This window comes from Pongo pygmaeus, chromosome 5 (assembly GCF_028885625.2).
Source record: "Pongo pygmaeus isolate AG05252 chromosome 5, NHGRI_mPonPyg2-v2.0_pri, whole genome shotgun sequence".
NCBI lineage: Eukaryota > Metazoa > Chordata > Mammalia > Primates > Hominidae > Pongo > Pongo pygmaeus.
The window spans coordinates 61,852,026-61,924,114 of record NC_072378.2 but is presented as its reverse complement, the minus strand read 5'-3'; positions in this window follow the sequence as shown (position 1 = coordinate 61,924,114).

Below are 72,089 nucleotides of genomic sequence, written 5' to 3'. Positions count from 1 at the left end.
TAAAATTAGTCAGATTTTCCATTATCTAACTAAGTTAGGAACTTAAAAATATGATACTTAACAATCTACAAATATCATTTTAGGTAATATCAACATGGCAGTTATGGGACAGGAATATTAATGAGGGTGGGGACTTATAGGTATTTGCCCTGAGTGCAGATGGAGGTAGAGAAGATGGAGTGGAATACACAGTTAAATTTAAAACATTTTAAAGTAAGAAACAGAAATAATTGTGGCTTATGATAATTTAACTATAATGTGGCTAAAATATAATATATAGCTCTTAAAGGAGAAGAATATTTGATTGATCTAATGAAAGGCAAGCATGCAAATGGTGAGCTACTGCTTCTGGAGAAAGCCCCAAAACATTCCTTCTGTATAAAAGCAAAAAGGGGAAAAACCTATTTGACACTGCAGAAAAGTGGGAAACCTTTTCATGTTCAACATTTTGCACTGATGCAAAGAAGTTTGCTATTTCTGAAAGAGGGACAAAAAAATACCCTAATGCACAAAAGCCATCCCAGCTTCCATTCACCAAAATAGAGGGGAATGTTTGGCTACCAAGTCTGGGAGGAACAGTCATTCTGAGAAAACCTTGCCCTTGATGCTCAAGTGCACAAGTTTTTCATGTGACTCAACCTTAGGAGAAATTAAAAACAATTTTTAACTTCACTGGGAGATAAGTGTGGAGAGAGAACGCCATCTACGGCACAGTCAGAGAGAGCAATTGGAAGCCTTTTGGTGGCAGAGTAAAACCACTTAGAAAAACTCTCCAATATCCAAGGCCTCAAGCCTTACATCAGCACCTGTGCTCCATCTGTGGAGAAATTTGAAGTCTATTGTTCACTGTAGGAAACTATAACAACAATAAAACTATCCCTAATTCAAGTACTGCCAAAGTTGACTCAACCATCCACACTAATGGTCTAACAGAAAAAGTGCCATTTCTATTTATGAGGAAAAATACTATTCACTTGTTTCCACTGTTTTTTTACACAAAATATCCAAAAGTCAAGAAAGATCTATGAGATGAACAGAGGAGCAAGAAAAAAGATATCAGAACAGACACAGAGACTGTCCAGATATCAGCATCTAAATAACTATGATTAATATATTAATACATTTAGAGTGAAATGTGGGCAAAATAAATGAATCAACAGGTAATTTAGAGAAAAGGAAACACACACACACACACAAAGAAACCATTTTAACTGATGCTCAAAAAATATAATATCAGAAATGAAGAAATTCTTCCCGTGGGATTTTTCAGTAGATTTGGCCTAGCAGAAGAAAAAACCAAAGAACTTGAAGTTAGGGCAATGAAAGTCATCCACATCAAAGCACAAAGTAGAAGGAAAAAAAGAAAAGAGAGTAGCAGAAACAACATAGAGCATCCAAGACCTGTGGGACACAGGCAAGTGAGCTAACATGTGTAATTGGAATTTCAAAAGTAGAAAACAATGAGAACAATGAAGCAGTACTTGACTATATAACAGTCACACTTTTTCAAAAATTAACAGAAGACAACAAAAACTACAAATTCAAAGTGCTCAGAGATCACCCAAGTAAAAGTACACAGAAAAACACACATACATTATCATCAAACTTCTGAAAGCCAGAGACAAGTTTGAAGGTGGCCAGAGGAAAAATGTAATATTGTTTACAGAAGCAAAAAGATAAGAACAATGAGAGGTTTGTGCTCAGAATTATTCAAGTCAGAGACAACAGACAGTTAATTTTAAAGCACGAAGAAAATAAAAATAAAACATAGCCTGCAAATGTCTATATCCATTGAAAATGTCCTCCAAAGTGACTGTGAAATAAAAATATTTCTAGATTTAAAAGCAGAATATTTGATGGCTAGAAAGCCTGCCCTAAAAGAATGTTAAATTTTTATAGGAAGAATGAAAATGATATCAAATGAAAATTTGAATATACACAAAAAATTGGAAAGTTCCGGAAATGATAAAAATATTGATAAAAATAAAAGGCAATTTTTACATTTTTAATTTCTTTATAGCAAATGAGTATAAATGTTTTGTGCAGCTTCTAATAACTGTAGAAATACAATAATACAAAGGCTAGAGGGAACATAGAGAACACTTTTGTAAGATTATTATTCTACACATGAAGTATATGTATATGAAGGGACAAAACTCAACCAAGTAACAAACTGGTCATTTAACATTACCTAACGATGAAAGGGCTAATTTCTCAAGAAGAAACAGTAGCCTTAAGTGTGTATGCACCTAAGAATAGAAGTTCCAAAACATAAAGCAAAACAAATAGAAATAAAAGGAGAAATAGATGAATCTACAGTAACTGACAGAAAATAGACAAAAAGCTCATTAAAGATATAGAAACACTATAAAATCAACTTGCTCTTCTATAGACAACTCTGCCCCAAACAGTAGAATTATGTGCTTTTCAATAGCTTTAAAATTATCGAAATAAAGCAGAGTATGTTATTTTACCAGAAAAGGTAAAACTAGCAATTGATAATATTTCAATCAGGCCAATTTTGTTAATCATGTTTCTAAAATTTTCCACATTAGAACAGATTGCTTCTTCTATTGGTTACTAAAATGTGTCATAAACATTTCACAATATGCGAGTGATTTTGTCTATTTTTCTTTTTGTGTCTGTTATATCCTGCTTTATGTATTTCAATATCACATTAGTAGATGAAAACAAATTTAGGACTGTAATATTTCCTGATGGATTGATCTTTCATTTTGAGGAAATATTCCTGTTTATCTTCAATAATGCTTTCTTATCTTAAGGACTTTGAATAGTAACTATACAAGTAAAAAACTAATTAGTTTTTGCATAGCATAACCTGTTCTGTTCTTTCACTTTCAATATTCTTGTGTCTTTATGTGTAAGGTCTACCTTTTGTAAACAGCAATCTTGTTTCTCTTTAATTTCATAATGTTGGTCTTTTAATTTAATAACTATTAGATTTTTAAATCTACTGTCTTACTATCTTTTTCATCACATTGTTTTATGCTCTTTTTTCTCTTAGTCTTGCTTTCATTTAGCAAAAATATTTATAAGCTTCTCTCTTTTTTTTTCCTGTCTTAGTTTATCAGTATTACATGCTTTTATTATTCTTTTGGTCATTAGCCTAATGGCTAAAATGTGCATTCATGATTTACTAAAGGATAAGACTTTTTCCACTTCTTAGACATTGCAAGATGATAAAACACTTTGTTTACATGCTATAACTTTTACTACTATTTATGTGGATTTTATTCCTTTATGTATTTTAAAGCCTAAAGACATTATTATTATTATTTTTCTAGACAATATTCATTTAGAATTATCCACATATTTACACTAAACAGTATATTCCTCTTTACTCCTTCCTGCTTTTTTTTTCCATATCTGGATTTTTTTTTATTGAATTCTGACAATTGTTTACAAATATTGAGCTATCTCAGGCTCTGGATATTGTTATCTTCCTTCAGTAAGGATTTACTTTGATTATGAGAGGAGATTAAACTAAGAGAGAATCATGTTAATCCAGCTAGTGGTTTAGTTGATTTGAAATGGAGTATAAGCGTTTGTGAGCATTATTCTATTTCTCATTCATCAGAATAGGCTTATAGTCTGTCATTTTCAGTATCAAAACCTTCTATGCAGACATTGAATTCTGTATTTCACCAAGAAAACCTGTAACAGATTGTTGTTATCAAACAGTATTAGCAATTTCAATGCAAAATAACAATTAATGGTTATGATTAAGTTTTTCCTCTGTGTACGAGACAGGTTAATATGACCTGACTTCCTAAATATTGTATTGGGAGGAACTGGAACCAGTATCAGAATTGTAAACTCTTATGATGTAGAAATATTGACAAGTTTGTGCCTTAGGGCAATTGCAGAAACATGTAATTCAGATGCAAACAGAATAAAATCATAATGTAATGCAAGATTTACTGGAAATTGCAAAATTGGAATGGAATTAGTGAAGCATTTGGAATTGGGTAGCTTGGAATTGAATTCTGTTGCAGCAAAATAAAGAGTTGTCACAGTCTCTCACCTGTATAATAATGCTACTTGTCACAGTCTCTCACCTGTATAATAATGCTACAACTAGCTATTAAAAAGCAATAAATATATTTATTTTTACCTACTTATACAAGTAGTTAGATATTTTGCATGGTGCTATTTATGGAGAGAATAAGGGATGGTGTAAAAAGTTTGTTTCTATTAGAAATAGAAAGCCTGAAATTTTACATTTGCATGTTGAAACTACTAAAATCTAAACCAACAATGATTAAAGGATGTATATTTTACTCCATACTGATATAAAACAAATATGTTATATGAATGCCTGAATTCTAGAAGATTTAATTATTTTTTATTCAAATGTAGCTATTGCAGTAAAAAACATGAGAAATGGCCCTTTGAATGGGTTTGTCTCAAGATTCGGGATAAACTGAATCCTGTTTCTTACAATTTAATGGCTTTAACTTCCAATGAATATCTCATAATAAAACTTTACTAATGTATAATGGGCTTGGTGGAATAAGTGTGTCTCTTATTAAAAATATGAATTGGAAAAATAGAACTACTTCTATTGGCCGTAAGTTTAACCTATAAGTATAAAATAACATATAATAATGGACATTCATTCACAAGGGTTATATTCAGCTATGAAGAAAAAGTTCAAATCAAAGGTTTAGACTACCAAGCACTTAATGTTGATTATGCATTAGGTAACAATTGGGAAAAACTAAAAGACCTGAAAGAAAAAATATCAAATTGTAAAGAACTTAGAAAAACAAGCTATTAAAATTAACCAATAATTTATAACACTTTTATATGATGAGAGAGAATTCCTACATATAGCTAATGAAGAATCTGCTTTAACTATATATCACTGGTATATTATTTTCAAAAACTATTCATCTAAAGCTAATATCTCTCTTAATTTTATAATTCATCCTATTATAACATTAATTTTGCTTTCTTATGTGTTCTACTGTGGGCTTTCTTGATATACAGACAGTTAGGAATAGTTTAAAAAGATATCAGCACTGTAATGCAAGTTGTACAGAAAATCTGATACTATGAAATAATTTCAAAAGTTGGAATGATTGTGGGAAATTGAATTGAATATAATCTTACTGAGGAATGTTGAAGACTCTGAGTAACCACAGGTATATCCAAGCAAATCCACTGTCAGAAGTAACTGCAGGAGATACCGACAAAGAATTATAAAAATCAGATGTCAGAATATACTTACTGTAATTATTGATGTAAATGGGATAGCTATTGACTTTATTAATAGTGCAATGATATATGACAACGTAGTTTTAATTTCATTGAAGAGTTGAAAATTCACTGTAGCTTTATAGCTACTTGTGAGCTATCTACCTGTATTCTTTTCTTTTTTTTTTCCTTCAAGTATAAATTTAGCTAAACCATATTTCTGAATTGGCATGCTCTTTGGGTCATGATTTTTTATTTACCCCATATTTCTTAATTTCAAAAAAATGTTAAACCCCCCCCCCCCTTCAACAGCAAAAATCTAAAAGACATTGTAATCCAAAAGCATAGGAATGGGTCACTGGAATGTTTAAAATGAAAAAAGGAAATGAGTTTGTTATTAAGCTGGTCCAACCCCTTGAGCAGCTGAATCTCAATCCTTCTGGGGACTATCTGAAAAAAGTTTCATAAACTTTCCATTAAAATTGTCTTCCTGAGAGACAGAAGAGTAAAGTATTTATCAATAGGTTCCTGTGAATTCCCAGTTTTTCAAGGTTTGACCTATGGGCAGCTAACTCCATTACACTTCTGTTTTCATGCATATGTCAGAACAGGCTTCCCATTCAGTGGCAGAAGAGAAACCCTAAGTAGAAAGTCGGAAGTAGACAACTCATCCGAGGTAGAATCTGCCAAATGTTTTCTACACGTAGCTAGTTGCTAAAGCTGGAGTGAAAAGGTGGGTTGAGAGAATATGAGAAAGGTCACAATAAGTCTGTGAGCCTTTTCTACTTCCATAAAATTATAATGTACATTTCTACCTTTATTGTATTAATATGAAAGGCACATTAATAATTTCATGTGAAATCATAACTACATTTCTCTCAAATAAACTTTACTTGAGCATGATGGTAATATAGAGCAAGGTACAACTTGCTGAGAATTTATTTAAAATATTCATACCGATGACTAACAAGACATTTGTATCTAAATTCTTTTTATGTTTTAAGATTTTTATTGGTGTCAATTTCTTCACAAATGAGAAAGAATCATTATTTATACTCTAGAACAAATTAGATAACATAGACTTTACTTTTAAAGCATGTGTTTTATACTTAATGGGATTTAGATCTATAGAAAACAATTTTGATCCATAATTGTTGGTTCACTGACACCTGTTACCACTTCATAAGTAAACCTTCATGATTTGATTATTTTTTGAATATATCATTTCTATTGAAATATTATAATTTAAAACAGGTTATATAGAGCATTTTAATTAAACTTTTTTATTATTTACTTTTTCTATTCACTAAAAATCAGACTTTAAGATTTATTACCTTACATTTCTAAATTCAAAATTATTGCCTTTATTTCCACTTGTTGAAACTACTTTATCTTAATTTTTATTTACTTACTTGATTTTTAAAATAGTTCCTTTTTTTTACTTTTATTTTAAATACAGGGGTACCTGTGCAGGTTTGTTATATAGGCAAATTATGTGTTAAGGGGGTTTGGTGTACAGGTTATTTTATCACCTAGGAAATAGGCATAGCTTTATTTAATTGGTTGAAAAAAGGCATTACAGATTCTGGATATTAGACTCTTGACATATGCATAGTTTACAAATATTTTCTCACATTCTGTAGGTTGTCTGTTACTGTGTTGGTAGTTTCTTTAGTAGAGCAGAAGCACTTCAATTTAATTAGTTCACATTTGTCAATTTTTGTTTTGTTGCAATTGCTTTTGACAACTTTATTATGAAATCTTTACCAAGGTCTATGTCCATAATGACATTTCCTATATTTCCTTCAAGAGTTCTCATAGCTTTCAGCTTTACATTTAAGTCTTTAATCCATCTTGAGTTTACTTTTGTCTACGGTGCAATGTAGTAGTCCAGTTTCAATCTTCTGCAGATGGCTAGCCAGTTATCCCAGCACCACTTATTGAATATGGAGTCCTTTCCCCATTACTTGTTTTTATCAACTTCGTCAAAGATCAGATGGTTTTGTCAGTGTGCAACTTTATTTCTGGGTCCTCTATTCTGTTCCATTGGTCTATATATCTGTTTTTGTATCAGAATCATGCTGTTTTGGTTACTATAGGCTTATAGTATAGTTTCAAGTTAGGTAACATGATGCCTCCAGCTTTTTTGTTTGTTTGTTTGTTTTTTCTTAGGATTGCCTTGGCTATTCAGGCTCCTTTTTGATTCTATATGAATTTTAGGACAGTTTTCTTTAATTCTTTGAAAAATGACATTTGTAGTTTGATAGGAATAGCATTGAGTCTGCAAAATGCTTTGAGCAGTATGATCCTTTTAACAATATTGATTCTTCCTATTCATGAGCATGGAATATTTTTCCATTTGTTTGTGTCATCTCTGATTCTTTGAGCAGTGTTTTGTAATTGTCATTGCGGAGACCTTGCAGCTCTCTGATAAGCTATATTCCTAGTAATTTTTTGATGGCTATTATGAATGAAATAATCTTCTTAATTTGGTACTCAGCATGGACATTGTTGGTGTATAGAAATGCTACTAACATTAATACTGTGATTTTACATCCTTAAACTTTGCTGAAGTTATCAGATCTAAGAGCTTTTAAACAGAGACTGTGGGGTTTTCCAGGTATAAAATCATATTGTCTGTAATCAGAGACTGTTTGATTTCCTCTCTTCTAACTTGGATGTGTTCTATTTTTTTCTCTTGCCTGATTTCTCTGCACAGGGCTTCCGGTACTATGTTGAATAGGAGTGGTGAGAGTGGGCATCCATATCTTGTTTCATTTCTTAAGGAGAGTGTTGCCAGCTTTTGTCCATTCTGTATGATGTTGGCCGTGGGTTTGTCATAGTTGGCTCTTATTATTTTTCAATTATATTCCTTCAATGCCTAGCTTACTGAAGGTTTTTAATGAAAGTACTTTGTATTTTATCAAAGGCCTTTTCTACATCTATTGAGATTAACATGTTTTTTTTTTTTTGCTTTTAATTTTGTTTATGTGATGAATCACTTTTATTGATTTACGTATGTTGAACCGAATTTGTATCCCAGGGATAAAGCCTACTTGATCATGATGGATTACCTTTTAGATGTGCTTCTGGATTCAATTTGCTAGTATTTTATTGAAGATTTTTGCATCTATGGTCATCAAGGATATTGGTCTGAAGTTTTCTTTTTTTGCTGTGTCTGTGCCAGGATTATTCCAGTTTCATAGAATGAGTTAGGGAGGATTCCCTCCTCCTCAAATTTTGAAATAGCTTCAGAAGGAACAGTACCACCTCTTCTTTATACGTCTGGTAGAATTTGGCTATGAATCCATCTGTTCTGAGCTTTTTTGGGTTGGTAGCCTTTTTATTACTAATTCAATTTTGGAACTCGTTATTGGTCTGTTCAGGAATTCAATTCATCGTGGTTCAGTCTTGAGAGTTTGTATGTCTCCAGGAGTTTATCCATTTCTTCTAGATTTTCTAGTTTGTGTGCATGCAGGTGTTATAATAGTCTCTGAGTGTTTTTTGTATTTCTGTGAACAGCAGTGGTAATGTCCCATGTGTCATTTCTGATTGTGTGTGTTTGGATTTTATTTTTTTTATTATCATTCTAGCTGGTAGTCTACAAATTTTATTTACCTTTTGTATGGTTTTTAACATCTCAGTTTTATACAATTCAGCTCTGATTTTGTTTTTTTTTTCCTGTCTTCTGCTACTTTTGTGGTTAGTTTGCTCTTGTTTTACTAATTCCTCTAGGTATGATATTAGGTTGTTAATTTGAGATCTTTTTAGCTTTTTTGATGTAGGTGCTTAGTGCTATAAACTTTCCTCTTAACATTGCTTTATCTGTATTTCACAGATTCTACAAGAATTGGGGCATCATTCCCATTTAAATTCATGGTTACTATTGATAGGTGTGGATTTGATCCTGTCGTCATGTTTTCAGTTGGTTATTATGCTGACATGATTGTGTAGTTGCTTTGTAGTGTCAATTGTGTACGTCCTTAAGTGTGTTTTTGTGGTGATCAGTAATAGTGATGGTAATGAATTTCCTTAGCATTTGCTTGTCTGAAAAGAATCTTATTTCTCTTTTGCATATGAAGCTTAGTTTGTCTGGATACGAAATTCTTGGCTGGAATTTCTTTGCTTTAAGAATGCTAAATATAGTCTCCCAATCTCTTCTGGCTTGTAAGCTTTCTGCTGAAAGGTCCACCGTGGGCCTTATGGGGTTTCCTTTGTAGGTGACCTGCCCCTTCTCTCTAGGTACCTTTAATATTTTTTCTTTCATCTCAACCTTGGAGAATCTGATATCTATGTATCTTAGGAATGGTCATCTAGTATACTATTTTGCAGGGGTTCTCTGTCATTTCCTGAATTTGAACGCTGGCCTCTCTTAGCAAGGTTGGGGAAATTTTCATGGACAATCTCCTGAAATATGTTTTCAAAGTTCCTTGCTTTCTCTCTCTCTCTCTCTTTTTCAGGGGTTCCAATGAGTCATAGATTTGGTCTCTTTACACAATCCTGTTTCTCTCAGAGGTTTTGTTCATTCTTTTTAATTCTTGTTGTTTTTCTTTTTGTCTGACTGAGTTAATTTGGAGAAATAGTTTGAGCTCTGAGAGTCATTCCTCAGTTTGGTCCATTTTACTGTTAATACTTGCAATTGTATTATAAAATTCTTGTAGTGAGTACTGCAGCTGTATCAGTTCAGTTTGAATTTTTCTTAAAATGACTATTTCCTGCTTTAGCTCCTGTATATTTTGTTGTATTCTTTAGATTCCTTTGATTGGGTTTCAACTCTCTCTTGAATCTCAATGATGTCATTCTTATGCATATTCTGAGTTCTATTTCTGTAATTTCAACCATTTCAGGCTAGTTAAGACCATTGCTGGGAAGTTACTGTGGTCATTTGGAGATAGGAGGACACTCTGGCTTTTTGAGTTGCCAGAGTTCTTATGCTGGTTCATTCTTATCTGTGCGGGTGGATGTTCCTTTAATCATTGAAGTTGCTATCCTTTGGATGCTTTTTATTTTTCTCTCATCTTCTGATGCCATCGAGAGTTTGATTGTGTTATATGGTGAATTCAGTCAGCTAGTTTCCTTTCTGGAAGATTTCATGGGGTCAAGATTCAGCTTCACAATCCTAGCCTGCATGCTTTAATTTTGGGGTGCTGGTTCCAGTTTTCTAACTTTGTTCTTTGAGCTCTCGAGGTTAGCAACCTCCTGTGCTAGAGGGGCAAATGTGTTCCTGGCCTGCTGTCCATAACACTCTGAAGGGGAGTTCTGGCCAAAGTGCTTCCTTGGGGGCTATGGCAGCAGGATCTGTACTTGCTCATGCATGCCAGCATTAATGGTGGCATGGTGTGGTGCCTGTATGTCATCTAGGGTGGGAGCTGGTAGAAGTAGGATGGTGGAGTCCATATGCATGTTGGCACTTCTGATGGCAACTGCAGAGGCTCAGTGGAGGTAGGGTGCTAGTAGGGGCAAGGTGCAGGCATCTGTGCACACACTCTCTCAGATAGAGGCAGTGGCACAGCAGGGGCGGGGTGACCGTGGGAGCAGGGTGCCAGCATCTGTGCACATATTTGTACTAGCAGTGGCAGTGCAGTGCTGCCCCAGCATAAGCGGGGGGTGGAGGAGCGATGCTGGCAAGGGACAGGGCAGCAGGGTGCACTCACCCCAGCAATAATGGGACAATGGGCTGTGTGTGCACACAAGCATCAGCAGGGCAGTGGAGACAAGGTCCTCTCATGCTCAAAGCATTTGGAGGAGGTTATGGGCAAATGCATGTTGGCAAAGCGGCAGGGGGGAGGATGCACGTGGGTGGGTCCACGTTGGCAGGGGTCAATCTGTTGGTGCTCTCCCATGATATTATGTATGGTCTTCTGGCAAAGGAGGTATGATTATAGCTCCCAGGAAGCTCCCTAGTTGGGCATCTGAGGCTGTGCTGAAAGCAGGCATGGCCAGGCTGGGGCCCCAGACAGGGGAGCACTCAGATTAGACTGGCCCCATCCACTGGGCCAGACCACCATTCTCTGCTCAGGTCTGACATTCACCTGAAGGCTAAAGCCACCTAGAGGGGTACAGTGAGCCTTGGGGAGTAGGCATCCCTGTCTGTGCTCCACTGCAGCCATACCCACTTCAAACACTCTGGTTTCTGCAGAAGCTGGAGTTCTGCCCTTGCCACCTCTTGAAGCAGCTCTCCCTACCAGCTCAAGTACCCATGAGGATCTAGGAGTCTCCTGCAGCTAGGATTCTGGAAGTCCATGGCAAGAATGGGCTACTCCTCACCTGTTCACCTCACCCCTTTCCCAGGAGCCACTGGGCACCAGGAATGAGTTGCAGTGCTCAGCAGCCCAGTGCAGGGTTCCCAGCTTTCTCCCACTTCAGCCCAGTGTCTGTGTCCTCCGTCCATCCACTTTCAATGCCTTCCCTCTGAAGGTCTGCTCAGAGTGCGCCAGGCTCCGCAGTGTCCACGGCTCTCAGTGAGACACGTTCCTTCCAGCTGCATCTATTCAGCCACCTTGGCTCCCTCACAAAAAAATCTTCTTGAATAAGTAGTTAAAATTTCTTAATTATATCTTATGTTATGCATATGTTTTTCCTATTGCCCATTATTCCCCCTCATTTAGAATTGTCACAGATTTGTTTATTAGAATTTTTTTAAAAAATTCATGTTTCTGCATGTTACTGGTACCAAAACAGATATATAGGCCAATGGAACAGAATGGAGGCCTTAGAAATAACACCACACATCTACAACCATCTGATCTTTGACAAACCTGACAAAAACAAGCAATGGGGAAAGGATTCCCTATTTAATAAATGGTGTTGGGTTTCTGCCATATGCAGAAAGCTGAAACTGGATCCTTTCTTTACATCTTATACAAAAATTAACTCAAGATGGATTAAAGACTTAAACATAAGACCTAAAACCATAAAAACCCTGGAAGAAAACCTGGGCAATACCATTCAGGACATAAACATGGCCAAAGACTTCATGACTAAAACACCAAAAGCAATGGCAACAAAAGCCAAAATTGACAAATGGGATCTAATTAAACTAAAGAGCTTCTGTACAGCAAAAGAAACTACCATCAGAGTGAACAGCCAACCCACAGAATGGGAGAAAATTTTTGCCATCTATTCATCTAACAAAGGGCTAATATCCAGAATCTACAAAGAACTTAAACAAATTTACAAGAAAAAAGCAAACAACCCCATCCAAGAGTGAGCAAAGGATGTGAACAGACACATCTCAAAAAAAAGACATTTATGCAGACAACAAACATATGAAAAAATGCTCATCATCACTGGTCATTAGAGAAATGCAAATCAAAACCACAATGAGATACCATCTCATGCCAGGTAGAATGGTGATCATTAAAAAGTCAGGAAATAACCGATGCTGGAAAGGATGTGGAGAAATAGGAACACTTTTACACTGGGAGTGTAAATTAGTGTAATTAGTGTAAATTAGTGTAAATTAGTTCAACCATTGTGGAAGACACTGTGGTGATTCCTCAAGGATCTGGAACTAGAAATACCATTTGACTCAGCAATCCCATTACTGGGTATATACCCAAAGGATTATAAATCATTCTACTATAAAGACACATATGCACACGTATGTTTATTGTGGCACTCTTCACAATAGCAGACTTGCAACCAACCCAAATGCCCATCAATGATAGACTGGATAAAGAAAATGTGGCACATATACACCATGAAAAGCTATGCAGCCATGAAAAAGGATGAGTTGATGTCCTTTGCAGGGACATGGATGAAGCTGGAAACCACCGTTCTCAGCAAACTAACACAAGAACAGAAAACCGAACACCGCATGTTCTCACTCATAAGTGGGAGTTGAACAATGAGAACACATGGACACAGGGAGGGGATCATCACACACTGGGGCCTGTCGGGAGGTGGAGGGGTGGGGTTAGCGATAGCATTAAGAGGAATAGCTAATGTAGATGACAGGTTGATGGGTGCAGCAAACCACCATGGTACATGTATACCTATGTAACAAACCTACACATTCTGTACATGTACCCCAGAACTTAAAGTATAATTAAAAAATTCATGTTTTTATTGGTTAATTTTGCTGATTTTTTGTATCTGATTTAGTAAATAGCTGCTATTATTAGCAACTTATAACAACTCTGCCTACTTTTTTTTGAAAATCAACATACTTTGCCACCAACTCACAAAAATATATTCAATTGATCTTTTGATTTCATAAATATAAACATTTATTACTGTAAATTATCAGGAATATAGCTTTGATCACATTTTATAAGTTCTGGTATGTAAGCTTTTTGTTAATTTTAAAATAGTTTATGTAAGCAATTTATTATTGGCAACTTTTAACAACTTCTGCCTATTTTTCTTTGAAAATCAACATATTCTGCCACCAACTCACATAGATATATAAAACTGATTTTTTGATTTCATAAATATAAACATTTATTGCTGTAAATTACCAGATATATAGCTTTGGCCACATTTTATAAGTTCTGATATGTAAGTCTTTGTTAATTTTAAAATAGTTTATGTAAACAATTTTATTCTCCTTTTTGAAATAACAGTTATTTAAAGGAGGAAAACTTTTATATATATAGAAATCATTGTCACTAAACTTGTGAAAGCAACTGACACTCTTCAAAGTAAACACACAATCACTTCATACTTTATGGGTAATATCAGAATACCCATCAATCACTGGAAATCACCAATTAGGATCTTCCAATTTCAATGGCTTTTAAAATTTCCACATAATTGTAATTTATTTGGCTGTTTTTTATTATTCACATTTATTTGATTTTTGTTAAAGGGCTTGATTTTTAAATTTCTCTTTGAGGGATTATATTAGAGGGTTTATTTGAAAGTGGATCTAAAATTTTCAATATATTTAAATATATATCAAGTATGTAATACACAGGCTTATATTTTTAAGAAGAGTTACTCATTGAATCTTCATGAATTATATTATTTAGATAATTTTTATGTTTTCATCTCTATTATACTTGAAACTATTTTCAAAAGTCCATGTTAAAATCAACTCCAGTAATTATATATGAATTTTTTTAGTTTCTAAGATTTTCTATTCTGCATATTTTGCAATGAAATATTTCTGATTTCATGTTTTCATTTTTACCTGTCATCAATTTAAAATTATTGGTTTTGTTTCTTGTAAATTTTTTTATTTCTGTTCTTCTGATATTATCACTATCCTGCCTTCTTTTAGATTGAATTTTAGTATTTATTTTTGGATTTTTATAGGTCATTTTGTTTAAAGTGTCCCTAATATAAATAATTTATGACTGGCAGTTAGGGCAATTTAATCTATTATTATCTATTAAAATAACCAAAAGTTTTGGTTTATTTATTCTAGCTATAAGGTTTTATAATTTCTGTATGTTTACTTCTATACCTATCTTATGTTTTATAATTTTTTGAAACATTAATCAGGTTGCTTCTGGTCTCATTTTGCTATTCTTTTGGAATTGATTTATATTTTTGTTTTAATAGTTGTTGCTTCAAATATAAAGGAAACTGGAGTAAATTGAATCTTTATACCGTTAAGATTAAAAGTGAAATAATGTATAGATATTGAAATAATGTCTTGATAACATAATTTTCTAGTTATCTTGCTTTTTCCTCCTCTACTTCCCACACTTTGCTGAAATAATATAATATTTTAAATCCAGAGTGATACTATTTTCAATATGATCAATTTTTAATCCTATTTATTTTACATTTATATTAATTCTCATATCCACATTAATAATTACTTAATTTTAACTTTGAAGTTGTGCTATGCACTGAATATGTCTCCCCTGAATTCTTATGTTGAAATTCTAACTCAAATGTGATTGTTTTAAGATGTGGGTCCTTTGGATGTATTTGGGTCATGAGGTTGGAGTTTTCATGAATGGGATTAGTGCCGTTATGGAAGAGACACAGAGTTTGCTTTCCCTCTTTTTTTTTCTCTGCTCTCTGCCATGTGAGGATACAGCAAGAAGAGAGCAATCTGGGAAGATAGCCCTCAGCAGCCCCCAGATCTGCTGATATATCTTTATCTTGAACTTCTATGTCTTCAAAACTGTGAGAAATAAATGCTTGTCGTGTAAGCCTCCTAGTCTATGGTATTTCTTGTAATAGTTGCACAAACTAACTAATATAATAAGGGTTTCATTGATCATGTTTTTCAGAAAAGTTATGTTGTTGATATTTTTTGTAAATCTTTAAGTATAGAAAAATGTCATTCTTCAGATTTTACATTTAAAAAATAATTTGGCTCTATATAGGAAATTTGCTTTTTGATATTGTTTCTTCAAATTGTGCTATCATGATTAATTAGATTTTATCATTTTATATTATGGAAGAGAAGCTTGAAGCAAGAATTACCTTTTTTTTCCTTTTTCTTGAATGTTTAGATTTCTGTTTCTTACTAGATACTCATCTCTTTATCTTTCAAATTCAGATTTGTTTTTAGAATACATTTAATTTTGCTGTGAAAAAATGAAAGTTTCTATGATAAGATAGGTACATAATATTTGGTATTCTTTCCATTAAGAACTGTCTAATTATCTTTCAGTCTATTCTGGCCTATAACTTCTTTGAAAAATAGAATATGCAGAAGTGATGTGTAAAACTTCTGAGGCTAGGTCTTAAGAAGCTTTGTTGCTTCCATCCAGGCCTCTTATAAAATTCATTTTGGGTAAGGCCAAGCTGCAAGTAAAAGTCCAACTACTCTCAGACAACCATGCTGTGAGGAAGCCGAGTTAGTCACAAGGGAATGTGAAGTGGAAAGAGACAGATGCTGGAACAATCCACCCACCTATTCCAAACACCCAGCCCAACACCTAACATGTGAAGAAGAAGTTACCTTGTACATGCCAGCCCCAAGAGATGCAATGTGAAGAAGAGAGGAACCCTTACAACATCGAGATTTAAGACCTCAGCCATATGGCCCCAGTCAAGCCTCTAAAACCACCTTTAATTATATAAATTGCCATAGCTGAGAACCCCATCATCATGGGCAAAAATGAACTGACTCTGCCTGAATTATAAACACACAAAATTTTGAGCCTAACAAAATGATTTCTGTTCTATACAATTAAGTTTTAAGGTGATTTGTTAGTAACAACAAAATACCAGAACAATTTCCAGTATGAAAACTAAAGGTGTTTTCTTTTATTCCCACATTCAAATCTATATCACTATTTTTTTGAAGACCACTTTCTCTTGACAGGTATTTTTTTTCTTTTGGTAATGCTCTTCTTTACAGATTAGATGGCTTATATTTGCTCTCTGTATGTATTTCTGTGTCTATTTCATGTATCTTTTCAGTGTATCATTTAATATTTTTTTTTGCCTGGGAAAATTACTCTTTTTGACTTTTAATTTAGAATCTGGCTCTTTGCCATGTTCAGTTGGGTGCTTACTGCCTGCATTGAAGTAATTAGTTTAATAATTACGTTTTACATCCCCAGTAACTCTTTTTTTCCCCTAAGTTATTTTTGTGAAAACCTAATCATCATATATTAATACAGTGTACTCATAAGTTTCATAGAAAGTGCTATTTGGATTGTTTTATAATGCATTCTCCTTCTTTTAGGAACTTTGTTTTTGTCAATTGTCTGAATATTTATATTGGTTCTTATGAAAGAAAATTGCCAAAGGCTCTTTATTAAGTGAACTCATAAAATGCTTAAACTCCTATTCAGTCTTTTCTCCATTGCCCCAATAAAACTGAGCTCTAAAAGACCTTCTTTCTTAATGTGCTAAATAATGAAATTCCAGATTCTTCCCTTAAAAGTTCAGGTTTGCATAACTAATAAAAGAAGCCTAGGAAATAAATGAAAGAGATGTATTTTTTCCCTGCAGGTTTGGGTGAGAGATACCATTTTGCGTCATAAAACTTATTTAAATAATCTCACATGGTAGGGAGTTAAAATGAGAGCTTTCTCAAGAATATCCATTTTATTCTGTGTAAAATTGATATGTATGTGAATATTCATAACTATTGTTAACTTGTTCTGTTCTCTGTTAAATATATTTGCCTATGATAATACACTTTAAACAAAAGGGTACTGTGATTTATAAGTTTCCAGAGGCTTTAGAAATTCTTGCAAAGACCTGTGAAAAAATGTTAGTTTTTTGATGAGTTGCTACTAATCTTAAGTTCAAATATTGAAGGATAGAAATACATAGTCATGTTGTGTTTTCTTAATTTTATTTAGCAATAGATTTTTCAATGCCAAGTGGGCGATGCTATGATTTCCCTCATCTTTTCTTTCAAAGTAAACACACAATCACTTCATGCTTTACAGGTAATGTCAGAATACCCATCAATCACTGGAAATCACTAATTAGGATCTTCCAATTTCAATGGCTTTTAAAATTTCCACATAATCGTAATTTATTTGGCATTTTTATTACTCATATTTATTTGATTTTTGTTAAAGGGCTTGATTTTCACTGACAGTAGAAACATAAATTGTTGAAACTATAAAAATGATAACTTAAACTATAACTCTAAGATGTTTTAAATTCTTCACTTATAATAATAACAGACAACTAAGCTCTGTGATTTTCTTGGCAGTTGACCTGTCTACTCGGATCCTAGAAGCAAATGAGAGAATGTAAATTTCCATAGTACCCAGAAAAGCATAGAAGGTTGATATTTGATAAGGACAACAAAAAAGAACTAAAATCAGGACTGAGAAATTTCTATTTGAGGTTGCTAAACTAAAAAGACCTCCTATCAATAGGGACTGATATTTTACAACAGAAACATATGGAAATTGGTGTGTATATTAATAGCATTTGTAGCTTATGTATGTTCAACAGACTTTTTGGAAAACTACATAGCTTATTTTCCTTCCTTGTATTTAAGAGATTCTTTAATTTTATTCATTTCTTTTTTTATTGTTATTATACTTTAAGTTTTAGGGTACATGTGCACAATGTGCAGGTTAGTTACATATGTACACATGTGCCATGCTGGTGTGCTGCACCCATTAACTCACCATTTAGCATGAGGTATATCTCCTAATGCTATCCCTCACCCCTCTCCCCACCCTACAACAGTCCCCAGAGAGTGATGTTCCCCTTCCTGTGTCCATGTGTTCTCATTGTTCAATTCCCACCTATGAGTGAGAACATGCAGTTTGGTTTTTTGTCCTTGCGATAGTTTACTGAGAATGATGATTTCCAATTTCATCCATCTCCCTACAAAGAACATGAACTCATCATTTTTTATGGCTGCATAGAATTCCATGGTGTATATATGCCACATTTTCTTAATCCACTCTATCATTGTTGGACATTTGGGTTGGTTCCGAGTCTTTGCTATTGTGAATAGTGCCGCAATAAACATACGTGTGCATGTGTCTTTATAGCAGCATGATTTATAGTCCTTTGGGTATATACCCAGTAATGGGATGGCTGGGTCAAATGGTATTTCTAGTTCTAAATCCCTGAGGAATCACCACACTGACTTCCACAAGGGTTGAACTAGTTTATAATCCCACCAACAGTGTAAAAGTGTTCCTATTTCTCCACATCCTCTCCAGCACCTGTTGTTTCCTGACTTTTTAATGATTGCCATTCTAACTGGTGTGAGATGGTATCTCATTGTGGTTTTGATTTTCATTTCTCTGATGGCCAGTGATGGTGAGCATTTTTTCATGTGTTTTTTGGCTGCATAAATATCTTCTTTTGAGAAGTGTCTGATCATATCCTTCACCCACTTTTTGATAGGGTTGTTTGTTTTTTTCTTGTAAATTTGTTTGAGTTCATTGTAGATTCTGGATATTAGCCCTTTGTCAGATGAGTAGGTTGCAAAAATTTTCTCCCATTTTGTAGTTTGCCTGTTCACTCTGATGGTAGTTTCTTTTGCTGTGCAGAAGCTCTTTAGTTTAATTAGATCAAATTTGTCAATTTTGGCTTTTGTTGCTTTTGGTGTTTTAGTCATGAAGTCCTTGCCCGTGCCTATGTCCTGAATGGTAATGCCTAGGTTTTCTTCTAGGGTTTTTATGATTTTAGTTCTAACATTTAAGTCTTTAATCCATCTTGAATTAATTTTTGTATAAGGTGTAAGGAAGGAATCCAGTTTCAGCTTTCTACATATGGCTAGCCAGTTTTCCCAGCACCATTTATTAAATAGGAAATCCTTTCCCCATTGCTTGTTTTTCTCGGGTTTGTCAAAGATCAGATAGTTGTAGATACGCAGCATTATTTCTGAGGGCTCTGTTCTGTTCCATTGATCTATATCTCTGTTTTGGTACCAGTACCATGCTGTTTTGGTTACTGTAGCCTTGTAGTATAGTTTGAAGTCGGGTAGCATGATGTCTCCAGCTTTGTTCTTTTGGCTTAGGATGGACCTGACGATGTGGGCTCTTTTTTGGTTCCATGTGAACTTTAAAGTAGTTTTTTCCAATTCTGTGAAGAAAGTCATTGGTAGCTTGATGGGGATGGCATTGAATCTATAAATTACCTTGGGCAGTATGGCCATTTTCACAATATTGATTTTTCCTACCCATGAGCATGGAATGTTCTTCCATTTGTTTGTATCCTCTTTTATGTCATTGAGCAGTGGTTTGTCGTTCTCCTTGAAGAGGTCCTTCACGTCCCTTCTAAGATGGATTCCTAGGTATTTTATTCTCTTTGAAGCAATTGTGAATGGGAGCTCACTCATGATTTGGCTCTCTGTTTGTCTGTTATTGGTGTATAAGAATGCTTGTGATTTTTGTACATTGATTTTGTATTCTGAGACTTTGCTGAAGTTGCTTATCAGCTTAAGGAGATTTTGGGCTGAGTAGATGGGGTTTTCTAGATATACAATCATGTCATCTGCAAACAGGGACAATTTGACTTCCTCTTTTCCTAATTGAGTGCCCTTTATTTCCTTCTCCTGCCTAATTGCCCTGGCCAGAACTTCCAACACTATGTTGAATAGGAGTGGTGAGAGAGGGCATCCCTGTCTTGTGCCAGTTTTTAAAGGGAATGCTTCCAGTTTTTGCCCATTCAGTATGATATTGGCTGTGGGTTTGTCACAGATAGCTCTTATTATTTTGAGATATGTCCCATCAATACCTAATTTATTGAGAGTTTTTAGCATGAAGGGTTGTTGAATTTTGTCAAAGGCCTTTTCTGCATCTATTGAGATAATCATGTGGTTTTTGTCTTTGGTTCTGTTTACATGCTGGATTACATTTATTGATTTGTGTATATTGAACGAGCCTTGCATCCCAGGGATGAAGCCCACTTGATCATGGTGGATAAGCTTTTTGATGTGCTGCTGGATTCAGTGTGCCAGTATTTTATTGAGGGTTTTTGCATCAATGTTCATCAAGGATATTGGTCTAAAATTCTCTTTTTTAGTTGTGTCTCTGCCTGGCTTTGGTATCAGCATTTTATGCTGGCCTCATAAAATGAGTTAGGGAGGATTCCCTCTTTTTCTATTGATTGGAATAGTTTCAGAAGGAATGGTACCAGTTCCTCCTTGTACCTCTGGTAGAATTTGCCCGTGAATCCATCTGGTCCTGGACTCTTTCTGGTTGGTAAGCTATTGATTATTGCCACAATTTCAGAGCCTGTTATTGGTCTATTCAGAGATTCAACTTCTTCCTGGTTTAGTCTTGGGAGGTTGTATGTGTCGAGGAATTTATCCATTTCTTCTAGATTTTCTAGTTTATTTGTGTAGAGGTGTTTGTAGTATTCTCTAATAGTAGTTTGTATTTCTGTGGGATCGGTGGTAATGTTCCCTTTATCATTATTTATTGTGTCCATTTGAGTCTTCTCTCTTTTCTTCTTTATTAGTCTTGCTAGTGGTATATTAATTTTGTTGATCCTTTTGAAAAACCAGCTCCTGGATTCATTAATTTTTTGAAGGGATTTGTGTCTCTATTTCCTTCAGTTCTGCTCTGATTTTAGTTATTTCTTGCTTTCTGCTAGCTTTTGAATGTGTTTGCTCTTGCTTTTCTAGTTCTTTTAATTGTGATGCTATCCTGCTTTCTCTTGTGGGCATTTAGTGCTATAAATTTACCTCTCTACATTGCTTTGAATGTGTTCCAGAGATTCTGGTATGTTGTGTCTTTGTTCTCATTGGTTTCAAAGAACATCTTTATTTCTGCCTTCATTTCATTATGTACCCAGTAGTTATTCAGGAGCAGGTTGTTCAGTTTCCATGTAGTTGAGCAGTTTTGAGTGAGTTTCTTAATCCTGAGTTCTAGTTTGATTGCACTGTGGTCTGAGAGACAGTTTGTTATAATTTCTTTTCTTTTCCATTTGCTGAGGAGAGCTTTACTTCCAACTATTTGGACAATTTTGGAATAGGTGTGGTGTGGTGCTGAAAAAAATGTATATTGTGTTGATTTGGGGTGGAGAGTTCTGTAGATGTCTATTAGGTCCACTTGGTGCAGAGCTGAGTTAAATTCCTGGGTATTCTTGTTAACTTTCTGTCTCGTTGTGCTGTCTAATGTTGACAGTGGGGTGTTAATATAATATAATATAATAGTTGGGGACTTCAGCACTCTACTCTCAACATTAGACAGATCATCTAGACAGAAATAACAAAGAAACATTAAATTTAAATGGTATGTCACACTAAAGAATCCTATTTAAAACAGATATTTATATAAAACAGATATTTATAGACCACTTCATGCAACAGGTACAGAGTATACATTTTTCTCATCAGCATATGGAGCATTCTCCAGGACAGATCCTATGTAATGACACAAAACAAGTCTTAACAAATTTTAAAAAATCCAAATCATATCAAGTATCTTCTCAAATCACCATGGAATAAAACTAGAAATCAACAAGAAGAGAAACCTGGGAAACTGTATAAATACATGAAAATTAAACAACGTGCCTCTGAATGATTACTGGGTCAATGAAAAAATTAAAAAGAAAATTAAAAAACAATTATTGGAACAAAAATCAAAAGACAACATAAAAAACCTATGGGATACAGCAAAAGTAGTTCTAACAGAGAAGTTTATCACATAAATGCTTGCATCAAAAAAGTTGAAAGATTTCAACAATCTAATAACGTACCTCAAGGAACTTGAAAAGCAAGCTCAATCCAAACAGAAAATTAGTAGAAGTAAAGAAAAAAATAAATAAAAATTAAAGCAGAACAAAACAGAGACTGAAAAATCAGTGCAAAAGATTAAAAAAATGAAAAATTTTCTCTTTAATTAAACAAAATTGATAAACTGCTAGCTAGAATAACCAAGAAAAAAGAAAGAACACCAAAATAAACAAAATTAATAATGAAATGAAAAAGAAGACAGTACAACTAATACCACAGGAATACAAAATATCATCAGAAACTATAAACAACATATAGTGAAAAACTTGAAAACAAAGGAAATAGATAAACTCTTGGACACATACAACCTCCCAAAATTGATTCAGGAAGAAATAGAAAACCTGAACAGACCAATACTGAGTAATATATTTGAATAAAGAATAAAATATTTTCTCCCACTGAAAAAATCCAGGACCAGACCAGATAGCTTCACTGCCAATTCAACCAAGCTTTTACGTAAAAACTAAACTAGTTCTCTCCAAACTGTTCTGAAAAATTGAAGAGGAGAGAATTCTCTCTAACCATTCCACAAGGCCAGCATTACTCTGATACCCAATCTATACAAGGATGCACTCAAAAAAGAAAACTACAGATCAATATCCCTGATAAATATGTCAGAAATAATAAAACAGCCATGTTAGAAAACAGTAGATTGATTTCTCAAAATACTAAAAATAGAACTGCTATATGATCTAGTAATCCCACTACTGGGTATTTATCCCATGCAAAATAAATTAGTAGATCAAAGGGATGCCTGCACTCACATGTTTATTGCAGCACTATTCACAATAGCAGAGATTTGTAATCAACCTAAGTGGCCATCAGTGGATGAATAAAGTGGATGAATAAAGAAAATGTGGTGTGTGTGTGTGTGTGTGTGTATATATATATATATATATATATATATATATATATATACATGGAATACTACATTGGGCTATGAAAAAGAATGAAATAATGTCATTTGCAGCAACATGAATAGAACTGGAGGTCTTTATGTTAAGTGAAATAAGTCAGGCACAAAAAGAAAAAAAAATAATCTGTTATATGAGGGAGCTAAAAAATTGATCTTGTAGTGGTTGAGACAGGAATGATATATATCAGAGGCTGGCAAGGGTAATCGTGTGGAGTAGTGATCAAGAGAGGCTGGTTAATGGGTACAAACATGCAGTTAGGTAGAAGCAATAAGTTTTAGTGTTTGTGACCATAGTTAACAACAGCGCATATTTCAAAGTAGCTGGAAGAGAAGATTTGAACTGTTTCCAACACAAAGAAATAATAAATACTCAAGATGATGGACACCCCTGACTTGGTCATTATACATTCTATTCGTGTAACAAAATAACACGTGCACTCAATAAATATGTACAAATGTTATGTATCAATAAATTTCCTTAAATGCTTTAAGCAATGGTATTCAGATACATGTTTAGTTAAGTGGAGCAAGAGTCAAGATGTCAATCTTTTGTTTATACTTCAGATTAGGCATTTTTTTAAAATATAGTCTAAACAATTGCTGCATGGTTTTAGAGATTTAAAAAACAGCATAATTTGTATATTTATTATGACAAAAATCTATAGAGATACAAGAATGTGAAAATATTTAGGGGCTGTTTAGAAGCAGTTCAGCACGTTATATGTGCTGATTCCTCCATGAGTCCCCCATTCATATAGAAAAGTAAGGCGTTATTAGTGTTTGTGCCATGAATTTTATGCACCAGGGGCAATGTAGTATGTGGCTGATGGCCCAGTGGATAATGCTACAACAAAGAGTGACAGTGAAGAAATACTCACTCTTACCCTTCCATGGCAACATATCCAACCTCCAATCACATCCACCATAACACTTTGTTGAACTTCTGGAGCATGAGTTTTCATATCTATTCTTTTATTTCTTTGTGGGCAGAAACCTTGTCTTATTCATCTTTACAGGCCTTGTACATAGCATGATGCCTAGCCCATAGTATAAATTCAATACATAATTTTTGAAGGAATAAAAACTGACTAAAATTTTGCAATGCCATTTTTAGGTAGTTAATAGGGCAGTATCTAGGACTGAGATCAAGCAGTAACTGTACAGAGCCCCCTGGATTTTTAGTTACGCATGCAGGAGTGGTTCTTGGCAATAATCACACTAACAACTGCTAGAATGCTATTGCTACCTTTCAACTATAAGAAATATTGTCTACCTGCTCAACAGCTTCTGCTTGGCTAGTTGTTTAGGATTTGAATTTCTTTTGATGGCCTGTGGTCAGATTCTCTCAACAGAAGTTGATAGAGTCACCTTCCATGTCAGAGGCACCTTTTCCAGATAAAGGTTAGAACCTGAAGAGGAATTAAAGAAAATCCCATTGGGGATTCAGGAATGATTTTTTTCTCCTGAATATTTTGTAAGGCAGAATCATAGAGACCATAGAGTGGTTAAGGGTATAACATCAAACAAATCTGAGTTGAATACCAACTCTGCCAAATCCTAAATGAGCCCTAATTGAGTTCTGGCAACCCCATTGCCTTAAGACAATTTATTTAATTTTGTTGTGTCAGTCAAGGTCCAACAGTCAACAACTGTCATACATTAAAGGACTGATTGAAGAGAACTCAAGGTTGTGCAGAGTTCAGGAAATAACAAGGGGTAATAAAGAGTCCGAACTAGCAACAGCAGGAAGCCATCTTCACCTTAGGCCTGAAAGAAAAGAAGAAGGAAAGGTGTTACCACATCACAGAGACAGCTGGAGACATAGAAGTGAGACCACTGATTTGAACTATGGTCACAATGGAAGGCAGTCCCTAGCAGAACCATAGCAGAGTGAATAAATATCCCTATCTCTTCTCTCACACTCCATCATCATTCAGTTCTTACAACCATCTGAATCCAACCATAAGACAGAGAGCCATTAGCCCAGGAAAAAAGTCCCTAGAGGTTAGCCTCTCAATGTGAGCAACAAGGCAGAAAAGTGCAGAGGATAGATCTGGAGGGAAATAGAGAATAAAAATATTCCCTAATCTTCAGTTTTCCGTTCTATAAATTGGGGATTATAATCATATCTTTCTTGTACAGTTGCTGTGAAAGTTGAATGAAATAATGGATTCAAAGCATTGAGCATGCAGTTTAGCACATTGTTACTACTTGTTAAGTTGTATTTTATCCTCTGAAAGTTTCCTAAAGCTCTGAACAGAGGGATCCTAACTTGTGAAAACAATTCTTTTTTTTTTTTTTTTTTTTTTTTTAAGAGACGGAGTCTCGCTCTGTCGCCCAGGCTGGATTGCAGTGGCGTGATCTCGGCTCACACAATTCTTTTCTAATTAATCTTCTATTTCAAAACAGATAGATTAGAATTTAAGAATGTCTCTTCTATTTTCAGGATATTCCTACACACACAGTTTGTACAGTTGCAATCCTTACTGGCTTGAGATTTGTATTCAGAATGATCCAGGCTCCAATCTGGTCTCCAGTTTCTTTATTATTTCATGTGGCTGGACAATTGTGTATTTTATATAAGCTACAGTTTTCTCAACTAGAACAAAATAAGGCAATAATAACCCTGCCTCAAATATGTGTGTCAAAAACAAAACAAGGTCTACCTAACATGATAAGCATTCAAAAGTTAGCAATGTTATGCTTTAATATTACTATACAATACATTAATATTTCAGTGTATATTGGAAGCTATAAGGCCAATATCCTAATAACAGAGAATGAGACTATTATTAATATACAATCTACCAAAAGAATCTAAGAAATGCAGTGGATCCCAAGAATCTTCAAATATATTTTTGTATTCTGCATTACCAAGTGGTAAAGATGATAACAGGTTGAATCCGAATGTTCTCAATAACATGTCTTCTTGTTCAACCTGACTTTATTTTCCTCTGACCACTGAGCTATATGGAGTCATTTAGGCAATTACACAATTTTCCTTGCTCTGCTTGGTCAAGAGTCACTTCAGGGAAAATATTTGGGAGAAAATAGAATCATTCTATCTTTTCTTGGAACCAGCAAATGTCACTGAATGAGAAATGTTCTTGACGCAGAAGAATGCACCAGTGATGAGCATGTTTACCATTCTTGATGACTACATCAAGTCCACACCACCATCAGCATTCAGTGGAAACCAAGACCTGCAGGAAACCATTCCATTTGTAAAAGGTCAAACATTGGTAGCCCCAAGCTTTTGAAATGAAGCAGAGAAAACAATTTTAAAGCTATTTACTACCCTGTTCTCTGACAGCTTTTGTCCCGACTTCCAGTAAGAGAGATTTGCTTTCATAGTCACAATCCTTTAAGTAAATACGATGCTTGTGGCTACAAAATGCATTTGATTGCTTTCTTTGAGTCATAAGGCTTTTATCTTGTTTCTAAAATCATAAAGCTTACTAGACATTGCATTTTTCCAGGATTATTGACTGATGTCCATCCTATACATTTAGGTAATCAGATAAAGGTATAGATGATGATAGAGTAAGTTTGGTAATGAAGGAAGAAATTCATAATACATTAAGACATTTTTACAATGGAAGTAATGTGCCTTTTGTAGGGTAGAAAAATTGTTGTTATTGTTTGATTATAACAAGTTGCATTTCTAATACACTTCCCAGACTTATTGTGTATTAACAGGAATATATTTGGAAGTCCTTCAGCATTTTAACAGTAAAAAACCCACATATATAAATCATTAAACTTGCTGGCATACTTCTAGAACACTGTGGCAAAATAAGAAGAAGAGTAATAATTATAAAGCAGACAGAAGCTTGTACAAAAGCTGGTGTAGTTTTTGTTATAAATTGATGGCTGAAATGCGTTCTATGTGTACTTTTATTTAAAAAGTCACAGAGAAAATAAATATTTTAGAAAAATGTCAACGTTCAACTTTAAAATTAGTTCTATTTAAATGAATTTTATAACATTTATTTAATGATCTTTAGAAAGGTAAACAATTCATAGAGCCACTATTTTTAAAAAAGTATAATCCCTACTCTCATTTTACAGTGAGAAATTTAAATGAGTATGTGATTATGTGACTTTCCTGAGGTTACACACTGGGTAGAAAAAAACACTTGCTCTCAAATAATGTGAAACAATAAAAGAAAAGGAAAGAGAATGATGCGCTCTAAAACTTTTTCTCTAGGCCTGTTTATGTTTTTATACTACTGTAAATACAATGTAGGGCTTTCTGGAATCCATTCAGCTACTATGAGCCATTTTAGGTCAACAATTATGTATGTTTCAAAATAGCCACCTTTTTTTCAACATTTATTTTTATACCTATTAGGTAATAAGCTGTGGTAAGCTATGGGATAGAATTCTCTCTATGGAATTTAAAGTCTTACAAGTAATTACAAATGTGGTCAATGCTACTGAAAGAGTAGTAAAGGATGTTCTTACAGCATGTAGACATAGGTCAGAAAGTCCTTTCTAAATAAATTATATTAAACTAGAAATTAAAGGATAAATAGGGATTAACAGAAAAAGTGAGTAACTTGTTGCTTATGAGAATAGAGGCAGGAGCGAATAAGGAGAAAAGTATTTCAGGTAATGGAACAGCTTATTCAAGGCTCTGAAAGAGAAAGATACAAGCTGGAGTGCACTCAAGGAATCAAAGTAAGTCCAAGAAGTTCAGTTGAGGTGGAGGTATAGAATTTATGATAGAGAAAAGAGGCTCAATAATTTAAAATGGACCAATTTACGTTAAGATTTACTGAGTTAACACAAAGGGTCTTATTGTCAAATCAGCTCATAGAAATAAGCAATCTTACCCAGTACCAAGCTTTACTCATAACATTAGGGATATAAATATTCTTAAGTCTTAGGCAAAACAGACAGAAGTTTAGGACTATCAATACAACTCCACAGGTCCTTCTTGCCACATTAAAAAGGTTTTCTTTGGTCTATAATTAAAAGTGAACTATCTAAGTAATGCATTTGGTCATCATTTACACAAAAATAAGTTACTTTGGTCATAACATTTTTCCATTATATATTCCAATTACTACATAATTAATTAAACATAGGTAAGAAAAAGAAAGGAATTAACAGTCACATGTATTTGAGCAACAAGGTAGAAGGAACATCAGCTGAGATAAGGAAACACAAAAAGGAGTAGACCTGGCATTGAAAAATCAGTTCAATTTTGGGAAACATGAAAAGGAAGGATGCCTGTGGGCAGTGGGACAAATGGGTTAGCAATGCAGGAGAAGACCCTGGGCTGGAGAGTTGAATGTCACTGGCATAAAAATGTTCATTAAAGCCATGAGAATGAATGAGTTTGTCTAAGGAGAACAATTAGGAAGTGGACCAGAAGAAAACTTAGCCAAAATTTAGAGTACAAAATGAATAAACCAAAAAAAAAAAAAAAAAAAAAAAAAGCAAGCAAGCAAGCATAGTGTGGAATCTGGGAAGCCAAGGGCTGATTTTTAGATAAATAAAGAGAATGTTTGTGTCAAAATCTTCTGAGTTTCCAAGCAAGTGAAAACTCTTCATTGGATTTAATCATGCGATGGGACATGGAATAAAGCCCAAATACCAAGAAGAGACAGATGGATAAATGACACGCAAAAAGTCTAGTTATCAAGTGAAAAGCAAGATACAGCTATAGACAGAAGGAAATATAGGTTCATGGAAAATTTTTAATAGTATGAGAGAGTGAATATCTTTGAATACTGGTAGAAGAGATATAGCAGAGAGAAATTTAAGATGGAAAGCTTAGGTCCTTCTCTAGGCTGTGTTGATTTTGAGACTTGTATCTCTGTATTCCCCAGAACCAATAGAGAGCAGTTAATAATTATTTTATTAACTCAAGGAAAAAATAACTTATTTTTTGAAAAGAAATAATTTTTTAAAATTATTAACAGAAGATAGACTGGGTCCAGAATAATTATATCTAAGGTACAAATTTCACACAGAACTTGAGTATCACTGTACAGTATACCCTTACAGTACTTTTTCCTTTTTTAAAAAATCTGCTGAATCTAGTGAACGTGTATGTACTTCAGGCATAAAATGATCCATTCATTTTAGCTTAATCAAAAGAGTTAGAAAAGAATATTTGCTGCACAAGTTATTATATAATACAATCCCGGTACAAACAGAAATTTTATTGACTTGCTATTGAATTATCCATACAACTCTCTTGTTCCATGCTCATAAATAATGGAAAGCTGACTATATTTCAAGTGAAAAAAGATTGATGTGCATTGACACATTGATATACTCATATATCTCCTTAGTATTTAAATACGAAAATGTTGGTAGGATTGAAAAATCTTTTTTAGCTTGAAGTAATAATAATAATAGCAACAATACAAATATCTTGTTGTTCAGAGATTATATTACTGATTCATCATTGTTAGGATTCTTTTTTGGTTAGAAGTGTATGCATTTATACTAAGGTACCTCTTTGTAAACAATGGCACTCTGTTTAGAGATTGCTTATGGAAATTAGGGACCAATATTTTAGCAGGGAAAAGAGGAAAAACATTTGAGTGTAAAGAGGATCACCACTTATCTTTCTCTTTTTTTTTTTTTGAAACAGAATCTCACTCTGTCCCCGAGGCTAGAATGCAATGGTGCGGTCTTGGCTCACTGCAACCAGGTTCAAGCCATTCTCCTGCCTCAGCCTCCTGAGTAGCTGGGACTACAGGCATGGGCCACCACACCTGGCTAATTTTTGTAATTTTAGTAGGGACAGGGTTTCACTGTGTTGACCACACTGGTCTCGAGCTCCTGACTTCGTGATCCATCCGCCTCGGCCTCCCAAAGTGCTGGGATTACAGTTATGAGCCATCATGCCCGGCCCACCACTTATCTGTTATACTATTACATTTAATCAGTTGAACTCACTAACTCAGTATAGGACTTTTAAGGATCACTCCTAAGTTTAAAAAAATGCTATTTTACCATTTGATTGAGAGTTGAGTAGTATAAGATTTTTAAGCTCATCTAATCATCATGGGCTATGTAGTATTTAAATGCAGGATATCCATAATAACCCTGACTTTCCATGAACTCAGTAAGATATTAAAGAGAAAAACCCTTCAAGCTTCTACAATATAAAACAATTGCTAAGCAAGATAATATTTCTATTTGTTAAATTATACTGATGGTCTTCATTGCCCTCCATTGTTAACATCCCTAAAATGTCATCAGGTTTATGACTCCATAAATCTGGAAAATGCCTTACAGTATAATAATGATCATCTATTTTTAAATTAAAATTGTGTCACAATACTGGGGGCTGATATCCACAAAGTTGTTCACTCTTACAAGTAAAGCATTAAACAAAAGGAAAATTCTTCTTAGACTGGATATTTCTAATACGTGTAGGCACTTGAAGCATGACATTGAGAATGTTTTTTCTTTTCACATTAAAAAAGTAAATTAAGATGTTGAAGACTTCTTGATCCAGTCAAGACTGCAAATATGGCTAGAGATTCAGTTAACACAGGAGGAACGTATAAAGAATTCAGATATTATTTTTAATTAATATCTGAATATTTTGGAGTAGGCATTCCTGAACAGGGTATACATAAAATAAATAGATGTGAAACAAGTAGATTCTCTGACCAAGACCATATTAGAAGAGAATTATATTATACCAACTGGACTAGAGAGTCTTGCCACTGGTCCTTGTTCACTAAAGGAAAGAATATGAACCAGCAGAAAGATATCCATACACATTCTTTGCTCCAGGCAAATGCGATATAAATTTAGCTTCTGAAGATGTGTTTCTAAAGTATAATCTGAGCCAATATAATAGCTTCTCCGCAGGGAAATAGCTTAATTACCCACTTATCCCTTGCCTCCAATAAACCTGGTGTGATAGCTGGAAGTACCACCATCATTATCACTCTAGAGGTTAGGTATAGTACACTGCCTCTGAGAAGAAATACATTAATGGGGGATAGTTTATTTGATTAACTCTTTCCTAGACAAAATGGAACAGATACCATAGAACCTGGAACATTTGAATGTGCTCAAGGAATTCAGTACATAGTCCTACGTTTTCAAGCAATGAGTTGCCAATGCATAACAGAAAAAGAGAAAAAAATGCATATTGTATGCAATTTAATCTTACTATGTCTAAGATTAAGTTTTAGCTATACATTCTGCCTCTATTAATTCTTTTCTTGCTTATGGTTTCCTTGGCATGGTTTTTAAGTCCTGCAATTCAGCTTTTTATGAAACTATATATTATTAAAATTAACTTCTCTGGTATACTATAAGGGGTTCAATGCCATCCAATTAAGGTTCAATTCTTGGACCCCTTAATAATTAGGTGAATCTGGGCAGAACACTTCACTCAGGACAGGACACATCTATTTCCCTGTCATGCCTTTGGTGTTTTATTTTTTTTTCTTTCTTTTTCTCTTCATCATTGTACTTTATGTTACAATAAACTGTCTTATAGATACCTTTTTAAGGCATTGTGTGAGAGTTCCTCCAGTAGGTAAGTATTCCTCTACCTTTTCAGGATACAAATGCTGGATAATGGACTATTTGCAGCTTCAACTTTACTAAGCATTGCTGAATGTTTTCTAAAATGTACTTACTATTAACACTCAATAAGAAGTGTATAAAAGTTTTTATTTTCTAATACTAATATATGATATTATGTTACCATTTAATGTTTTTCAATATTAAGCAAAGGAATGATTTTAATGTTGTTTCATTTTTTATTTTTTTAAATTACAAATTAGATTGAGCAAATTTTCTTTATTTTTGTCATCACACCTCCAGAAACTGCCTGTATTTATCCCATGCCATTTTATGCAGTTATTCATTTCTTGAAATATTAATGTGTAAGATATATTTATAACTTTCAGATATTATTTTCTATTGCTTAAATACTTGCAAATGCATCATGCAAACCAGAAGTTGGACTTTTAATTTTTGTTATATCGCCACTTGAAATGATTTCGAATGTACTTACATTTATTTTCTTTCTCTTACATATTTGCTTGTGGGGCCTGATTTAGAAAATAAATGCCTGCTTTGATATTGTATTTTCTTCTAAAGTACTTTAATGTTTGCTTTTCACATTTTTTAATCAATGAGGAACTTCTTGATTGATTGTTTTAACCTGCAAACATAATTTAGCAAATTCAGAAAGGGAAGGAAAATCTATTGTATTTACTCATGTTTTTGCTTTTTCTGTTGTTCTTCCTTCATGATGTTTCAAAGCTTATTTATTTATTATTTCTATCTTGCTTAAATCATTTACTTTAACCATTATTTTAGGGTGGTTTTGTCAGTGACAAATGCTTAGTTTTTATTCATTTGAAAATGTATTTCCCCTTCATTCCAGAAAGGCACTAATGCTAGACATAAAATTCTGAGTTGATAGTTTTTTTTTTTTTTTTTTTTTTTTTTCCTTTCAGGACTTGATAAATGTTTCATTTCTCTCTGGCTCTCCATGATTTTTGATGAGAAATTCACTATCTTTTAAACATTTTTCCCCTATAGGTGTTTCTCTCTGCTGCTTCTAAGATATTTCTTCTCTGTCTTTAGCTCACAGTAGTTTGACTATAATGTGGTTTGGCTCAGATTTCTTTGGGTGTATCTTGGTTAAGCCTTGCTCAGCTTTAACAGTCTATAGGTTTATGCCTTTTAGCAATTTAGGATAATTTCAGTTATTATTTATTGAAGCGCATTGTTGGCCTCACCCTCCTTCTTCTTTCTTTTTATTTTTTCCTGGACTCTGATGACATTAATGCTAGATTTTTGGTATAGTCCCAAGGGTCCCTAATGTTTTTCCAATTTTGTTTTTAATTCTTTTTTTTCTATGTTGCTTAGATTGGTCAATTTCTATTGTTTTATCATCAAGTTCCCTCATTTATACTTCTAAGGTCTCCCCTATGTTGTTGAGCCCATCGATTTAGGGGTTTTTTTCCCCACTTTCATTATTGTATTTTTCTGTTTCAATTTTCTTTTTTAAAAATATCTTCTACTTTTTCCTAAATTTTCTATTACTTTGCTGAGAATTTTTTTTCCATTTGCTTCAAGCATGTTCATTATTGCTTCATAATTGTATTTTTATCATAGCTATTTTTAAAGTTTTGACAGATAATCCTAACATTTATGTCATCTTGCTTTTGGTGTTGGTTGTTCATTTTTTCTCATTCAGGCAAAATTTTCTGAGTTCTTGGCATAATGATGGATTTTACTGAAAGCTAGACATTTTGAGTATTACTTGTAAGAATGCAAATATTCTTTAAACATTTCATTTTAGCTGCTTTCCTCTGACACTATTCCAGTGGGGGAATGGGAAAGAATGCCACCTTCTACTGTCATGTAGATGTAGAATACAGATTCCCACCTAAGCTCCATTGATATGAGGAAAAGTGAAGGTTTTTTGTTATTGCCCATTGGGTTGGGAGTCCTGACTCCCCTTAGGCCTCTACTTAAAACCCCACCCTATAAGGAGCAGGAGTGCCTTGTTTTTACTACTCTTGTGGCCTCCATGACCTCATGTGGGGATGGCTTGTTAACAGGTTTGTGATGAGGTTTTTTACTCCAACCTCTCCTTCAGCTGCATCTCACTGACTGCAACTGGAGAAAATACTCGGCTTTTAATAGCTTATATGATTAGACATGGCCTACTTGCATAATCTAGGATAAACTCCCAGGTCATGGTTTGTACCCTTAATAACAACAGCAAAATCCATTTTGTCATGTGACATGACAAATTCTCAGGTTTCAGCGATTAGGATATGGATATTTAGGGTCATTCTGCTTACCACACTGCAAAATAACCTAGAACAACCCTGTTCAATAGAAATAAAATCTGAGTCACTAATGTGAGCATCCATTATAATTAAAAATTTAATATAGTAAAATAAGTTTTAAAATTGGTGAAATTTACTTTTACTAGTGTATTTTATTTAATCCAATATATCCAAATTATCATTTTAATATAATAGTTAATATAAAATTCTTATTCAGATATTTTACATTCATTTTCTCATACTAAGTATTTTGTACATACATCTTTATTTTGTCTAGCCACATTCCACCTGCTCCAAAGCTAAAAGTGGGTTGTGGCTACCATCTTGAACACCTTTGGTTCAGCCTATATTGGTTAATACAATTTAAGATTTTATTTTCTTTATTGGCTTGGTTAATTGTAGTGTCAAATTTTTATTGGCCTGATAAGCTACATTTTAATGCTTTGTTCTACTCTGCATGTTTGCATGAATAAAAATAATATGCTTCTTTAAGGATTGTTATAACTAATTGGGAGTAGTGTTTTGGGTTGGGAAGGAGAAAAGTTTTTATTATTAATTCAATTACATTATAGGGTTCTATTTTCTTTATATTTTATCCTTATTCAGTCAATTTTGATAATTCATAATTTTCTGGAGTGTACCAATTTGACTTTTATTTTCAATTATTAAGAATGTCTTATAAATGTATTATTTTATGTAGTCTGATTTTGTTGATCACATTTTTATCTCTATAGCCTTTTGAATCAACTTTTTGTGAAGCTAAAAATTATGTAAAATAAAATATACCATTTTTAGTATATAGTTGTAAATTTTGACAAACAGATTTGACTTTCTGTTTCTGAGTTTACAGACACACGTATATATACGTACATATGAATACACACACACAAACACACACACACATATATTCATTGATCATTCGTTGATACATACTTAAGTTGATTCCATGGCTTTGCTGTGCTGAATAGCACTGTGACAAACACATAAGTGTAGGTGTCTTTCTTATAAAACAAGTTTTATCATTGTTTTGGGCAAATACCCAGTAGTGGGATTGCTAGATTGAATGGTAGTCCTATTTTTAGTTTCTTGAGAAATTTCTATACTGTTTCCCATACAGGTTGTACCAATCTACATTGCCGCCAACAGTGTATAAGCATTCCCTTTCCTCCACATCCTAGCCAAAATCTGTTGTTTTTGACTTTTTAGTCATAGCCATTCTGATTGGTGTAAGATGGTATCTTGTTGTGGTTTTAATTTGCATTTCTGATGATTAGTGATGTTGAATATTTTTTCATATGTTTTTTGGTTTCTTGTATGTCTTCTTTTGAAAAGTGTCTATTTGTGTCCTTTTGCCAACTTTATAATGGTGGTGTTTTTTCCTTGTTGCATTATTTGAATACCTTATATACTTTGGATATTAGTCTTTTCTTGGAAGCATAGTTTGAAAATGTTTTCTCTCATTCTGTAGGTTGTTTTAATAAATGTATCAGAAATTCAGTCTTTCTGTTGTTGAGTTGTATTTCATTATGTAGGTGTGCCACAATTTGCTTACCTATTCACTTTTTGAGTTGCAAAGATTTTTACCTATATCTTTTTTAGGAAAGTGTAAAATTTTACATTTTCTGTTTAGTCTATGGTTTATTTTGAAATTTTTTTATGCTCTAAGGGTCAAGGTTAACTTTTCAAAACAAATATACACTTATTTCATAATTTGTGGAAAAGATCAGCCTATTTTCTCCATTTTGAATGATGTGCAAATCTAGTTCTAGACTTCCTTGGCCTTTAATAATAAGCTATTATAAATCCAATAACTTTGTTTCACTCTTTTAGTACTATCTATTATAGCACCATTGGATTTTCCTATAATTCTCAGTATTAGCTTGTCAATTACACATGTTATTGGCATTGCACAGAATCCATACATTTTTGTTAACACCTTAATAATATTGTGTGTTTCAGTGTATAAATCTGCATATATTTTTACTAATTTAGGTCATCTTTATTTTCTCTCAGCAATGCTCTACAATTTTTAATATCTTCTGCATATTTTGTTAAATTTATCTCTAAGTATTTTGTGTTTCCAGATTCTATTGTAAATGTTTTTCTTTTAATTTTAGTTTTCATTTTGTCATTTCTAGGATATAAAAATAAAATTAATTTTGACGTAATATCCCTGATTAACTCATTTGTCAGTTCTGAGTTTTTTCTTTCTTTCTTTTTTTTTGGTAGATATTAGAGTTTTATACAATGGTTCAAGTGGGTTGATAGTGTTTTTAGTCTTTTTACTTTTAAACATTTCTGTCTAATTGTTCTATCATTTAGTGACAGAAAAGTGGCACTTGTTTATTTCTCCTTTAAGTTCAATCAACTTTTTGTTCATGTATTTGAAGCTTAGTTGCAGAGTGTATATACACTTAGGATTACTATGTTTCAAGGTTGATTGACTGATGTTCTCCTTTACACCTAATAATATTCCTTGCTTGAAACTTATGTTGTGTGATATTAATAATGCCACTTAATCTTTATTATGATTAGTTTTAAAATGACATGTGATTTATTTTTCACAAATATTTCACTATTAATCTAGCTTTTTTTTTTACTTTTTTTTTTTTTTTTGACAGAGTCTTTCTCTGTCACCCAGGCTGAAGAGTGCAGTGGCGTGATCTCGGCTCACTGCAACCTCCGCCTCCTGGGTTCAAGTGATTCTCTGCCTCAGTCTCCCAAATAGCTGGGACTACAGGCACCTGCCACCACACCCAGCTAATTTTTGTATTTTTAGTAGAGACAGAGTTTCACCACGTTGGCCAGGCTGGTCTCAAATGCCCCACCTCATGACCTGCCTGCCTCGGCCTCTTACAGTGCTGGGATTACAGGCATGAGCCACCGTGCCTGGGCTCTTTTTCTTTATGTTACAGACATTTAGAAAAAAGCAGAGTAAGATGCAGAGTAGAAGGCTCCACTAAACATTTCCCCCTGCGGGGACACTAAATTCAACAACTATCTATCTGTCTATCTATCTATCTATCTAAAAAGCATCATTGTAAGAATGAAAAATCAGTGAGCACTCATGGTACCAGGTTTTAACGTCATATCACTGAGAGAGGTACTGAAGAGAGTGCAAAAGACAGTCTTGAATTGCTGCTGCCACCCTTCCCTCATCTCCCTCCCACCACTCTTGCCCACATTGGCCATGTGGCATGGAGAAATCTGTACTTAGAAGAGGGAAAGCACAGCAATTTTAAGACTTCGCATTAAATTCACTGCTGCCCTGTCACAGTGGAAAGAAAAACCAGGCTAAACTCAGCTGACACTTGCCCATGGAGGAAACATTCAGACCAATCCTACATAGAGAGGAATCGCCCATCCCAGTGGTCAGAACTTGAGTTCCAGCAAGCCTCACCACCATATGATAAAATGCTCTGGGACCCTAAATAAACTTGAAAGACAGCTGAGGCCACAAGGACTATCAGTCCTAGTACTAAGCTGGGCTCAGAGCCAGTGGACTTGGAGGGTCACATGACTTACTAAGACACCTTAATAATAGGTGCCACTATTGTGCTTGTGTCACTTCCTCCCCATATCCCAAGGCAACACAGCTTGTGGCTCCAAAAGAGACCACCTCCATTCCCTTGAGGACAGAAGAGGGAAGAGTAAAGAGGACTTTTCTTTTGCATCTTGGATACCAGCTCAGCCACAGCAGGATAGGGCACCAGTTAGAATCAAGAGACCCCCATTCCATGCCCTACCTCCCAGATGACATTTCTAAAAATGCCTGGGGACAGAAAGGAATCGACTGTCTTGAAGGAAATAACCCAATCCTCGAATAACCTATTGCCTGCTGCTTGAAAAGCCCTTGGGCCTTTAGAAACCAGAAGCGATATCCAGGTAGTATGACATGGCCTTGGGTGAGACTGAGATGTCCTGGCTTCAGGTGAGACCCAGCACCTTCCTAGCTATGGTGGCTGTGGTGAAACTTCTTCTGCTTCAGAAAAGCAGAGGGAAAATAAAAAGGGAGTTTGTCTTGCATCTTAGGTACCAGCTCAGCCACAGTGGGGTAGGGTATCAAGCAGACTCTTGGGGTTGCAATTCTGGGCTTTGGCTCTTGGATGGTATTTCTGGACCTGCTCTGAGCCAGTGGGGGACCCACTACCCTGAAGGGAGAGTAAAAGGCCCGGCAACCTTTGCCACAAGTTGACTGAACAGCCCTTGGACCTTAATTGACCATTAGTGGTGACCTGTCTGTATTCCCCATGGGCTTATTATCGTGGTAGTGACCATAGGTTAAGCTCCCCTGCCTGTGAAAATGGGAGGCAAGAGTAAGAAGTACTGTGTTTCACGGTTTGAAAGCCAGCTCAGCCACAGTAGATAAGAGTACCAGATAGACGTATAAGGTTTCTGATTCCTGTCCCTAGCTCCTGGATAGCATCTCTAGACCCACCAGGTACCTGGAGGAACTTGCCACACTTAAGGGAAAGACACAAGCATGGCTGTCTTTGCCACCTGCTCATTGCAGGGCCTTGAGAAAACTTAGGCAGTTATCAGGTAGTGGTTACCATGGGCTTTAGGTAAGACCCAGTGCTGTGCTGGCTTCAGTTCTAACCCAACAAAGTCCAAGTGGTGGTGGCCACCAGGGTGCAATGACTGCAAAGACTATAATAAATACCTAACTCTTTAATGCCCAGAAACTGACAAATATCCACAAGCATCAAGACCATCCAGGAAATCATGACCTCATCAAATGAACTAAATAAGTCACCAGAGAACAATCCTACACAGAAAAGGAATTCAGAATTCTATCAGATAGATTTAACAAAGAGGACAAGAGGCAAAAACAAGAGGGCAGAATAAAAAACTCCACTGATCGTCCTCCCCACAAGGACACCAAGTTAACAACTATCTACACAGAAAAACCACCTTTACAAGAACCAAAAATTAGTTGAGCACTCATAGTACCTGGTTTTAACTTCATGTTACTGAAAGAGACACTGAAGAAATACAAAAAAACAGAAGTCCCGAATCACAGACACAACCTTTCCTCACTCCTATCAGTGGTGACATGGAGTGGAAAGTACTCTGAGTGTTGGGGGAAGATGAACACAGGAATTTTGAGCATTGAATGCAATGCTGTCCTGTTAGAACAGAAAGGAAACCCATACGAAACTCAATGGACACCAACCCACAGAAGGAGCATTTAAACCAGTCCTAGCCAGAGGGAAGTTACTGATCCCAGCAGTCTGAACTTGAGTGCCCACACACCTCACCACTGAGGCCAAAGTACTTTTGGTATCTAAGTAAACTTGAAAGGCAGTGTAGGCCATAGGACTGAAACTCTTAGGCAATCCCTAGGGCTGAACTAGGCCCAGATACAGTGGGCTGGGTGGCAGGGGGATGCAACATACTGAGACAGCAGCTGGGGCAGCCAAAAGAATGCTGGCATCAACCCTTCCATAACCCTGGACTTCACAGCCCATGGCTCAAAAAGAGACCACTTCCTTCTGCTTAAGGAGAGGCAGAAGAGTGGGGAAGACTTTGTCTTGTATCTTGGAAACAAGCTCAGCCACAGTAGAATAGGGCACTGATCAGATTCATGAGGCCACCATTCTAGGGCCTAGCTCCAAGATGACATTTCTAGACACTCCCTGGGGCAGAATGGTATTTGCTGCCTTGAAGGAAAGAATCCAGTTGTGCCAGCATTCATCACCGGCGAGAGGTAAAAACCCCTTGGGCCCTGAATAACCAGCAGCAATATGTAGGTACTATATCGAGGGCCTCGGTCAACTTCTGAGACTCTCTGGCTTCATGTGAGACTAGACAAATTAATAGCTGTGGTGGCTACAGGGCAAAACCCCTTCTGCTTGAGAAAAGCAGAGGGAAAAGTAAAGTGGACTTTGTCTTGCATCTTAGGTACCAACTCCTCCACAGAGGGGTAAAGCACTAAACAGGCTCTTGGCTACCTGATTCTAGGACATGACTCTTGGATGGCGTTTCTGGACCTTCCCTGGGCCAGAGTGGAGCCCATTGCTCTGAAGGGTGAGTCCCAGGCCAGCCACTATTCACCACAAGCTGACTTAAGAGACACTGGGCCTTAAGGGAACATGGGTGGTAGTCTAGCAGTACTCCTTGTGGCCAGGGATGGCAGTGACCACCAATTGAGGTTCCTTTGCCTTTAGAAAGGGGAAGAAAGAGTGGGAAGAGCTGCAACTTGTGGTGTGAGTGCCAGCTCAGCCTCAATACAATGGAACACCAGTTAGAATTCTAAGGTTTTTGAATCTAATCCCTGACTCCCAGATGGCACTTCTGAACTTACCTGGGGCCTGAGGGACCTTGCCACCATGAAGGCAAGAACATAGGCTTGGCTAGTTTTGCCTCTTGCTGATTGTAGGGCCTTAGGGCTTTGAATGAACATAGGCAGTAGCCAGGGTGTAGTTACAGTAGGCCTTGGTCAAGACTTAGTGCTGTGCTGGCTTAAGGTCTAACGTAGCACAGTAATAGTGGTGGTGGCCACAGGGGTGCTTGTGTCACTCCAACGCCAGCTTTGGGTGGCTCAGGGCAGAAAAAGAAAGAGAGAGAGAGACTCTGTATATTTGGGACAAAGTAACGGAAGAGAATAAGAGTCTCTACTTGGTAATCCAGAGAATTCTCCCAGATCTTGTCCAGGACCATCAAAGTAGTACCTCTATGGGTCTGCAAGAACTACATTGCTCCTGGAATTGTGGTGCTCCCTAAAGCAGGAATAGTCTAGATCACAACACCCAAGACCTTTCAAATATCTGGAAAGCCTTCCCAAGAATGACAGTTACAGATAAGCCCAGACAGTGAAGATGACAATAAATACCTAACCCTTCCCTACCCAGACACTGAAGATCATTCACTAACATCAGCACCATCTAGGAAAACTTGACCTTACCAAATGAACTAAAGAAGGCACCAGGGAAAAATTCTGGAGAAACAGAAATGTGTGACCTTTCAGACAGATATTTCAAAACAGCTGTATTGAGGAAACTCAAAACAATTCAAGATAACACAGAAAAGGAATTCAGAATTCTGACATTTAAATTTAACAAAAAGATTAAAATAATTATAAAGAATCAAGTGGAATTCTAGAGCTGGAAAATACAACTGGCATTCTGAAGAATGAATCAGAATCTTTTAATAGTAGAGTGGATCAAGCAGAAGAAAGAATTACTGAGCTTGAAGACAGGCTATTTGAAAATACACAGTCAAAGGAGACAAAAGAAAAAAGAATAAAAAAGTATGCCTACAGGATCTAGAAAATAGTCTCAAAAGGGCAAATCCAGGGGTTATTGCCCTTAAAGAGGAGGAAGAGAAAGAGATAGGTAGAAAATAAACTTTCTACCTAAGTTTATTCAAAGGGGTAACAACAGAAAACTTCCCAAACCTAGACAAGACATCAATATCCAAGTACAAGAATATATAGATACAGATATAGAACACCAAGTAGATTTATCCCAAGGAAGTCTAACTCAAGACACTTAATATCAAACTCCCAAAAATTAAGTATAAAGAAAGGATTCTAAAAACAGCAAGAGAAAAGAAACAAATACCATACAATAAAGTACCAATACATTTGGCAGCAGACTTTTCAGTGGAAACCTTACAGCTCAGGGGAGAGTGGCATGACATATTTTAAAGTGCTGAAGGAAAATAACTTTTACTTTACAATGGTATATCTGGTGAAAATATCTTTCAAACATGAAGGAGAAATAAAGACTTTCCCAGACAAACAAAATCTAAGCGATTTCATTAACACCAGGTCTATTCTACAAGAAATGCTAAAGGGAATATTTCAAATCAAAGAGAAAAGGATCCTAATGAGCAATAAAAAATCATGTGACTGTGCAAAATTCACTGGCAATAGTGAGTACACAGAAAAACACAAATTATTATAACACTAACTATGGTGGGCGAACTACTTTTACTCTAAGTAGAAAGACTAAACAATGAACCAATAAAAACTAATAGCTACAACTTTTAAAGGCATAGTCAGTAAGGTAAGATATAAATAGAAACAATAAAAAGTTAAAAAGTGGGGAGGTAAACTGTAGAGTTTCTATTAGTTTTCTTTTTCCTTGTTAGTTTGTTTATGCAAGCATTAAGTTGTTATCAGCATAAAATAATGGATTGTAAGGTACTATTTGCAAGTGTAATAGTAAACTTGTATCAAAAAATACAATGGATACACAAAAAATAAAAAAAATTAAATCTTATCACCATAGAAAATTACCTTCAGTGAAAGAAGGACAGAAAGGAAGAAAAACAGGAAGAGACAATCATGACAATACTAGAAAAAAATAACAAAATGGCAAAGTAAAATCCTACTTATAAATAATCACATGGAATGTAGATGAACTAAACTCTCCAATAAAAAGATGTAAAGTCGCTGAATGGATATAAAGAATGGGACCCAATGATCTGAGACCTGCAAGAAACACACATCACTTATAAAGACACAAAAAGACTGAAAATAAAGGGATGGAAAAAGATCTTCTATGCCAATGGAAGCCAGGAAACAGCAAGAGCATCTATATTTATATCATACAAAATGACTTCAACATCTCTCTTTCAGTGGTTAGATCTTCCAGACAGAAAATCAACAAAGAAACATCAGACTTTTAATGTGTACTATAGATCAAATGGATCTAATGTATATTTACAGAACATTTTAGCCAACAGCTACAGAATACACATTCCTCTCCTCAGCATATGGATCATTTTCAAGAGTTGACCATTCAATGAAGAAATTAGGAAGAAAATTTAAAATAATCTTGAAACAAATGATAATGGAAACATGACATACCAAAACCTATGGGATACAGTGAAAGCAGTAGCAACATGGAAGTTTATAGCTATAAGCATCTACATTAAAAAAGAAGAAAACTTTCAAATAAACTGAATGATGCAACTGAAAGGACTAGAAAAGCAAGTGAAACCAAACCCAGGATCAGTAGAAGAAAATAAATAATAAAGATCAGAGTAGAGATGGATAAAATTGAGAAGAAAACAATATAAAAGATCAATGAAATAAAAAGTTTTTTCAAAAGATAAAATTGACAAATCTTTTGCCATACTGAAAAAATAAAAAAGATAGAAGACCCCCCAAAATAATATCAGAGATGAAGGAGGAGATCTTACAACTGATACTTTAGGAATTTAAAGGATCATTAGTGGCTACTATGAGTGACTATACAGCAATAAATTGGAAAATCTAAAAGAAATGGGTACATTTTTAGGTACAAACAACCTACCAGGATTGAACCATGAAAAAAATCAAAAACTTGAACAGACCAATAACAATCAACAAGATCAAACGCATAATACAATATCTCTTAGCAGAGAAAATCCCAGGACCTAATGACTTCACTGCTGATTTCCACTGAACATTTAAAGAACTTATACCAATCTTACTCAAACTAGTCCAAACAATATAGAACAAGGAAGCACTTCCAAACTTTCTCTAAGAGGCCAGATTTACCCTGATACCAAAACCAAAGACATACCAATAAAATAAAAGTACAGGCAAATATCTTCAATGAATATTAATGAAAAATCTTTAACAAAATACTGGAAAACCAAATTCAACAACACATTAAAAAGATCATTCATCAGGACCAAGTGGGATTTATTCCAGTGATGCAAGAAAGGTTCAACATACACAAATCAATCAATGTGATACATCATATCAACAGAAGGAAGGACAAAAAACACCTGATCCCCTCAATTGATGCTGAAAAGCTTGATAAAATTCAACATCTCTTCATGATAAAAACTCTTAAAAATTTGTTTATGAAAGGAGCATAACTCAACATAATAAAAACCATGTATGACAGATCTATAGCTAGTACCAAATTGAAAGGGGAAAAATTGAAAGCCTTTCCTCTAAAAACTGGAACATGACAAGGATGTCCACTTTAACCACTGTTATTCAACACAGTACTGGAAGTCCTAGCTAGAGCAATCAGACAAGAGAAAGATATAAAGGGCATTCAGATTGTAAAGGAAGAAGTCAAATTGTCCATGTTTGCAGATGATATGAGCTTAACTTGGAAAAACCTAAAGACCCCACAAGAAAACTATTAGAATTAATAAATTCAGTAAAGTTGCAGGATATAAAATCAACACTAAAAAATTAGTAAAATTTCTATATGCCAACAGCCAACTATCTATAGAAGAAAGGAAGAAAGTAATCCCATTTACAATAGCTACAAATAAAATCAAATCTTTAAGAGTTAAAGAAATAAGTGAAAGATCTCTGTGATGAAAATCATAAAACATTGATGCAAAAAACCAAAAGATACTCAGTGTTCATGAATTGGAAGAATCATTATTGTTAAAATGTATATACTGTCCAAAGCAATCTATAATTCAATGCAATTTGTATTAAATTACCAACAACATTCTTCACAGAAATAGAAATAAACAAGGCCAAAGTTTATATGGAAACACAAAATATCCAGAGTAACCAAAACTGTCTTCAGCAAAAAGAACAAAACCGGAGGATTCACATTACCTGAGTTCAAATTATACCTCAGAGCTATAGTAACCAAAATAGCATGGTGCTGGCATAAAAACAAACACACAGACCAGTAGAACAGAACAGAGAACTTAGAAACAAATTTATACAACTATAGTGAACTCATTTTTGACAAAGAGTCTAAGAACATACATAAGGGAAAGGACAGTCCTCAATAAACTGTGCTGGGAAAACTGGATATTCATATGCAGAAGAATAAAACTGGACCCCTATCTTTTGCAAAATATACAAAAATCAAATCAAAATGGGTTAAAGACTTTAAGACCTCAAACTATGAAAGGAAAACAGGGGAAATGCTTTAGGACATTGGTCTGGGCAATGATTTCTTGAATAATACCCCACAAACACAGGCAACCAAAGCAAAAGTAGAAAAATGGGATCACATCAAGTTAAAAAGCTTCTGCACAACAAAGGAAATAATCAACAAAGTGAAGAGACAACCCACAGAATGAGAGAAAATATTTGCAAATTACCCATCTAACAAGAGATTAATAAATAGAATATGTAAGGAGCTCAAACAACTCTATAGGAAAAGAAAAACCAACAATCCAATTAAAATATGGGTAAAAGAGCTGAATAGATATTTTTCAAAAGAAGATGTGCAAATGGAAAAAAGGTTTAGGAAAAGCTCAACATCACTGATCATCAGAGAAATGCAAATCAAACCTACAATGAGCTATTATTCAAATGTCTTTTATCCAAATGACAGGCAATAAGGAATGCTGGAAAGGATGTGGAAAAGAGGGAACTCTTGTACACTGTTGATGGGAATGTAAATTAGCGCAACCACTCTGGAGAACAGTTTGGAGGTTTCTCAAAAACTTAAAATAGAGCTACTTTATCAAAATATCTTTTGTAACCCATAAATATATACACCTATTTTGTACCCACAAACATCAAAATTTCAAAACAGGCATTAAATTGGCTTTCTTTTAGGCAGCATAGAAGTATAGAAGTTTTTTTTAAATCAATTAATTAATTTTTTAAGAGATGGAGTCTCACTATGTTGGCCAGTCTGAACTTCAACTCCTGGGCTCAAGCAACCCTCCCAGCTCAGTTTTTTGAGTAACCGGGACTACAGCTACTGTGTGTGCCACAGTGCCTGGGATACCCAAGACTGAGTAATCTATAAAGAAAAAGCAGCTTAATGGACTCACAGTTCCACATGGCTGGGGAGGCCTCACAATCATGGCAAAAGGCAAAAGGCAAGTCTTACGTGGCGGCAGAGAAGAGAGAATGAGAACCAAGTGAAAGGAGTTTCCCCTTATAAAACCATCAGATCGCATGAGACTTACTACCACGTAAACAGTATGGGGCAAACCGCCCCCCATGATTCAGTTATCTCCCACTGGGTCTCTCCCACACACACGCGGGAATTAGGGGGGTTCAATTCAAGATAAGATTTGAGTAGGGACACAGCCAAATCATATCCGGAGGTTTCACTGAATATTTTGGATCTGTAATTTTATAATATTCATCAAATTAGAGCATTTTCCCCAATAATTATTTAAATATTTTCCTAGCCCTCTTCTTTCTCTTTTTTCCATTGGGTTTTTATGACACCTATGCTAAACTACTTAATATTTTGTCCATAGTTTCTGAGTCCCCAAACTCCTCCTCCCCCTCCTTCTCTTTCTCCTTCTTCTTGTTCTTTTTCTTATTTTTTTGTTTCTATTCAACTTATTCTTATTCTCCCTCTACCCTCCTCAACCCTCATCTTATTCTTTTCCTCCTCCTTCTTGTCTCATTTTTTGGGAGTAATTTTTCTCCATGTGCTGCAGTTTAGATATTTTCTATTTCTCTGTCGAGTTCGCTCATCTTTCTCCTTCAGTGTCTAATTTTCTGGAAGTCCCTCCAAGATATTGTAGAACTCCTCTGATTTGTTTTTCTTCCTTATGGATCACAGTTCTTTGCTGCCTCTTGTCCAATGTCTGACAAGAGTTCTTTTACATATTTTGTAGTTTCTAATTGCTCACAGTAGAAAATCAAAACCTGTACCAGTCATATGTATGTTTTAAAATTATCACACAGTAAAACTGGTTATTTTGGTTTGCACAATTCTCTGATTTTATTACATGCTTAGATTCTTGTATCTGCCATCACAATCAAGATAGACAGTTTCATTACTCCAAAAAGCTCCCCTCTGATTTGTATGGATACTCCTCCACAAACTTTAACCCCTGATAACAATGAATCTCTTTTCATATTTTTGACAATGGTACATAAGTTCAATCTAAATGTTTTCTACCCCTGTTTGAGCTCTGGGAATCTATCAGTTTATAGCTCCCCAGCAGTTCTTTTTTTCGCCCTCCCTTATGGAGTTTTATTTTCTAATATGCTAATTAGTATATGTGGACTCATGCAGTCTGTAACCTTTTCAGAATACATAGTTTCACTCAACATAGTACTATTGACATTCAACAAAGTTCTTTCATAGATGAAAAATTTATTTCTTTTTAATTACTTAGTAGTATTCCATGTATGAATGTGGCACAGTTTTAATTTTTTAATCTCTTCACCTGTTGAAGAACATTTGGGCTGTTTATAGTTTTGGGGATTTTGAATAGAAAACTTGTAAACATTTATGTCCAAGTTTTAGTGTAACCATACATTTTCACCCAGGTATGGGGTTGCTGGGTCAAATGGTAATGCACGTTCAACTTTCTAAGAAATGGCAAAAAGTGTTTTTCAGAGAGACTGTAGCATTTTCTATTGCTAATAATAATGTGTGACTAGTTAGCATGTATGTTTATATTGTTGGTAAATGTGTATATTGTGAGAACTTTTTATTTAGCCATTTTAATGGGTGTGCAGTGGTATATAGTTTATAGTGGTTTTAATTTGAACTTCCCTCGTGCCTATTGATATCAAACATCTTTTTATGTGCTCTAAGTGTACTTTAAAAATTAAAGTTATTATATATGTATGAGCAACCTAAACATTTATTTTAAATAATAGTTTTTATCTAATTAGTTATATGTGAAATAAATTTATGACTGATTTGTAGACTTTGATACTGTCTTTCTTATTATTAAATATTTTCATGTGTTTTAGGATTTTATTTTGAATTTGCAATTGGAATATTATTTTGTTTTTATGTTAATATTGTACTGGTCTTGTTGTTTTTCTCTTTCTAATACTCCCTATCCAGTGGTTTTTGCAATTTTATGGTTTTCTTGATGGCACCACTCATTACCCAGCCACTCCTTACCCTCATCCAAACCAGAGTTCCTGACTTCCATTACAGACAGAATTTCACTTAAGTGGTTTGATAACTATCGCTTATGTATTCTATTTCTAGTGGAAACTTTAACCTTGGTTTCTAATACTAACTTTGGTTTCTGCTAGGCAGCACTTTGGGTCTGGGTCAGTATACAACCTATTTCCCAGACCTCCATTCTTCATTCCCAGACTGGAGTACAGCCACTATATAACTTCTATTCCATTTAGGATTTTGCACTGTCTGCTCAGTTTATGAGATTTTGAGATAGTTATCTAGTTTTAAATCTCAATAACACATTTTAGTTAGTCATTTTAATATATTTTCTCTACATGGTCATAATTTGGAGCAGAAGTTTCTCTTAAATTTAGGGGTCATTTGGAATTTCCCAAAGTGAACTTTATGGTTTATACTGACTTCAAGATTTTTAAATATATATATTATATATATATATAGAATATATAATATATAATATATAACTTTAAGATTTTTAATATATAATAAATATATAATATATAATACATAAATATATAATAATATATATACATGTATAATATAATATATAATATACAACTATATATTATATAATATAAATATGTAATATAATATATAATATATAAATATATATTATATGTACCTAATTTACCTAAAGCCTCAACTTACTGTATACAACATGTAACACTTATTAATATGCTCTCATTCTATGATAGTATTCTACATTCACACAGCACATTAATAGAAATGAATTTTCTTTATTATTTTGTTTTATAATTTCTTTAGTATTTCTCCTTCAAGTCATAGAAAACATTGGTATATAAATGTAATATGTGCCCTACATTAAGGAAAGTGCATCAATTCTTCCATATAGGCCTCTAACAACATACCCAGATTCACCTTCCTAACTGATAATATTTGTAGAGAAAGTTGAGAACTTTCAGATTTTTAGAAAGATTGAGATTCAAATTAAGTTTGAGGAATTACATAAATGTAAGTAAATTGCTGGATAAAAGCTGTTTCTCACATCATAAGAAAACTGCTTAGTGTGTGGGTTGAGGAGAGAATAAGAATAAACAGGTCAGTCCTTCAGAATCTCTCCAGAAAAATTAAGCATATATTGGGTTTTGCATCAAAAGTAGTCATGGGACATGAAAGACAAATACATCTACTTCATTGCTTTACCTTAGCTCAGATTTGCTTACCTGTGAGGCCTTGCAAATGTGTTGTTTGTGTAAAGTAAATGAGTTACATATCATAAGCATGAAAACATGGTTTAATAGAAGAGTTACTTACCTGATAATCAGATATTAATATATTTTACCAAAAGCTTATATTAAGAGTTTTTAATTTAGAAATTACTAAGACCAAAGTCCAACTCATTATAAGGAATTAGCAATAGGTACTGTAAAAAAGTGTTTTTCCCTAATTATATTTTATCGTTGTTTGCTATTCAAAAAATATCTGATTAAAGTCTGGATTTCTACTGTAAACATAGTATTAATAATTAATGGAAATTTTATGTGGAACTAATCAGCATATAAGTTTTTCTGATTTATATATTTTTTGAATTATGAATACTAGAAAGTATATTTAGTAAGTTTTTCACTATAGGGTATACAATGCTCATACTATTTTATTTTACTTTTTATAGCAGGTATATAAAATTGCTTTATGGAAACTTTTCATCAAAGATATAAATGAAATCTTCCAACCAACATAGGTTAAGTAATTTTATAATGTAGATGAAGAAAAACTTAAACAGATAATATGAGTATGTGTAACACCAAAGTTATAGATACAATTCTAAAAAAGAAAGTTACTAGCTCTCCCCTATTCAAACGTTAGCCCATAAAATAATTTTCTCTCTACACCCTTTTTATAGCATTCTTAAATTTCAACTCCACAAATTTAAGAAAAATACAGTGATGATTTCTGTCATGGCAGTCTAAGCTAGCTTTTATATCTTTACTGATATCTGTTTACTTGCTCTATCCGTTACTGAGATAGAGATTTTAAAATCTTCAACTACAATTGTGAATTTGTCTTTTTGCAGTTCTATCAGTTATTACTTCTTATATCTTGAAGCTGTTTTAGAAGAGACGTAAACATTTAGGGTTATTATGTTTTCTTGACAAATTGAGCCTTTTATTATTATGAAATGACATTCTTTATCCAAGATAAAACTCTTACTCTAAAACCTTAGTCTGATATTAAGATAAGCTACTCGAGCTTTCTTTTGACTAGTATAGTTAACATGGTATCTTATTCTATACTTTTATTGTAAAGCTCTTAGGTTGTTATGAAGTGGGCTTCTTGTAGGCAGTAAAAAAAATTGTACACTGTTTATTTATCGAGTCTGATAATCTCTTGGAATTTAGATGTTTAAATATTTACATTTAATATGTTTATGGATACATTTGAGTTTTATTTTACCATCTTACTCTTGTTTCCATATGTCTAATCTTTTCTTTATTCTTTTTCCCTGCTTTTTAAAAATAGTTGAATCTAATTTACACTCCCACCAATAGTGTAAAAGTGTTTCTATTTCTCCACATCCTCTCCAGCACCCGTTGTTTCCTGACTTTTTAGTGATTGCCGTTCTAACTGGTGTGAGATGGTATCTCATTGTGCTTTTGATTTGCATTTCTCTGATGACCAGTGATGATGAGCATTTTTTCATGTGTCTTTTCGCTGTATAAATGTCTTCTTTTGAGAAGTGTCTGTTCATATCCTTTGCCCACTTTTTGATGGGGTTGTTCTTTTCTTGTAAATTTGTTTGAGTTCTTTGTAGATTCTGGATATTGTCAGATGAGTAGATTGCAAAAATTTTCTCCCGTTCTGTAGGTTGCCTGTTCACTCTGATGGTAGTTTCTTTTGCCGTGCAGAAGCTCTTTAGTTTAATTAGATCCCATTTGTCAATTTTGGCTTTTGTTGCCATTGCTTTTGGTGTTTTAGACATGAAGTCCTTGCCCATGCCTATGTCCTGAATGGTATTGCCTAGGTTTTCTTCTATGGTTTTTATGGTTTTAGGTCTAACATGTAAGTCTTTAATCCATCTTGAATTAATTTTTTATAAAGTGTAAGGAAGGGATCCAGTTTCAGCTTTCTACATATGGCTAGCCTGTTTTCCCAGCACCATTTATGAAATAGGGAATCCTTTCCCCATTTCTTGTTTTTCTCAGGTTTGTCAAAGATCAGATGGTTGTAGACAAGAGGCATTATTTCTAAGGGCTCTGTTCTGTTCCATTGATCTGTATCTCTGTTTTGCTACCAGTAGTACCATGCTGTTTTGGTTACTGTAGCCTTGTAGTATAGTTTGAAGTCAGGTAACATTATGCCTCCAGCTTTGTTCTTTTGGCTTAGGATGGACTTGGCGATGCGGGCTTTTTTGGTTCCATATGAACTTTAAAGTAGTTTTTTCCAATTCTGTGAAGAAAGTCATTGGTAGCTTGATGGGAATGGCATTGAATCTATAAATTACCTTGGGCACTAGGGCCATTTTCACGATATTGATTCTTCCTACCCATGAGCATGGAATGTTCTTCCATTTGTTTGTATCCTCTTTTATTTCATTGAGCATTGGTTTGTAGTTCTCCTTGAAGAGGTCTTTCACGTCCCTTCTAAGTTGGATTCCTAGGTATTTTATTCTCTTTGAAGCAATTGTGAATGGGAGTTCACTCATGATTTGGCTCTCTGTTTGTCTGTTATTGGTGTATAAGAATGCTTGTGATTTTTGCACATTGATTTTGTATCCTGAGACTTTGCTGAAGTTGCCTATCAGCTTAAGGAGATTTTGGGCTGAGACCATGGAGTTTTCTAGATATCCGATCATGTCATCTGCAAACAGGGACAATTTGACTTCCTCTTTTCCTAATTGAATACCCTTTATTTCCTTCTCCTGCCTAATTGCCCTGGCCAGAACTTCCAACACTATGTTGAATAGGAGTGGTGAGGGAGGACATCCCTGTCTTGTGCCAGTTTTCAAAGGCAAGTCAGTGTGTTGATTCCTCAAGGATCTAGAACTAGAAATACCATTTGACCCAGCCATCTCATTACTGGGTATATACCCAAAGGACTATAAATCATGCTGCTATAAAGACACATGCACATGTATGTTTATTGTGGCACTATTCACAATAGCAAAGACTTGGAACCAACCCAAATGTCCAACAATGATAGACTGGATTAAGAAAATGTGGCACATATACACCATGGAATACTATGCAGCCATAAAAAATGATGAGTTCATGTCCTTTGTAGGGACATGGATGAAGCTGGAAACCATCATTCTCAGCAAACTATCTCAAGGACAAAAAACCAAACACCACATGTTCTCACTCATAGGTGGGAATTGAAAAATGAGAACACTTGGACACAGGAAGGGGAACATCACACTCTGGGGCCTGTTGTGGGGTGGGGGGAGAGGGGAGGGATAGCATTAGGAGATATGCCTAATGTTAAATGATGAGTTGATGGGTGCAGCACACCAACATGGCACATGTATACATGTGTAACAAACCTGCACATTGTGCACATATACCCTAAAACTTAAGGTATAATAAAACACACACACACACACAAAATTAATTGAATCATATTTTATGATTTATTTTTATTTTATTTGTTGGTTCATTAGCTAACACTCTTTTTGTCAATTTAGTCATTGATTGTTGCCTTATGGTTTATATCTTTGATTTATTGCTGCCTATCTTAAAGTGATATTGTATCACCCAGGTGTGGTATAAGAATCTTATAATCCTATACATCTATTTCTTTCCTCTAGTCTTTGTGCTAAAGTTGTCATACACTTTTGATAATTGCTATAAAATTCATAATATATTTTAAGTACATTTTTATTATTTTTGTTGTAAACAGTTGATTATCTTTTAAGTAGATGTAATGATGAAATAAAATACATTTATCCACATAGTTACTATCCCTAGTTTCTGCATTCATTTTGTAGACATATATTCCCATTTTATATTATTTTCCATCATTCTGAAGGTTTTCTTTTGACATTTCTTGTGTTCAGGTATATTGGTGATAATTTTTCTTTCCTTTTTTCTTTTTTTTTTTTGAAACAGGCTCCCACTCTGTCACCCAGGCTGGAGTGCAGTGGCATGATTATGGCTCACTCCAGCCTTGACCTCCTAAGCTTGAGTAATCCTTCGCAACTCAGACTCCCAAGTAGCTAGGACTACAGGTGTGCACCACCATGCAGAGATAATTTCTGTATCTTTTGTAGAGACGAGGTTTCACCAGGTTGCCTAGGCTGGTCTTGAACTCCTGGGCTCATCAGGTTGCCTAGGCTGGTTTTGAACTCCTGGGCTCAACTGATCTGCCTGCCTTGGCCTCCCAAAATACTGGGATTTTTATTATTATTTTTAACTATAGCCATCCTATAGTGGTATAGAACACTAGGACTGTTTCTTCTTATCCAGCTGTAATTTCGTATACTTTAACAAATTTCTTTCTATTCCCCCTTTCACCCTACCCTTCCCAGTTTCTAGTATCCTCTGTTACATTTTTAATTCTAGAGATCAATATTTTATACTTTCATATATGAGTGAGAACATGTAGTGTTTAACTTTCTGTTTCTGGCTTAACATAATGTCCTCTAGCTCTGTACATGTTGCCACAAATGACATATTTTATTCTCTTTGATGGCTGAATAGTATTCCATTATGTATCTATATCATATTTTCTTTATCCATTCATTTGTTTTTGGAAATTTAGGTTGATTTCGTATCTTGACTATTATAAATAATGCTGTGGTAAACATGGGGATATAGGCATCTCTTCAATATACTGATTTATTTTCTTTTGGATAAATGCCCAGTAATGGAATTGCGGGATCATATGGTAGTTCTATTTTTAGTTTTTTGAGGTACCTCCACACTGTTCTTTATAGTGGCTGTACTAGTTTAAATTTTTACCAACAATGTTTAAGAGTTTATTTTCTCTGTATCCTTGTCAGCATTTGTTATTTTTTGTCTTTTTGATGATAGCCATCCTACCTGGAGTGAGAAGATACCTTATTGTGGTTTTGACTTACATTTCCCTGATGATTAGTGGTGTTAAGCATTTATTTAATGTGGTTTTTTTTGTTGTTATTTGTATGTCTTCATTGAAGAAATATCTGTTGAGATAATTTGCCCATTTTAAAATCAGATTGTTGTTTTGTTGTTGAGATGTTTGAGTTTGTTCTATATTCTGATATTGATTGCCTGTTGAATGAATGACTTGCAAATGTTTTCTCCCATTTTATAGTCTTTTGAGTCTTTTGTTTACTGTGCAAAAGCATTTTAGTTTGATTATGTAATCTTATTTATATATTTTTGTCTTTGTTTGCTGTGCTTACGAGGTCTTCATTACAAAATCATTTCCCAGATAATTGTCATGAACTCTTTTCTTTATGTTTTGTTCTAGTAATACTATAGTTTTTGGTCTTACATTTAGGTCACTAAACTATTTGGGGTTGATTTTTACATAGGGTAAGAAGTGGGGATCTAGTTTCATTCCTTTGCATATAGATATCCAGTTTTTCTAGCATCATTTATTGAAGAGACTGTCCTTTCTCCAATGAGGGTTCTTGGTACCTTTATCAAAAATCAATTGGATGTAGATATATGAATTAATTTCTAAGTTCTCTATTCCGTTCAACCAGTTTATGTGTCTGTTTTTATATCACTACCATGTTGTTTTGGTTGCTACAGCTTGGTAATAAATTTTGAAATCTAGTAGTGTGATGTTTCTAGCTTTGTTCTTTTTCCTCAGTATTTCTTTGATTATTCTTTGTCTTTTGTGGTTTCATACACATTTTAGGATTTTTTTTCTATTTCTGTGAAGAATTTTATTGGTATATTAATAGGGATATCATCAAATCTATAGATTATTTTGGATGGTAAGGTCATTTTAACAATATAAATTTTTCCAATCCATGAACATACGATGTTTTTTCATTTATTTGTATCTTCTTCCATTTATTTCATCAATGTGTTGCAGTTTTACTTGGAGGGGTCTTTCACTCCACTGGTTAAATTTATTCCTAGGTAATTTTTTTTGTAGATATTTTAAGTGGGATTGCCTTCTTGATATCTTCTTCAGCTGGTTTGTTCTTTGTATACATAAATACTACTAATTTTTACTTGATTTTGTATTCTGCAACTTTACTGAATTTATTTATCAGTGCCAAAATTTTTTTGATAGAAACTTTAGGTTTGTCCATATATAAGCTCATGTCATCTGGCTTCTTTTTTTAACTTTATTACTGGTTTAAATAATTTGATTGTGTTTTTCTTTGATGTGATTTTGTTAATTTTCTTTTGTGATTGGTGTTTGTTCAGCATCTTGGGTTTATAGGCTTCTAACTTTCATCAGATTTTGAAAATTATGGCCCTTCATTTTTTAAACACTATCTGTGTTCCTCTTCTTTCTTCTCTCCTTCTAGTACCCTGATTATATATGTATCAGGCAGCTTGAAGTTGCTCCATAGCTTACTGATGCATGCCTTATTCTTTTTCAGTCTTCTTCCTCTCAATTACATTTTGGATGGTTTTTGTTTCTGTCTTCAGCAATGTCTAAACTCATCTTCGCACTATTTAGCTCATCTAATGAGATTTTTATTTCAGATCTTATATTTATTTTTTGAAGTCAATTTAGATCTTCTTTATGCTAAGTCTCCTAAGATGTTCAAATATGTTTCATCTTCTTAAGTACGTGGAATACATTATAATAATTGTTTTAATGTCCTTATCTAATAAATAATCACGTGTGTGATTTCTGACATGGCTTAATTAAATGATTTTTTCTCTTAATTTGGGGTAGTATTTTTCTTTTCTCTGAAGGCCAGATAATTTTTAACTGGACACCAAACATTATAAACTTTACATTTTTTAGGTGCTTGATCATTTGTATTCATATTTATTTATTTATTTATTTTGTTTTGAGATGGAGTCTCAGTCTGTTGCCCAGCCTGGAGTGCAATGGCTCATGATCATGGCACACTGCAACCTCTGCCTCCCGGGGGTTCAAGTGATTCTCCTGTCTCAGCCTCCCAAGTAGCTGGGATTACAGGCACCTGCCACCTTGCCAAGCTAATTTTTGTATTTTTAGTAGAGATGGATTTTTGCCATGTTAGTCATGCTGGTCTCGAACCCTTGACCTCAAGTGACCCACCCTCCTCAGCCTCCCAAAGTGCTGGGATTACAGGCGTGAGCCACCACATCCAACCCCTATAAAGATTTTTAAATGTTGTTCTGTACATGGTTAAGTTACTTATAAATAACCTGCTCCTTTAGAGTTTTGCTTTAGTAAGTTAGGCAGTTCAAGAGCAGGTTAAGTATTCCCCACTTTGAGGTGAAACCTTTCTAAGTACTCTTCCATTGGCCTCATGAATACTGCCCCATGGGAGTAGTCATTAAAGAGTTATTGAACTTTCAGGTATCATTTCTTCTAATCTGTTTAGATGATTCTTTATTTGGCTTTGGGTAGTTTCCTCACAAAGGTGCACTGATCAATATTCAGCTAAATACTACAGTAGGAACCTTGCTGGCTCCTGGAATTGTCTCTTTCCCATGCTCTTTTTGCTCTGGAAACTCTGGATATTGGGCCTGCCTGGAGACCCAGGTTAGTTTACTCAACTCAGGTAGATTATCCAGCTCACCTTGATCTTCTCTTTCTGCATTGCTGCCTGGAAACTTTATCCAGGAATTACACTGAGGAAATCTTAGAGTTCACCTGATTTCCCACATTTCAAGAAGCACTATCCTTTATTGTCTCTGTCCAATGACTTGAGATTTTTTTCATGTATTTTGTCTGTTTTTTTCTCCAGTCAGATGGTTAAATAGAGTCTCTATTTTTCTATCTTGTCGGGAAGATTATGGCTGTTTTTATTTATTGTAATGGTTTGGACTCAGTAAGTCTCACTGAATCACCTTGACTTCATATATTTTCCTGATTTCCTTTCCTTCTTAAAATACTTCACTTTTGTCCAATCTCTTTCTTATTAACTAGAGTAAGAAAAACTTTATATAGTTTTTAATGGTGTGGAGTTAGAAATATGACCACTTTTGTCAGAGTCATTTTTCTTAAAAATTTTATGAACTGAGAAAAGGTTTAGAGATTATGAGTCAGATCCACAGTTCAGCCATTCCACACATGTGATTTTATTTAATGCAATCTTTATGGACTGAATTATGTCAGTCTCGTTGTTCTTTTCACATCGCACAAACTGCCCATGTTATTTGTTTGCATTTTCACCTCTTGACCTATTTTTTGTTTTAATTTTTTAAAATTATATGCAAGAAAATGCTGAAGTATGCCTAAATATTTTTTTAGATAGGACTATTTCTTTGTCTTGTGACTCCTTGGAGCCTTAAATGTGTACTTTTCCAATAAAGAATTTTATTTTATATATATATATAGAGAGAGAGAGAGAGAGAGAGAAAGAGAGAGAGAGAGACATGATTTCAATCCATCACCTAGGATGGAGTGCAATGGTGCAATCTAAGCTCATTGCAACCTCCACCTCCCAGGTTCAAGATATTTTCTTTCTTTCTTTCTTTCTTTTTTATTATACTTTAAGTTCTAGGGTATATGCGCACAACGTGCAGGTTTGTTACATATGTATACATGTGGCATGTTGGTGTGCTGCACCCATTAGCTAGTCATTTACATTAGGTATATCTCCTAATGCTATCCCTCCCCCCTCCCCCTGCCCCATGGCAGACCCCGGTGTGTGATGTTCCCCTTCCTGTGTCCAAGCGTTCTCATTGTTCAATTCCCACCTATGAGTGAGAACATGCGGTGTTTGGTTTTTTGTCCTTGAGATAGTTTGCTGAGAATGATGGTTTCCAGCTTCATCCATGTCCCTACAAAGGACATGAACTCATCCTTTTTTATGGCTGTATAGTTTTCCATGGTGCGTATGTGCTGCATTTTCTTAATCCAGTCTATCATTGTTGGACATTTGGGCTGGTTCCAAGACTTTGCTATTGTGAATAGTGCCTCAATGAACACACGTGCGCATGTGTCTTTATAGCAGCATGATTTATAATCCTTCGGGTATATACCCAGTAATGGGATGGCTGGGTCAAATGGTATTTCTAGTTCTAGTTCCTTGAGGAATTGCCACACTGTCTTCCACAATGGTTGAACTAATTAACACTCCCACCAACAGTGTAAAAGTGTTCCTGTTTCTCCACATCCTCTCCAGCACCCATTGTTTCCTGACTTTTTAATGATCGCCATTCTAACTGGTGTGAGATGGTATCTCATTGTGATTTTGATTTGCATTTCTCTGATGGCCAGTGATGATGAGCATTTTTTCATGTGTCTGTTGGCTGCATAAAATCTTCATTTGAGAAGTGTCTGTTCATATCCTTTACCCACTTTTTGATGGGGTTGTTTGTTTTTTTCTTGTAAATTTGTTTGAGTTCTTTGTAGATTCTGGATATTAGCCCTTGTCAGATGAGCAGATTGCAAAAATTTCCTCCCATTCTGTAGGTTGCCTGTTCACTCTGATGGTGGTTTCTTTTGCTGTGCAGAAGCTCTTTAGTTTAATTAGATCCCATTTGTCAATTTTGGCTTTTGTTGCCATTGCTTTTGGTGTTTTAGACGTGAAGTCCTTGCCCATGCCTATGTCCTGAATGGTATTGCCTATGTTTTCTTCTAGGGTTTTTATGGTTTTTGGTCTAACATGTAAGTCTTTAATCCATCTGAATTAATTTTTGTATAAAGTGTAAGGAAGAGATCCAGTTTCAGCTTTCTACATGTGGCTAGGCAGTTTTCCCAGCACCATTTATTAAATAGGGAATCCTTTCCTCATTTCTTGTTTTTGTCATGTTTGTCAAAGATCAGATGGTTGTCGATGTGTGGTATTATTTCTGACGGCTCTGTTCTGTTCCATTGATCTATATCTCTGTTTTGGTACCAGTACCATGCTGTTTTGGCTACTGTAGCCTTGTAGTATAGTTTGAAGTCAAATAGTGTGATGCCTCCCTTCCTCTTGAGTAGCTGGGATTGGAGGCATGCACCACCATGCCTGGCTAATTTTTTTGTATTTTTAGTAGATACGGGGTTTCACCAAGTTGTCCAGGCTGGTCTTGAATTCCTGACCTCAAGTGATCCACCCATCTCAACCTCCCAAAGTGCTAGAATTACAGGTGTGCAACACCATGCCTGGTTAATTTTTGTATTTTTAGTAGAGACAAGTTTTGCCATGTTGGCCAGGCTAGTGTCAAACTCCTGACCTCAAGAGATCTGCCAGCCTTGACCTCCCAATGTGCTGGAATTACACATGTGAGCCACTGCACCTAGCCAAGAATTTTATATTTAATACTTTCCAAATTTATTTGACTGTGAATTTTTTTGTTATTGTTTATACATGTTTAAGTAATATATGTTGGAAAATATGTCCTTCGCCAATATTTTTAAAATTACAAAGAAGCATTGTTCTGACACTTATTCAGAAAGAATTGCCTTAAGTAACATGTCATTGTCAGACACTAAGGTTGTACCATTTTTTTAATTAACTCAGAAGCATCATCTAAACCAGAATGCAAAAAGATTGAAAAATGACTTATACCTGTCTGCTTTGTCATTTGTGCTATTTGTAAAATGTTTTTCAAATTATTATCAATAACATAATTATACTAATAAAATTAGAAATATTAACATAAGAATCATAGATATCAAGAAATAAGGGTTTTATTTTGTTAGAGGGAAGCTAAGTTTTTCCATTTGGCATTTTCTTATGCTAGTCCTAGATATAAAAATTATAGTACTTATGTTTGAATAAAATTATTTATAATACAAATGACTGTCCATCCTTTGATGGCTTTTACCTTTATATAGTTTATATTTCAAAAAATTATATACTAATAATTTTAGTAATTCTTATTTTGTTTGACATATTTTGTGGCTTTATTTGAATATTGTTGTCTGTTATTACTAATGTTGATGTTAGAAACTGTAAGGTTTTAGGAATTCCAATGTCATTGGTTTGATTTATCCACTGAATGCAGAAAGTGCCTACTATTGCTACATTTGTAGTAATGTAAGTAAAATACTTAATAAATGGGTTTGTGGCTAACTTAGCATTGTTAATAAAAATTTTAAAATATTTTTTGCTCAGAAAATTGGATATTTGGTAGAAAATGCATTGCACTTATCTTAATTAAATCTTTTGTTGATGATTAACAGACCTGTCCAGTTTTAGGATCATCTTTCTGAATATCAATGAACTCTGGGCAGTATTTTATATGAAGTAATAGAATATTGGATGAATCTGTTCTAATTATCTGGCAAAACCTAGAAATATATTTGCTTGTGGGTCTTGTGATTGAACTCTTACCTCTAAAATTAAACATGGAAAAAAAATAGGAAAGAGATACTGGCTAATTTATGATTCTCTATTATGGTTTTTTTTCATGGAAGTGTCATTTTTTGTTCTTATTATAGTCATATTTTTAAGAATATTGCATAAAGAAAAAAACTAAATGATGTATTTTAGTGTTAAACCTTAGTATATGATGACAGCTGGATAATTTTCTAGCTGCTATAGAGAAACATCTTGACTATATCACTCTAATATATATGACAGAAGAAAAAATAATGAGGAGTACAGAACCTCTGCATAGCAAACAAAAATACACTACATAAAACAGATTTTAAAGCCCTTCCTTACTCATGGAAGGAAGTAATTGGATGAGTTGATATTTGATCATGGAAACCATATTGCTTTTATAGTTTTTTGCACCTTCATCATTTGCTTCATTGTCACAGAAAGTCCACAAAATGGAAATCTATGTTAAAATTGATCATATCTTTCAGTAGTTGGTTGTCTTAATGCTCATAGAATAATACAAATTATAAAAATCTACCTCACTAAAAATTAATCTTAAATTCTTTTACTTATATGGACAGAAAATTGAACATCTAAAATTTTAATCTACATTATAAAATATTTTATTTAAATTATATTTTTAAGTCATTACTTTTTAAGAAAATTTGGAAAATTATTGGACACTTCTTGTGTACTTCTGAGGCCCCACAAAAAATTAAATAAGAATGATCATTTTTTAACTTGTCCTCCTGTTCTTTCAAATTTCCACAAATCATATTTGCTACCCTGCTTCACCACTCAGTGTGGCCTCAGATTAATCTACAGAGTGTCAAAAAATCAAAAACTCCTTTATTCATACACAAAGTACATTCAATCAATTTTTACTCACTGCTGAATTTCTGGCACTATCAAATTTCTGATCTATATTTGTGCATTTAATAAATAATTTAAGCAAATGATATTGACTGAGTATGCATTCTTTTAAAGTGCTCATGGACTATAGTAATATTAAAATATTTTGAACTGTAATAAATATTACCTCTAGTTGTTATTACAGCATAGTGCCTTAGAGATCATTTGTTTTTCTACAGTAAAAAAGTTATAATATCTACTAGGGATACTATATTTAAATTGGACCTGGTATATGTAATCATATTTGTTTTTATCTACTTTATTATGTAAAATAGTGAACTATTTTATTATCTGTATTCTTTTGTTGTTACTTTTTTCCTATTCATTTTTTCTTAAATTTTTATATTGAAATAACCAAACTTGCAGAAAAATTGAAAGAATATTAGAAAAGATTCCCATATGCCATTTTGTCTTATTAGCTGTATCATTTCTCTGAGTATTACATATATTTGTATCTACGTATGTATTTATTTTATATTCATATGGTATATATTATATAGCATATATGTGTATAAACCTTTTATATTTATATACAATATATAATTACTTTTTCTACCAATTGATAATGTTTCACACATGATACCCATTTAACTAAAAGACAAGTACACTTTCAAATGCTTTCACATTTAATTGATGTGCTGCAACTAGTTGAATGGGCTTGCAAGAGCCAAATGTGCACATTTCTTCCTAATTTTTGCTCACTGATTCCACGTTAGTATCTTGGAATCAGCCACTGTAACAGTATTTACAATATGAAAATCAGTAGATGTTAGAAATCAGGGCTTCCCTGTCACCACCACCTCTGTAGATGTGATTTGCCAGAACACCACTGAAACAATAATGACTTTCAGGAAATTAACATTACTATAGCACTACCAAAACCCAGAGGTATTATTCATATAGTGAATTTTAATAATGTTCTTTACAGCCATAAAACAAAACAAAAACCTATTTTTTTGTTTAACAAAACACAAGAAAGATTTCATATTGCTCCATCTGGAACAGTTTCTTGGGTGTGTTTTGTATTTTGTGACCTTGAAATTTTGGTTGAGTACATGTCAATTAATTTGTACTGGATTTTCCCACAATTTCGGTATATATGATGTTTCTTCATGATTAGATTCAGGTTATGCTTTTTTTGTCAGGAACCCGGAGAATACAATCTCCATGTTTTTAACTCCCAAATTATGGATCTAGTCTAGACCTTAAAGCATTGGACTTATTTGTTCAACTGGTAGTTGGATGCCACTACTTTGATAAATTAGAGATATCATTAACTTAACATGTTCAAAATTAAACTATTGTTTTTCCCTCTAAAATTTGATCTATAACCTTCCTCATTTCAAATTAATAGTAAATATTATTCTTTCATTTCAGGCTTAGCTCCTTACTTACTCTCTTTATACCCCACACACAAAATTTCACATATTACTACAAATTTACTAGCTTAAAATAGAACATATATATTCTCTTACAGTCCTGCAAGTCAGAGGTCTGAAATGGCTTTCACTGAACAAATAAGTGTTGGGAAGGCTTTCTTTGTTTCTTCTGGAAAAATCTGGAGGACTATCAATTTCTTTTCATTTTCTAACTTGTAGAGGTTGCCTGCATTCTTTAGCTAATGGCCCCTTCTTCCATCTTCAAAACCAACAGTTAGCATATTCAAATTTCCCCCTCTTTCTAATCTTTGCTTCTATTGTTACATCTCCATATCTGACTGACCCTCTTTCCTCCCTCTTATGGGAGTCCTTGTGATTAAACTGGGTCTTCCAGAATAATCCAGATAGTCTCATCATCTCGAGATCCTTAATTAAATGCATCTGGAATGTCCCTTTTGCCATATAAAGCAACATATTCATAGTGAGAGAAAGGACTAGCTGGATTTCCTAGGCTGACTAAGAATTCCTAAGCCTAGCTGGGGAAGGTGACTGCACCCACCTTTAAATATGGGGCTTGTAACTCAGCTCACACCCAACCAATCAGATAGTAAAGAGAGCTCACTAAAATACCAATTAGGCTAAAAGCAGGAGGTAAAGAAGTAGTCAATCCATCTATCGCCTGAGAGCACAGAGGGAGGGACAATGATTGGGATATAAACCTAGGCATGCGAGCCAGCAGTGGCAACCCCCTTTGGGTCCCTCCCATTGTATGGGAGCTCCGTTTTCACTCTATTAAATCTTGAAACTGCACACTCTTCTGGTCCCTGTTTGTTCCGGCTTGAGCTGAGCTTTCACTCACCATCCACCACTGCTGATCACTGCCATTGCAGACCCACCACTGACTTCCACCCCTTTGGATCTGGCAGGGTGTCCACTGTGCTTCTGATCCAGCAAGGTGCCCATTGCGCTTCTGATCAGACTAGAGGCTTACCATTGTTCCTGCGCAGCTAAGTGCCCTGGTTGGTCCTAATCGAACTAGTATATTAGTCGCTGGGTTCCATGGTCCTCTTTCATGACCCATGGCTTCTAATGGAGCTATAACACTCACTGCATGGCTCAAGGTTCCATTCTTTGGAATCCATGAGGCCAAGAACCCCAGGTCAGAGAGCAAAATGCTTGTCACCATCTTGGGAGCGGCCCGCCACCAACTAGGGAGCACTAAAAACAAATACCCTCCGGTAACAATAGTGGAGTAGGATGTAGACATTTTTGGGAAGAGGCACTATTCTACCTACCACACACTCTCTCTTATCCTCCATATGTAATACATGAGAATTACCTATCCACTCTATCTTAAAAATATATGTAGATATAGATATATACAGAATCCAACTACGTCTCACCTCTCCACTGCTAACACTTCAATCCTTACTACCACTGTCTATTGGCTAGGGTATTGATAACACTTTTTAATGTTACTCCTTGCTTCTCCTACCAGAAACCAAAGTGATTCTGTTAAAATGAAAAAATCCAGTTGTTTCATTTGCCTTCTGAAAACCTTCTGACTTAGAGTACTTCCTGCAAGATTCTACAAGATCTTTTCCTTTCCCTCTTTACTCTTTAGACTTATTACTTCTGTTCTCAGTTGGTTATGACCACACTAATATTTTTGTTATTCTTTTAACATTCCCAGTGTAATCCCTATTAGGGTTAATACACTGCCTATTTTCTCTCCCTGTATTATTTTCATTTCAGATACTCAAAAGCCTGACTACCCACGACCCCCAGAAAAAGCCTAACTCCCAAATTTCCTTAAAGTGTTTTCACAAATATTTCATTTTCTGTGAGGCCTCATTTGAACTCCCAATAAAAGCTATTAGGTTGGCGCAAAAGTAATTGCGGTTTTTGCAATTAAAAGTAATGGGAAAAACCACAATTACTTTTGCATCAACCTAATAAAATCCGTTTCCTTCATACCCACCGCACTCCTGATTCAACTTTTCATGCTTTATTTTTTGCCTTAGCACTTATCACCTTCTAACATACCATATAATTTGTGTCATTTATTTTCTGCTTCTCCCTAATAAAATGTAAGATCTTCGAGAACAGAAATTTTTAAATGAATGTTTGTGTATGTATGCTTTTTATTTATGGTTGTATTCTAAATACTACAATAGTATCTAGCACATACAAAATGTTAGTTTAATCAAATTGAATCTCCTTGAGTGGTAATGACTTATTTCACTTACCTAATGACAATCGAATATAGTTATACAATGACTGTTTATTTATTCAGATTATGACCAAAATATAAGACAATATGTGCCTTGGCTGCATTAGCACCAATTTCTATTCCACTAAGCTAGCTTGAACATGACTATTTTTGTCTACCTATAAAGAATGAATGGTCTTATGTGTATATGGAAGTAAGTAGCCAAGCATGACACAGTAAATTGTTTATTATTGTTGTTATTAATTACAAGTGTTCTCATTTTCCTCAAATTTCCTGCCATTTTAATTTTTGTGAAATTTCCTTTGAGGGAAAAAAACCATATGTAATTGCTAAGGAAATAAAATCTTCATATAATCCCTGAATATCAAATTTAGAAGGCTACTGACTAATTAATTAATTTTGCAAATAAACAAACTAAGACAAGAGAGTTAACAGCTTATTTCCCTAGGGCCATGGAGTCATTAAGTAGTAGAATGGGCCTAGGCTCTTTCTTCTACAATACTCTGTAGCAATGTGCATTACTTATTAAATGTATTATGGATCCTCAGTCTAAGTAGATATAATTACAACCACAAGCAAACCCATCAAACAAGCAGATGTAGAAAACATCTTTGTGCCAAAAATCAAAAGAAAAAAGTTTAATCATTTTGGCTAAAGTTATCTGTAAATATAAAAGCAAATTTGTATGATTTCTTTACATTGTTAATATTATTTACTCAACATGTGTTTTCCCACATTTGGCCTCTTGGTTTTATTCATTCACTTATTCATTGAATTAAACAAAGGTGTATTTCAGTGACAACATTTACACTTTTGAGTTGTAGTCTCATTTATATGATTGAATCAGTGAAAAACCAGGAAGAAAAGGAGTTGAGTTCATGTAATTTAAACTTTGGAGACACAAACGTATATACTTAGGAGGTCAAACAGAGAACATAAAGTCATGGAGGAGACCCGGACATATATATATAAAAGAAAAATATCTCCCGTGCTGTAACTAATCTCAACAGCTGCCTATCTATGCTAACTTGTATGTTAGTTCCTAGTTTTTAAATTAAAGTTTAAAAATTCACAGAAACTTAAAAGTTCACAGAACTTAAATGTGTACATCCACTTATCTCATATGCCTACCTAGATACAGAATTTTTCTGTCACCCCAGCAAGTATTCTTGTGCAATTTCCAGATCAATTCCTTCCACAGGCAGATAACTACTATTCTGATCTCTATAGATTAGTTTTCTTTGCTTAAATTCATATAAATAGAATCATAGGTATGTGACTTTATATGGCTGGCTTTCTGTCATCTATATGTGCTTTAGATTTGACCATGTAGTTGTGTGCATCAGTAATGTTTCTTTTTACTGATGAGTATTATTCCATTGTGTAAACCTATTACAATTTACTCATTGTCTTCTTAAATGGACATTTACATTGTTCCCAGTATTTCACTATTATAAATAAAAATACTGTAAACATTATTATCTTATGGGTGTATGTTTTTATTTTTCTTAAATAAATATGAATAAATTGCTGAGTCAGAGGAAAAGCCTCTTCTCCAAAGTGGTTGAAACATTTTACACAAAAAGCAAATTCTTGCCCATATTTGAACTGCCAGACATTTTAGCCATTCTAATTGGTATGAAGTATAGCTTAAATTATATTTTGTGATGATTAATTATGTTGAACAGTTTTTCATGTGCTCCTGGGGGTCTTTCACACAATTTTTTTGTCCATTTTTAGTTCAGTTGTTTCTGTTTTTATTATTGAGTTGGTAGTCTTTTATATATTCTAGATCTAAGTCACTTTCTAGTTATACATATTACAAGTGTTTTCTCCCAGTATGTGACTTCCCTGTTCATTTCTCAATTATGTCTTTTGATGAGCAAAAGTTTTAATTTTTTAAATTTTGATAAAATCCAACTTCTCAATTTTTCTTTTACAGTTAGTATTTTTATTGTTCTGCCTAAAATACATATTTTATATGACTTTAGATATTCTTCTATGCTTCTTTTTAGAAGCTCTAAAGTTTTAACTTTTTATGTTTAGGATTATGACCCATCTCATTTTTTTTTTTTTTTTTTTGTAGTAGAGACGGGGTTTCTCCATGTTGGTCAGTCTGGTCTCAAACTCCTGACCTCAAGTGATCTGCCCGCCTTGGCCTCCCAAAGTGCTGGGATTACAGGAGTGAGTCACCACGCCCGGCCCCATCTCAATATTTTTTAAGTGTATGAAGTGGAAATAGCCAAAATACATTTTGTTTCCCCATATATGTTTCCATTCTTTCCATTTTACCAGTACCATTTGTTAATAAAACACTCTTTTCCCTCATTTAGTTGCATTTTTTGCTTGGTTGAAAATTGGTGATACAAGTATTAAATTTTAAAAGATTGTGCCAGCCAAACAAAATGGCAACATTTGGCTTAATTTCACCAATATGTAGCTTTTGCTTTACAGAAATGAAGCAGTAACTTGTCTCTACTAAGTTTTTATTTTATGTCAAGCATGATGTTAGTTGCCTTATAAAATTTATCCTACTAACTTTAAAAAGTTTCATTTCTTTTTTGTTTTTTTGGGACGGAGTCTTGCTCTGTCGCCCAGGCTGCAATGCAATGGCGCCATCTCGGCTCACTGCAAGCTCCGCCTCCCGTGTTCACGTCATTTTACTGTCTCAGCCTCTGCGAGTAGCTGGGACTACAGGTGCCCACCACCACACCCGGCTAATTCTTTTGTACTTTTAGTAGAGACGGGGTTTCACTGTGGTCTCATCTCCTGACCTCATGATCCGCCCGCCTCAGCCTCCCAAAGTGCTGGGATTACAAGCGTGAGCCACCGTGCCCAGCCAAATTTTCATTTCTTTCATTGTATTAATTAAAATCATGTAAAACAGTTTGGCTGGTTGAATTTTTAAAAATCAGCTTTATTGAAATCTAATTGACATGTAATAAAATTCACTAAGTTTATTTATGATTTTATGAGTTTTGACTGATCTAAACAGTCGTATAACCAATACTACTGTGATAGAGAAATTTTTATCACCCCAAAAACTTTTTCTCATGTCCATTTGCAGTTACCCCCAGCCACCTCCCCAAAACAGCCACAGTCAATCACTAATCTTTTTGCTATCAATATACTTTTGCTTTTAATAGAATTTCATGTAAATAAAATCATGCAGTGTGAGGTCTATTTGGTTGGCTTCTTTCACTTAGCATAATGCTTTTTTAATTCACTCATGTTATATTTATCAGTAGTTTATTCCATTTAATTGCTGAGTACAATTACATAGTGTGTATATACCACAATTTGTCCAACATTGGTAAATTCTTTAGCCTGGAATATTATTAGAACCTGTAATTTCAATCCATTAACATAATTCAGTTGTTTTTTGTGTACCTTAATGGAAATAAATTTGCTGTCAATTACAATAGACAACAGTAAATTCAGTTATATAAGAGTGTGAGATGAGAGAATTCAAAGTTTCAAACATCCACGCTGAGAATTTTAAAAAGGTAACAGCTCAAAGAGATGTTTGCCAACATTAAGAGAGTGATTACAATGACATACCTAGAGATAAACTGGGGGGTAAAGCAAAAGATTTTGTCTTAAATTTTTTAGATTATATAACATTATTTTTATTATTAATTATTTGTATTAGTTTCTCTAGAAAAAGACAGCTGAATATGTGACAATGTTTCCCTGAGCTGGTAGATAAATGAATCAATCATGGTTATCAGGACTTGAAAGAAGAAAGTAGACATTACAGGGGAATATTATAATCTATAGAAGCAGATTCATAGGATGCTCAAGCAAAAGCAAGACAACTTGAATGAAAAAGAGAAAGGAAGAAGAAACAATAATGTAAAAAATAAATGTAGAGAAAGTAAAGGAAGTACAAATAATACTAATTTATTAGTAGTACTAATAATAACTAAAAAAAATTTGAAAACCCTATATATGGTTGTGAATAGGAAAAACCCCTAGCGTTATATATTCAGAAGTTATTATTTCTGTTTTGGGTATTAGCAATGTAGAGAAAATATACAAAATGCAATTGGCAGACATTCTACTACTCATGCAATAGTGTTTAGGAAGAAGTTTAAGATCAATTACTTTTTGGAGTGACATCATCAATTTGGCAGTACAGGAGATCCCTCATTCATATCTCCTCATAGCAACAATAATTTGACAGCCAGCTGTAGGCAAGCATGTCTTTGAGGGAACTTTGGGATTCACATAGGAGGGTGCAAAATCCTACTGGAGCTCAAGACCAGGGAAGGCTGTTTTGAGAGTACAGACCCATGCCCAGGTAGCAGACTCACTGATGATGGTCTTAGTTTCAGACTCAGAAATGGCCCAATCCCCAGTGGACTCAGCTACAGCCCCATTTGTTCTTGGTCATGCTACAAGAACCATCAGCCAAGGTACCTAGAGGAGTCACATCTATTCATGCCTCTGGTGACAGGCCCACTAACCTCAGTCCTGGCTGTGGCTCTTAAAAGGATCTCTTACAACCCAGCTTTATCCCCTTCCAGTCATTGTCCAGGACCACTACTGTCTGCCCAGGGATCCACCATGAGACACTCTCATCCATGCCTCCAGAGTCTGGCCTGCAAACTTCAATCTTGGCTGTGGATCCTGAAGCATCCCTATGAATTGGCTCCAGCCACTCTAATCCACCATCCAGGGCCAGACCTGCTTGCCCATGGACCCACCCAGTGATCCACTAAAAGCCCCAATCTAGAACCCAGAGGGAGCTACACCAAGCCACATACCTGATAACAGGCTTGCTATTTGTGGACCCTGAAGCATACCCTGATTCCAGCATCCACCCTGCTGACCAGATTCCTGGAGGCAGTCCCATACTATCAGGGATCAAATAAGATCCATGCTCATTCATGCTTCTAATAACAGGCCAGCCAACAGTGGATTTAACGGCAGGACTAATGTGACCTGACTCCAACCCTGCTTGATAGAACTCTGAAGAAAACCAGTCTAGACACTGTATAGAAGGATTTACCTGCCAAAACTAATCTGTAAAGATTAGGGCAAGTGTTTACTTCTTCATATACACAGACTAATATAAAGCTGCATGGATAACAATGAATCAGGCAAGCATGATACCATGAAAGGAAACTAATAAAGCTCTAGTAGCCAACATGAAAGAAATGAAGATCTAAGATTAATGAGATGCATTAAAACAGATAGACAACTAAATGAAATTAGGAAAACAATACATGGACCAAATTAAAATGTTAATAAAGTAATAGAAACCATAAAAAATAGAAATCCTGGAGCTGAAGAGTACAATGACAGAACTGCAAAATTAAGTGGAAAGCTTACACAGTAGACTAAACTATGTAGAAGAAAGAATTAGTGAATTTGAAGACAGACCATTTTAAAGTAGTCAGTTAGAGGAACAAAAAGAAAAAAGTGAAAAAAATGTAAGAGACCTATTGGACATGACCAAGCACACAAATATATAAATTATGGAAGTCTCAGAAGAAGAAAGGAGAGCAGAAGGTTTATTTAAGGAAGTAATGCCTGAAAATTTCCCAAATCTTGGAAAAAACTAGGACATCTAGATTCATGAAGCTCAAAAGATCCCGAAGAAGATCAATTCAATGAGAAACACTCTGAGAGACATTACAATTAAACTGTCAAAAATCAAAGACAAAGAATCTTGAAAGCAGCAAAAGAAAAAAGACTCATCACATACAAAGGAAGCTCAGTAAGGCTATCAGCAAACTTCTCAGCAGAAACTTTGCATGAAAGGAGGGAGTGGAGTAATATATTCAACGTGCAGAAAGAAAAAATAAGCTGTCAACCAAGAGTGCTACACCTGGCAAAGTAAATGTTATATGTTATCATTATAAAAAATAAAACCACACAATATCCCTTTTCTGTTCTACAAATTTTAGGAGTACTAATTTGGCCTAAGTTCTTTGAGATGCGGTCACAAAACTGTCATCTTGAGAGTTTATGAGACAGATTCCTGGCATCAATCAAATGAGTTTTTGCTTCCCCTGGTCTCTCTTTGGAGAGTAATGCTGTGCACATGTGTCTGTATGAGTGACAATCTACAACTAGTATGTCTTTCAATTCATTTCTTATCAAAGTTTGAGTGGGTGAAAGGGGAAAGGGCAAATTTCTATAGTGGGCAAATTTCTATAGTGGTGATTTGTTCTTTCTTTAAATAGAATTTACTTTACTACCTTTTAAAAAAGAAAGTGGAGTTCAGAAAGTGATTATGTGTGTGTAGAAGTGATGCTAACAGGGGTTATGATGGGGCATAAAAACAATGCTTAAGTTTAGAAACCTTGATAAGATTTAATAGATATTAATCTATAAAAATGAATTAAAAGCCTTGTAAACTTCAATAAATCTTTTTTCACCTTCTCACTCTTATTCCAATGACAATACATTATCCTATTCATTTTATTTTCTTATTTTGATATTAGACACTAAGACAACTTAAAAAGGAAGGATGATAGAAAAGAACAACAAAAAGTCAGATGTTAATTTTCTACTAGCAGGATTTCTCATGCTTTAATTTCCAACTGATTTTGTAACATCTAATTTAGTTTACAGTGACCATCAATACTCAAAATACACTTTTGGTTTTCTTTTTAACTCCATAAAGAACTACTATTTAAGTTTCACTGTGCACAAGATAGAACTACTGTATTCCACTTTTGTTGTCTAGTGATAAGTGACAAAGAGTGAATTTTCTTTGGTTCAAAAAGGCCTCTGTCTATAAATGTGCATCTACTCATCTAATAGTGTTACACTTGAAAAATTATTTCTTATGCTTAAAAAATATAATTTTTTTCAAATTAGAAAAGAACAATCTTTTTAATGTTATGCATATACTATGCAGGGTAAGTTAATTGTATTATAACAATTTATCATTATAATTATATTAACTTACCTTGGATAATATATGCATAATATTAAAAACCATAACAATATGCTCCATTTTTGTGGTAAGAATATTGTATCTTTTTCAGTTATGATAAAATACGTATAACATAAAGTTTATTATCTTAACCATTTTAAGTGTACAGTTAAAAATGTTAAGTATAATTCAAACTGTTATGCAACCAATTTTAACTGTTTTATCATGCAAAATTGAAACTCTATACCCACTAAAGAACTCCCATTTTCTCTTCTCCATACCCCCAGGAACCACTATTTTACTTTCTATGAGTTTGACTACTTTACATACTTTTTATCAGTGGAATCATACATTATTTGTGACTGGTTTATTTCACTTAGTATAATGTCTCAAAGGTTCATCTATGTTGTAGCATGTATCAGAATTACCTTTCATTTGAAAAACTGAATAATATTCTATTATATGTGTATACCACAATTTGTGTATCCATTCATCTATTGGTGGGCACTGGGGTTGCTTCCACCTTGT